This window comes from Ranitomeya imitator, chromosome 5, assembly GCF_032444005.1.
Source record: "Ranitomeya imitator isolate aRanImi1 chromosome 5, aRanImi1.pri, whole genome shotgun sequence".
Lineage (NCBI taxonomy): Eukaryota > Metazoa > Chordata > Amphibia > Anura > Dendrobatidae > Ranitomeya > Ranitomeya imitator.
The window spans coordinates 602,013,420-602,085,508 of record NC_091286.1 but is presented as its reverse complement, the minus strand read 5'-3'; the positions used below and the strand labels follow the sequence as shown (position 1 = coordinate 602,085,508).

Here is a 72,089-nt window from a genome sequence, read left to right as displayed (position 1 = left end):
CGACCAACGATCTCCCAGCAGGGGCCTGATCGTTGGTCGCTGTCACACATAACGATTTCCTTAACGATATCGTTGCTACGTCACAAAAAGCAACGATATCGTTAACGATATCGTTATGTGTGAAGGTACCTTTACAGGGATAGAGCATTTTTATGCAAAGGGAAAATAATTAGAGTTTTACGGACCCAGGCACAAAATTTGGACATGGGCCCGCACCAACATGTTGGTCATATGTAGGGAACCCAGTAATAATGTTCTCCGTCTTGGCCCCTATCCGATAATAATGTCCCCCACCCATAATGTTGTCCCCAATCCTGGACCCTGTCATGTAATGTCACCTATCCTACCTAGCCCCATCCTATAATAATGTCTTGCTTTTGCTCCCATCCTGTGATAATGTCCCCTTCTTGTAATAATGTCCCCCATCCTGGACCCTTTCTGAAATAATGCCCCCCCATCCTACAATAATGTCACCTGTCCAAGCCCCACCCTGAAATAATTTACACATTCTGGGCCCTGTCCTCTAATAATTGTAATTTGTCTTGGCCCCTATCCTGTAATAATATCCTGTGTCCTGGCCCCCATTCTCTAATAATGTCCTCCTGTCCTGGTCCCTATTATGCAATAATGTCATTTGTCCTGGTCCATATCTTGTAATGCTGTCCCCCATCCTGGCACCTATTCTGTAATAATGTCCATTGTACTGGCCCCTATCCTATATTAATGCCCTCTACCTGAAATAATGTCTCCCATCGTGGACCCCTTCCTGTAACACTGTCCTCCGTCCTGGCACCTATCCTGTATAATAAAAAGTTATATGATTTTTCCAATTTACTTTCTTAGCACCTCACAATTTTCAAGATCTCTGCTTGCTATAATTCAGAGCTATCATTGGCATATCTGTCTTATTCATGTCCGGAAATGAACATGCCAGATCCATGTCTCACCCAATATCCTTGTCTCATCCATTCAAAATAGACCAGGGGTGTCAAACTCATTTTCACTGAGGGCCACATCAGCATAATTGTTGCCTTCAACGGGTCTCTTGTAATTGTAAGGGCTCACGCAGACGTCTGTGCACAAACTGAAACGTATAGACTGGCCAGGGGCTATAAGAACGCGGTCTTTGGGTACTAGGGTATTAGAGAGCTGTGCCTGGGTACTAAAGCTCTAAGAGCACTGTCCCTGGGTACTAGGGCTATAAGAGCGCTGTCCCTGGGTACTAGGACTATAAGAGCACTGTCCCTGGTTAGTATGGCTATAAGAGAGCTGCTCCTGGGTAGTAGAGCTATAAGAGAGCTGTTCCTGGGTAGTAGGGCTATAGGAGAGTTGTCCCTGGGTAGTAGAACTATAAGAGAGCTGTTCCTGGGTAGTAGAGCTATAAGAGAGCTGTTCCTGGGTAGTAGAGCTATAAGAGAGCTGTCCCTGGGTAGTAGAGCTGTAAGAGAGCTGTTCCTGGGTAGTAGAGCTATAAGAGAGCTGTCCCTGGGTAGTAGGACTATAAGAGAGTTGTCCCTGGGTAGTAGGACTATAAGAGAGTTGTCCCTGGGTAGTAGAACTATAAGAGAGCTGTTCCTGGGTAGTAGAGCTATAAGAGAGCTGTTCCTGGGTAGTAGGGCTATAGGAGAGTTGTCCCTGGGTAGTAGAACTATAAGAGAGCTGTTCCTGGGTAGTAGAGCTATACGAGAGCTGTCCCTGGGTAGTAGGACTATAAGAGAGTTGTCCCTGGGTAGTAGGGCTATAGGAGAGTTGTCCCTGGGTAGTAGGACTATAAGAGAGTTGTCCCTGGGTAGTAGGACTATAAGAGAGTTGTCCCTGGGTAGTAGAACTATAAGAGAGCTGTTCCTGGGTAGTAGAGCTATACGAGAGCTGTCCCTGGGTAGTAGGACTATAAGAGAGTTGTCCCTGGGTAGTAGGGCTATAGGAGAGTTGTCCCTGGGTAGTAGGACTATAAGAGAGTTGTCCCTGGGTAGTAGGACTATAAGAGAGTTGTCCCTGGGTAGTAGAACTATAAGAGAGCTGTTCCTGGGTAGTAGAGCTATACGAGAGCTGTCCCTGGGTAGTAGGACTATAAGAGAGTTGTCCCTGGGTAGTAGGGCTATAGGAGAGTTGTCCCTGGGTAGTAGGACTATAAGAGAGTTGTCCCTGGGTAGTAGGACTATAAGAGAGTTGTCCCTGGGTAGTAGAACTATAAGAGAGCTGTCCCTGGGTAGTAGAACTATAAGAGAGCTGTCCCTGGGTAGTAGAGCTATAAGAGAGCTGTCCCTGGGTAGTAGGGCTATAGGAGAGTTGTCCCTGGGTAGTAGAACTATAAGAGAGCTGTCCCTGGGTAGTAGAGCTATAAGAGAGCTGTCCCTGGGTAGTAGGGCTATAGGAGAGTTGTCCCTGGGTAGTAGAACTATAAGAGAGCTGTTCCTGGGTAGTAGAGCTATACGAGAGCTGTCCCTGGGTAGTAGAGCTATACGAGAGCTGTCCCTGGGTAGTAGAGCTATAAGAGAGTTGTCCCTGAGTAGTAGAACTATAAGAGAGCTGTCCCTGGGTAGTAGAACTATAAGAGAGCTGTCCCTGGGTAGTAGAGCTATAAGAGAGCTGTCCCTGGGTAGTAGAGCTATAAGAGAGCTGTCCCTGGGTAGTAGAGCTATAAGAGAGCTGTTCCTGGGTAGTAGAGCTATACGAGAGCTGTCCCTGGGTAGTAGAGCTATACGAGAGCTGTCCCTGGGTAGTAGGACTATAAGAGAGTTGTCCCTGGGTAGTAGAACTATAAAAGAGCTGTCCCTGGGTAGTAGAGCTATACGAGAGCTGTCCCTGGGTAGTAGGACTATAAGAGAGTTGTCCCTGGGTAGTAGAGCTATAAGAGAGCTGTCCCTGGGTAGTAGGGCTATAGGAGAGTTGTCCCTGGGTAGTAGGACTATAAGAGAGTTGTCCCTGGGTAGTAGAACTATAAAAGAGCTGTTCCTGGGTAGTAGAGCTATAAGAGAGCTGTTCCTGGGTAGTAGAGCTATAAGAGACCAGAAAAAGAAAAAAGTAAGCGGCACAGCTCGACTTTGCAGAGATTATAAACTCAATGTGGAGAGTTTCCCAACAAAAGGTAGTCCGATCAGGTGAAAGGCGGTGCTTGCGTGAAACAAAGTGTCCATGTAAATAAAAAAATAGAAAAAACGCAATAGCACTCACCAATCAGTGGCAATTCAAACGTCCTTTATTAGAACATGCAGCAAATCATCTTCACGGTTCAATGGAGGGAGTGAAAGTAGGAGTGCGACAGTCCCCAACATCACAGTGAGTTTGTTCCTGTTTTGTGCACATGTTAGGGCCTAGTGTAGGCTTCAGTACATGGGAGCCGTGTGGCCTGCTTAGTAAAGGCCAGGGAGGTTATACGTGGAGTAGCATCATTATTTGTTTATTGTTTGCATTGCACCGTGCTATTTTACGGACAAGCTAAAGAATATAACTCTTGTTAATTATCTTTTGCCATTACATACCCCTGTTTGCATCTTCCTCATCCACTTCATTCCTTGCCTTCCAATAAATCTACCCTTTGTTGTTTGCACCTCATCTTGTGTACGGTAGTCTCCCTGCACCGTGGTGGTCCCCGGCCATCGCTTCAGGACTAATAGCTGTGCCGGACTGCTCCCTATATGAAGTACTGGCTGTGTCTGCTCTGTTTCAAAGATGGAACCTGCTTTCATCTTTCACCATCCTCTTTGTTAAATGCAGGCTGACGGCTTTCACTTGGTTTAATAATTGGCACCAGTTCCTTGTGGTCATGCCATTCCGCCTACTAAGCCCTGGCTGCATCCTCTCAGATTCCTAGATAACATCAGCTCCCTGTCCTGGCTCTGCGCCTTCTGCTACGCAATGGCTGTGCTGACCTAGTACTTAGTAGAGAGGGTGGCGCTAGCACAGGGGCGGGTGCCATCTTGGATTTTGAGCTCCGAGGCACACCTCCACACTGCATTTTAAAAGAAACTCACAGCTAGTGGGCGCAGAAGGGCCAGCTCTTCATACGGAGGTGGAGAGACTGCTGTTCTGTGTTCTGACTTTGCGGGTCACATAGAATGACATGGCGGGCTGGTTTTGGCCTGCGGAGCTTGAGTTTGACAGCCTTGCATTAGACTGTTGACCGAACCTGCAGATATTGACGTTACTCTAATGTGGCCTTTACTTATGTTTATTATCTTAGTGATCGGCTTCCATCCCATTATTGTTCATTGCTTTGATCTTCAGTGAGGTCCGTGTTGCTCTGAGCGCTGGGAATTATCTCCAGGGAAGAATCAATGGTGAAGCTATGGCATCGATATTTCTATTTTCAGAGCTGCTTCACCTTTACTCAGAGCACGCAACTGCAAGCACAAATAATTGGCAGCCACCGGTGACATTGGTATTCAGGGAATGAGTGCCCAACTGTTTAATATGCACAATAAATCCTGTACTCCTAGAAATTTGCTCATATCAGCAGCATCTCTCCAAATTTACTGGAATATATCATAAACTGTCTACCTCAAGATTGTTACACCCACTGTCGAGGTCAGGACAGTACAGACGCAATACAAGGTCGGGGTGCGGGAGCACAAGTCTAAATTACCCAGCCTCAATCCGAGCAGCTCTGTACAGATACTGCTGGAACAGACCTTATGGGTCCGTACGTAACGCTTCACATCACTAGACCCAATGATTTACTGCATTGCAGAAAGCATCTTATAAAGTGATCACCCCAAGACCCTCAACAACTCAGACTGCAGGGGTCCAAATGATGGGGATTAAAATCCATTGTTTCTATACACATTTTAATAGACTTCTGTGATTTTGCAAATGTGGCAGGCAATCCAGGGTCACCAGTCTTTGTTATTTTCTTAGACTTGAGTGGAACAGCAGGGCGCATGTACAGAAAGCACCTCATTCTACTCCTCCTGGCAGCGGTCTTGCTGCCATGGGCCAAAAGTTCTCCATTCTGGTGAGTTATGGAGGTTCCAGCCACACCCACAAAAATCGAATAGTTATCGCCTACCCAGTGGAGAAGTGATAGCTTCACAAGCTGAATAAACCATGGGGCCCCTCCGTTATCAGGACTGCTGGGGTTTCCAAAAATTGGAACTTCTCTTTAGGACATGGAAATAACTTTTGGGCTACTTTCCCATATTGAGTATTTGGTGAGTTTTTGATGTTGCAGGTTTTCTGTGGTATTTTTACACCTATAATGTAAATTAGGTTACTTCTGTTTTTTAAATTGCATTTTGGGTACACCTTGATGTGGTGGGACAGCTTTTAGGAACATAGTGATGGGTATACCTTGACGTGGTGGGACAGCATTTACGACCGTTGTGAATAGGTACAATTTGATGTAGAGGGATTGCTTTTAGGTCCATTGTGATGGGTACACCTTGACGTGGTGGGACACCTTTTAGGACAGTTGTAATGGGTATATCTTGATGTGGTGAGACAGCTTTTAGAACCGTTGTGATGAGTACATCTTGACGTGATAGGATGGCTTTTAGAAACATTGTGGTGGGTCAAATTTTAGCATTGTTGTGATGAGTACACCTTGACGTGGTGGACAGCTTTTAGCATTGTTGTGATGGGTACACAGTGACGTGGTGGACGCCTTTTAGGACTTTTGTAATGGGTAAACCTTATCGTGGTGGGATGGCCTTTATGCTTTTTTTTATTCAAAGGTGGACGTCCAGGCAAAATATCAGAGTCAACAAGGTCTATCAGTTCTGGTGCAGCAAACACGGCAGTGGAGGTGGCTGGTATGCTTCGTAATAGTGAGATCACAGCCGTCCATGCAAGCATCGTGTGACGCACGCTACACAAGCCTTGAATAGTGGCATGGATAAAGGTGAAGAACCCTCAACTTTCATATTGTCAAAAGTGTCAGCTTGAGTTTGGAAAAAATATGAAAAGTGGACAGTAGAAGATTGGAAATGAGTGATTTGAAGCAATGAGACAAGTCAATATACTGGGCTCTGATGGGTGCAAATGGGTCTGGAAGAAACAAGGGAAAAGGGGGCTAGCATATCAAGAAATTGAAGGAACTGTCAAGTTTGGTTTAGGAAACCTGATGATATGGGGTTGTTTCACAGCCAAAGGTGTTGGATACTTGACCAGGATCGATGGTGGTCTCAATGCTGAGCTGTATGTGACTATCCTATGTGACACCCCATCGGTTGTCAAAGTGGTATTGCCTTCCTCACGGGGAGGGGGATGCAATGCCTGGAAGCGAGGAAAGATCCCTTTAACAGGTAACACATATATACAACACTGTTCTGACTCCAGGTCAGAAGGGGGAGCTCTAATCGAGTTTGTGGGTGGCTTCCCTAGATATATATTCTGGCTGGAGGAGGAGTTAGTCTGTCAGAGAGAGTCAGGAAGAGAGCTGGAGCCGTGCAGACACGAGATTCTGCAGCTCCTGAGAAGAAGCTGGGGCCGTGCAGACATGAGGTTCTGCAGCTCCTGGACGAGCAGAAAGAGAGACAGAGCAGACTGTGAGAGACTGTGAGGGGAGAAGAGCCGAAGGAGAGGAAAGATACTGGGAGTGGAGCTGCGAGAGAGAGCTCACTCCAGAATCAGCGCAAGAAACCGGTGGCCTGAAGACCGATGTTGTGGGGGTAACTGTGTGCCCCACAGCAGAAACCGGTGGGCAGGAGATTTCAAGTCTCCTGGCCACCATTACACCCAAAAGCACAGCAGCACATAGAGCCCGGAGTCATCATAGAGACACCTGTAAAAAGGCTCAAGTTGCCTGCCATGCGGGTATTGTCTTACATGTAGGACAAAGAGAGAGGACCTTGTGTGAAGCCGCAATCAGCAAGGGACGCACACTACAGCGCAGTAAGGAAAGCTTCCAACCGCATCTGGCTAGAGGGATTCAGAATCGCTTCCAGGCCCGACCTCACCACCACCTGATCCGTACCCTGGACTGTGGCTGAATACCACCAGTAAAAGGTAAAGAGACTGCAACCTTGTCTCCTATCATTCTTTCTGGCATCACACCATCTACCATTTTTCCACTACACTAGGAGCCCTAGGGACTAAGCTTCACCTGTGGGAAGCCATACCATCTCTGCTGCAATACCATCATCCCGGAGGACCCCTTTAAGCAGCGTCAGTCATCCCTGACCGAATACCACAGGTGGCGTTATGAACATTCTTTATTCAAAACAACCCCTTTAAAGACCTTCTCTTTAACTTGGACACCCAGGGCCATGGACCAGGTCACTGCCACCGTGACTACCCCTTTAATGACCACCGGACCCGATACTGGGTACCCCTAGTCCCTAGCAGGAGCTCCACCTACAAGATAAGTTACTTTGTTCCATGACAATGAAGAAGTGCTGGTCTGGATTGACCCCGACAGTCTGCAGACCTCAACCCAATCGAACACTTGTTGGGAGAGTTGAAATAAAAGCTATATACATACCCAAGTGAGTCGACCAGTATGCATCAACTTTGGGAACGTGTACAAGAGACCTGGGATTAAATTTTGGTTTAGATACAGTGGGGAAAAACGTATTTCTTCAGCCACCAATTGTGCAAGTTCTCCCACTTACAAGGATGAGAGAGGCCTGTAATTGACATCATAGGTAGACCACAACTATGAGAGTCAAAGTGAGAAAACACATTCCTCTGTGTGTATGTGTACAATATGTATATATACTTCAGTGCGCATAGTGAAAGTTATATCAGTTCACTACTGCCATCTAGTGTAAGAACATAAAAGCACAGGCCCTGCTGGTCCTAAATTAACAGGTAGTAGAGTTGGTGCAAATCAATTCACAGGACCAGGTCCATGTCAGTAATCTGTGGCCGCTGAACAGGAGCCCTAAAAATGGCAGCCTATCTCCTAGCATCTGCATCTCTCTTTTTGATTTGCCTGCCTGGCGTGACATCACTATTGCATCAGGCCGCAGCGATGACTTCGTGCAAAGCCTGCCAATCAACAGGAGCTCTGCGGATGACAGGTATTTTACTGGAATACCCTTTTAATGAACAGCGTATGGAGCAAAAGAAAAATGAGATAACATGATGTTATATTTTGTCCCTATGGCTGGTGTTGTATGTTCGGTTCTCCTACAGGCTACGCCTATGGCCGTCCCTGAGAATATGGGAGGTATGTCCACTAGGGGAACAATACACCTTACAGTAGGCACAGATACAGTTTACAGTACACTGGGGATTAGATAGTTACAACACTGTTCTGACTCCAGGCCAGAAGGATGAGCTCTGATCCAGTTTGTGGGTGGATTACCTATATATACATTCTGGCTGGAGGAGGAGTTAGTTAGTCTGTCAGAGAGGAGTGAGGAGTGGAAAGCTGGGGCCATGCAGCTCATGGAAAGAGTAGAGGGAGACAGAACAGTCTGTAGGAGACTGTGCAAGGAGGAAGGAGCAAAGGAGAAGTGAAGAACTGGAGGAGAGCTACGACTGGGCTCCCTCCACGCTGAAGCGCAGGAACCGCAGCCGGAATTCCGAGGTTGTGGGGGGTAACTGTATGCCCCACAGCAGAAACCTGAAGGCACAGCAGCACATAGAGCCCGGAGTCATCATAGAGATACCTGTAGAAAGGCTCGAGTTTCCTGCCATGCGGGTGTTGTCCTACATATAGGACAGAGAGAGAGAGGACTTTGGGTGAAGCCTCAGGCAGCAAGGGACGCACACTACAGCGCAGTAAGGAAGGCTTCCAATTCCACCTGGCTAGGGGGATTCCAAATCGCTTCCAGGCCGGCCGGACCTCACCATCACCTGTGATCTGTACCTGGCCTGGACTGTGGCTGAATACCACTAGTAAAAGGTAAAGTGACTGCAACCTTGTGTCCTCTCATTCTTTCTGGCATCACACCATCTATCATCTTTGCCACTACACCGGGAGCCCTGGGGACTAAGCTTCACCTGTGAAAAGCCATACCATCCCTGCTGCAATAACATCATCCCCAGAGGACCCCTTTAAAGGGAACCTGTCACCCCCCTCAGGTGTTTGTAACTAAAAGAGCCATCTCTTGCTGCATTATCGTCCCCGGCGCCTGCACTTTAAGTACAAAGGGCAGCGCAACTGCGCACGCCCGAAAAAAAAACTTAATGCGCAGGCACCGGGGATGATAATGCTGCAAGAGGAGCCGGCGCCTGGCGCGCACAGGCCCGGAGTGACAGCTGTGCTGCGTCTGATTAGGAAGGAAATTCCCTCCTCCCTGGCGATTTCAGGGTATGAGGGGGCACATTTTATAATCGTTTATTTCAGCGTGTGCAGGCATCATAACTAAAAGAGCCACCTTGTCAGAATGCAGCATTAGTGCTGCACAAGTAGCTCTTTTAGTTACAAACGCCTGAGGGGGGTGACAGGTTCCCTTTAAGCAGCGTCGGTCATCCCTGATGGGATACCACAGGTGGCGTCACAAACTTTTTTTATTCAAAACAAACCCTTTAAATACTTGCCCTTTAACTTGGACGCCCAGGGCCACGGATCGGGTCACTGCCACTGTGACTAAACCTTTAACGACCACCGGACCCAGTACCGAGTATTCCCTAGGCCCTAGCGGGCACTCCACTAGCACTTATCAAGTGCAAGTTGTTGGTGGAGTGGAGAACAAGACTAAATATAGCACAGTTAGCAGGTTGTAGTGCAGCTAAGGTGCAGCAGAAGAGAACGGGTCTGGTCAGTATTAGTTTCCTAGAACAATGAGGACTCAGCTTCGGTCACATCAGGATGTCTTGAACCTAAGGTTTGGAAGTGGTATAGCGAGTCATGCCTCTGTCTTCCTGATGAGGAAGATGTCAGCTGGGGCACAGAGTGAGATGAAGATGATGGGTCTCAGAACAGGATGGGGACAAGGACTGATGGATCACAAAACAACTATAAACAACATACAAGGAACAAATACCGTCACACCATGTCAAGACCACATATTACCACCACAGTGACCGAATAATATCACATACAACAGACAAACACCACCGCACCATTACCAGACCACATATTACCACCACCACATATTGACCAAATAATAGCACATACAAGGAACAAATACTGCTACACCATGGCCGGACATCATATTACCACCATATAGCGAATGAATACTAAAATACTGATCAGTAATAAAAAAAACCACAATACTAATATCACCATAAGTGCCATTAAACACAGGAGATCTGTACTTAGTATGCAGTGTCTGTGTACAGGTAATACAGTTATCACTGGTGATATTATACACAGGAGCTCTGTATATAGTGTATCGTGTAAAGGTAATACAGTGATCACTGGTGACATTGTACACAGGACCGCTGTATATAGTATAGTGTCAGGGTACAGGTAACACACTGACTCACCAGTGACGTCTCTAGGTGAAGTCCATCTTTGCTTTTCATCTTCATCTAGCACAGACCGCCGTCACTTCTTCCAGCCAGGGCTTGTCTCTGTAGGAAATAACAGTTATCTAAAGCACAGCTTCCAGAACATATTACTTTTTTCCCAAAATTCTAAACTATACCAGATGAAGAAAAAAGGCGACAGTGTTGCTCTGCACAGTAACAAGACCGCATCCCCCATTTAAAACACTATCCCCAAAAAATAAAAAATACCTCACTGCAGTAATAATATCCCCCATCCTGGATCCGTGTGTCTCATTCCTGCCTCCATGTGATGTCCCATCCTGCCCTCTGTCCCATGATCCTGCCCCATCCGTCCCATGATCCTGCCCCATCTGCTCCATGATCCTGTCCCATCTGTCTCCATCATATCCATCCTGCCCCATGATTCTGCACCATCTGTCTCCATCGTGGCCCTTGATCCTGCACCATGTCTCCATCCTGCCCCATGATCCTGACCCATCTGTCTCCATCCTGCCCCATGTGTCTCCATCCTGCCCCATACTTCTGCACTATGTGTCTCCATCCTGCCCCATACTCCTGCAGTATGTGTCTCCATCCTGCCCCATACTCCTGCACTATGTGTCTCCATCCTGCCCCATACTCCTGCACTATGTGTCTCCATACTGCCCTATGATTCTGCCCCATTTGTCTCCATCCTGCCCAATGGTCCTGCCCCATGTGTCGTGATCCTGATCGATGCTATGTAGCAAAGCCGATCCCATGGAGGCTATTGAAGCTATTGAAGCATGGCAAAAGTAACAAAAAAAAGTTTTAAAAAATATGAAATAAATAAAAAAATATAAAAGTTTAAATCACCACCCTTTTGCCCCATTCAAAAAAAAGCATTAACCTGATCGCTAAACGGCGTAGAGAGAAAAAAAAATTCAAACACTTGAATTACTTTTTTTGGTTGCCGCGGCATTGCATTAAAATGCAATAACGGGCGATCAAAAGAACGTATCTGCACCAAAATGGTATAACTAAAAATGCCAGCTCGGCATGCAAAAAATTAGCCCTCAACCGACCCCAGATCACGAAAAATGTAGATGCTACGGGTATCGGAAAATGGCGCAAATTTTTTTTTTTTTAGCAAAGCTTGGAATTTTTTTTCGCCACTTAGATAAAAAAAAATAACATAGACATGTTAGGTGTCTATGAACTCGTAATGACCTGGAGAATCATAATGGCAGGTCAGTTTTAGCATTTAGTGAACCTAGCAAAAAAGCCAAACAAAAAACTCCAACGATCACACTGCCCTCTCCTCCGATCACACTGCCCTCTCCTCTCCTCCAATCACACTGCCCTCTCCTCCAATCACACTGCCCTCTCCTCCAATCACACTGCCCTCTCCTCCAATCACACTGCCCTCTCCTCCAATCACACTGCCCTCTCCTCTCCTCCGATCACACTGCCCTCTCCTCTCCTCCGATCACACTGCCCTCTCCGTTATGTTTGCTAATGACAGGTGTTATGAAGGCAATCCAGAAACACAGTGTGCTTAGCGATCAGAGCGCACACAGTGATCTGACAAATACCCAAAAATACAAGAACGAGCTCTGAGACGTGGAAACTCTGTAGACTGCACACCTGATCCTATCCTAAACACAACTAAAAGCGGCTGTGGATTGCGCCTAACAACTACCTAGGCAACTCGGCACAGCCTAAGAAACTAGCTAGCCTGAAGATAGAAAAATAGGCCTGACTTGCCCCAGAGAAATTCCCCAAAGGAAAAGGCAGCCCCCCACATATAATGACTGTGAGTAAGATGAAAAGACAAAACGTAGGGATGAAATAGATTCAGCAAAGTGGGGCCCGATATTCTAGGACAGAGCGAGGACAGTAAAGCGAACTTTGCAGTCTACAAAAAACCCTAAAGCAAAACCACGCAAAGGGGGCAAAAAAACCCCACCGTGCCGAACTAACGGCACGGTGGTACACCCTTTGCGTCTCAGAGCTTCCAGCAAAACAAAAGACAAGCTGGACAGAAAAAAAGCAACAAAAAAACAAAAAGCACTTAGCTATACAGAGCAGCAGGTCACAGGAACAATCAGGAGAAGCTCAGATCCAACACTAAAACATTGACAAGGAGCAAGGATAGCAGCATCAGGCGGAGTTAAGTAATGAAACAGTTAACGAGCTCACCAGAACACCTGAGGGAGGAAGCTCAGAAGCTGCAGTACCACTTGTGACCACAGGAGTGAATTCAGCCACAGAATTCACAACAGTACCCCCCCCCCCCCTTGAGGAGGGGTCACCGAACCCTCACCAGAGCCCCCAGGCCGACCAGGATGAGCCGCATGAAAGGCACGAACAAGATCGGAAGCATGAACATCAGAGGCAAAAACCCAGGAATTATCTTCCTGAGCATAACCCTTCCATTTAACCAGATACTGGAGTTTCCGTGTAGAAACACGAGAATCCAAAATCTTCTCCACAATATACTCCAATTCCCCCTCCACCAAAACCGGGGCAGGAGGCTCAACAGATGGAACCATAGGTGCCACGTATCTCCGCAACAACGACCTATGGAATACATTATGTATGGAAAAGGAGTCCGGGAGGGTCAAACGAAAAGACACAGGATTGAGAACCTCAGAAATCCTATACGGACCAATAAAACGAGGTTTAAATTTAGGAGAGGAAACCTTCATAGGAATATGACGAGAAGATAACCAAACCAGATCCCCAACACGAAGTCGGGGACCCACACGGCGTCTGCGATTAGCGAAAAGTTGAGCTTTCTCCTGGGACAAGATCAAATTGTCCACTACCTGAGTCCAGATCTGCTGAAACCTATCCACCACAGAATCCACACCAGGACAGTCCGAAGACTCAACCTGTCCTGAAGAGAAACGAGGATGGAACCCAGAATTGCAAAAAAATGGAGAAACCAAGGTAGCCGAGCTGGCCCGATTATTAAGGGCGAACTCAGCCAACGGCAAAAAGGACACCTAATCATCCTGGTCTGCAGAAACAAAACATCTCAGATATGTTTCCAAGGTCTGATTGGTTCGTTCGGTCTGGCCATTAGTCTGAGGATGGAAAGCCGAGGAAAAAGATAGGTCAATGCCCATCCTACCACAAAAAGCTCGCCAAAACCTTGAAACAAACTGGGAACCTCTGTCAGAAACAATATTCTCAGGAATGCCATGCAACCGAACCACATGCTGAAAGAACAAAGGTACCAAATCAGAGGAGGAAGGCAATTTAGCCAAGGGCACCAGATGGACCATTTTAGAAAAGCGATCACAGACCACCCAAATGACTGACATCTTTTGAGAAACGGGAAGGTCAGAAATGAAATCCATCGAAATATGTGTCCAAGGCCTCTTTGGGACCGGCAAGGGCAAAAGCAACCCACTGGCACGAGAACAACAGGGCTTAGCCCTAGCACAAATCCCACAGGACTGCACAAAAGTACGTACATCCCGTGACAGAGATGGCCACCAGAAGGATCTAGCCACTAACTCTCTGGTACCAAAGATTCCAGGATGACCAGCCAACACCGAACAATGAAGTTCAGAGATAAGTTTATTAGTCCACCTATCAGGGACGAACAGTTTCTCTGCTGGACAACGATCAGGTTTATTCGCCTGAAATTTTTGCAGCACCCGTCGCAAATCAGGGGAGATGGCAGACACAATGACTCCTTCCTTGAGGATACCCGCTGGCTCAGATAAACCCGGAGAGTCGGGCACAAAACTCCTAGACAGAGCATCCGCCTTCACATTTTTAGAGCCCGGAAGGTACGAAATCACAAAGTCGAAGCGGGCAAAAAATAACGACCAACGGGCCTGTCTAGGATTCAAGCGCTTGGCAGACTCGAGATAAGTAAGGTTCTTATGATCAGTCAATACCACCACGCGATGCTTAGCGCCTTCAAGCCAATGACGCCACTCCTCGAATGCCCACTTCATGGCCAGCAACTCTCGATTGCCCACATCATAATTACGCTCAGCGGGCGAAAACTTCCTGGAAAAGAAAGCACATGGTTTCATCACTGAGCAATCAGAACCTCTCTGTGACAAAACCGCCCCTGCTCCAATCTCAGAAGCATCAACCTCGACCTGGAACGGAAGAGAAACATCTGGCTGACACAACACAGGGGCAGAACAAAAACGACGCTTCAACTCCTGAAAAGCTTCCACAGCAGCAGAAGACCAATTAACCAAATCAGCACCCTTCTTGGTCAAATCGGTCAATGGTTTGGCAATGCTAGAAAAATTACAGATGAAGCGACGATAAAAATTAGCAAAGCCCAGGAACTTTTGCAGACTTTTCAGAGATGTCGGCTGAATCCAATCCTGGATGGCTTGGACCTTAACTGGATCCATCTCGATAGTAGAAGGGGTAAAAATGAACCCCAAAAATGAAACTTTCTGCACACCGAAGAGACACTTTGATCCCTTCACAAACAAAGAGTTAGCACGCAGGACCTGAAAAACCATTCTGACCTGCTTCACATGAGACTCCCAATCATCTGAGAAGATCAAAATATCATCCAAGTAAACAATCAGGAATTTATCCAGATACTCACGGAAGATGTCATGCATAAAAGACTGAAACACAGATGGAGCATTGGCAAGTCCGAACGGCATCACTAGATACTCAAAATGACCCTCGGGCGTATTGAATGCAGTTTTCCATTCATCTCCTTGCCTGATTCTCACCAGATTATACGCACCACGAAGATCTATCTTAGTGAACCAACTAGCCCCCTTAATCCGAGCAAACAAGTCAGATAACAATGGCAAGGGATACTGAAATTTAACAGTGATCTTATTAAGAAGGCGGTAATCAATACACGGTCTCAGCGAACCATCCTTCTTGGCTACAAAGAAGAACCCTGCTCCCAATGGTGATGACGATGGGCGAATATGTCCCTTCTCCAGGGATTCCTTCACATAACTGCGCATAGCGGCGTGTTCGGGCACGGATAAATTAAATAATCGACCCTTAGGGAATTTACTACCAGGAATCAAATTGATAGCACAATCACAATCCCTATGCGGAGGTAGAGCATCGGACTTGGGCTCTTCAAATACATTCTGATAATCAGACAAGAACTCTGGGACCTCAGAAGGGGTGGATGACGAAATCGACAAAAATGGAACATCACCATGTACTCCCTGACAACCCCAGCTGGTTACCGACATAGAGTTCCAATCCAATACTGGATTATGGGTTTGTAGCCATGGCAACCCCAACACGACCACATCATGCAGATTATGCAACACCAGAAAGCGAATAACTTCCTGATGTGCAGGAGCCATGCACATGGTCAGCTGGGCCCAGTATTGAGGTTTATTCTTGGCCAAAGGTGTAGCATCAATTCCTCTCAATGGAATAGGACACCGCAAAGGCTCCAAGAAAAACCCACAACGTTTAGCATAATCCAAATCCATCAGATTCAGGGCAGCGCCTGAATCCACAAACGCCATGACAGAAAACGACGACAAAGAGCATATCAAGGTAATGGACAGAAGGAATTTGGACTGTACAGTACCAATGACGGCAGACCTAGCGGACCGCTTAGGACAATCAGAAATAGCATGAGTGGAATCACCACAGTAGAAACACAGACCATTCAGACGTCTGTATTCCTGCCGTTCAACTCTAGTCATAGTCCTATCGCACTGCATAGGCTCAGGTTTAACCTCAGGCAGTACCGCCAAATGGTGCACAGATTTACGCTCGCGCAAGCGTTGACCGATCTGAATGGCCAAAGACAAAGACTCATTCAAACCAGCAGGCATAGGAAATCCCACCATGACATCCTTAAGAGCCTCAGAGAGACCCTTTCTGAACAAAGCTGCCAGCGCAGATTCATTCCACTGAGTGAGTACTGACCATTTCCTAAATTTCTGACAATATACTTCTATATCATCCTGACCCTGGCACAAAGCCAGCAAATTTTTCTCAGCCTGATCCACTGAATTAGGCTCATCGTAATGTAATCCGAGCGCCAGGAAAAACGCATCGACACTACTCAATGCAGGGTCTCCTGGCGCAAGAGAAAATGCCCAGTCTTGAGGGTCGCCGCGCAAAAAAGAAATAATAATCAAAACCTGTTGAATAGGATTACCAGAAGAATGAGGTTTCAAGGCCAGAAATAGCTTACAATTATTTTTGAAACTTAGAAACTTAGTTCTATCTCCAAAAAACAAATCAGGAATAGGAATTCTTGGTTCTAACATAGATTTCAGATCAATAGTATCTTGAATTTTTTGTACATTTATAACGAGATTATCCATTGAAGAGCACAGACCCTGAATATCCATGTCCACACCTGTGTCCAGAATCACCCAAATGTCTAGGGGAAAAAAAAAAAGTGAACACAGAGCTGAGAAAAAAAAAAAGGATGTCAGAACTTTTTCTTTCCCTCTATTGAGAATCATTAGTTTGGCTCCTTGTACTGTTATGTTTGCTAATGACAGGTGTTATGAAGGCAATCCAGAAACACAGTGTGCTTAGCGATCAGAGCGCACACAGTGATCTGACAAATACCCAAAAATACAAGAACGAGCTCTGAGACGTGGAAACTCTGCAGACTGCACACCTGATCCTATCCTAAACACAACTAAAAGCGGCTGTGGATTGCGCCTAACAACTACCTAGGCAACTCGGCACAGCCTAAGAAACTAGCTAGCCTGAAGATAGAAAAATAGGCCTGACTTGCCCCAGAGAAATTCCCCAAAGGAAAAGGCAGCCCCCCCACATATAATGACTGTGAGTAAGATGAAAAGACAAAACGTAGGGATGAAATAGATTCAGCAAAGTGGGGCCCGATATTCTAGGACAGAGCGAGGACAGTAAAGCGAACTTTGCAGTCTACAAAAAACCCTAAAGCAAAACCACGCAAAGGGGGCAAAAAAAAACCCACCGTGCCGAACTAACGGCACGGTGGTACACCCTTTGCGTCTCAGAGCTTCCAGCAAAACAAAAGACAAGCTGGACAGAAAAAAAGCAACAAAAAAGCAAAAAGCACTTAGCTATACAGAGCAGCAGGTCACAGGAACAATCAGGAGAAGCTCAGATCCAACACTGAAACATTGACAAGGAGCAAGGATAGCAGCATCAGACGGAGTTAAGTAATGAAGCAGTTAACGAGCTCACCAGAACACCTGAGGGAGGAAGCTCAGAAGCTGCAGTACCACTTGTGACCACAGGAGTGAATTCAGCCACAGAATTCACAACACCTCTCCTCCAATCACACTGCTCTCTCCTCTCCTCCGATCACACTGCCCTCTCCTCCGATCACACTGCCCTCTCCTCTCTGATCACACTGCCCTCTCCTCTCCTCCGATCACACTGCCCTCTCCTCCGATCACACTGCCATCTCCTATCCTCCGATCACACTGCCCTCTCCTCTCCTCCGATCACACTGCCCTCTCCTCTCTGATCACACTGCCATCTCCTATCCTCCGATCACACTGCCCTCTCCTCTCCTCTGATCACACTGCCCTCTCCTCCGATCACACTGCCCTTTCCTCTCCTCCAATCACACTGCCCTCTCGTCCGATCACACTGCCCTCTCCTCTCCTCCAATCACACTGCCCTCTCCTCCGATCACACTGCCCTCTCCTCCGATCACACTGCCCTCTCCTCCAATCACACTGCCCTCTCCTCCAATCACACTGCCCTCTCCTCTCCTCCGATCACACTGCCCTCTCCTCCGATCACACTGCCCTCTCCTCTCCTCCGATCACACTGCCCTCTCCTCTCCTCCAATCACACTGCCCTCTCCTCCAATCACACTGCCCTCCCCTCTCCTCTGATCACACTGCCCTCTCCTCTCCTCCGATCACACTGCCCTCTCCTCCAATCACACTGCCCTCCCCTCTCCTCCAATCACACTGCCCTCCCCTCTCCTTCAATCACACTGCCCTCCCCTCTCCTCTGATCACACTGCCCTCCCCTCTCCTCTGATCACACTGCCCTCCCCTCTCCTCCAATCACACTGCCCTCCCCTCTCCTCCGATTACACTGCCCTCTCCTCTCCTCCGATCACACTGCCCTCTCCTCCAATCACACTGCCCTCTCCTCCAATCACACTGCCCTCCCCTCTCCTCCAATCACACTGCCCTCCCCTCTCCTCCGATCACACTGCCCTCTCCTCTGATCACACTGCCCTCTCCTCTGATCACACTGCCCTCTCCTCTCCTCCGATCACACTGCCCTCTCCTCCAATCACACTGCCCTCCCCTCTCCTCCAATCACACTGCCCTCACCTCTCCTCTGATCACACTGCCCTCTCCTCTCCTCCGATTACACTGCCCTCTCCTCTCCTCCGATCACACTGCCCTCTCCTCCAATCACACTGCCCTCTCCTCCAATCACACTGCCCTCCCCTCTCCTCCAATCACACTGCCCTCCCCTCTCCTCTGATCACACTGCCCTCTCCTCTCCTCCGATTACACTGCCCTCTCCTCTCCTCCGATCACACTGCCCTCTCCTCCAATCACACTGCCCTCCCCTCTCCTCCAATCACACTGCCCTCACCTCTCCTCTGATCACACTGCCCTCTCCTCTCCTCCGATTACACTGCCCTCTCCTCTCCTCCGATCACACTGCCCTCTCCTCCGATCACACTGCCCTCTCCTCCAATCACACTGCCCTCCCCTCTCCTCCAATCACACTGCCCTCCCCTCTCCTCTGATCACACTGCCCTCTCCTCCGATCACACTGCCCTCTCCTCCGATCACACTGCCCTCTCCTCCGATCACACTGCCCTCTCCTCCGATCACACTGCCCTCTCCTCTGATCACACTGCCCTCTCCTCTCCTCTCCTCCGATCACACTGCGCTCTCCTCTCCTCCGATCACACTGCCCTCTCCTCTCCTCCGATCACACTGCCCTCTCCTCTCCTCCGATCACACTGCCCTCTCCTCTCCTCTCCTCCGATCACACTGCCCTCTCCTCCGATCACACTGCCCTCTCCTCTCCTCCGATCACACTGCCCTCTCCTCCGATCACACTGCCCTCTCCTCTCCTCTCCTCCGATCACACTGCCCTCTCCTCCGATCACACTGCCCTCTCCTCTCCTCCGATCACACTGCCCTCTCCTCCGATCACACTGCCCTCTCCTCTCCTCTCCTCCGATCACACTGCCCTCTCCTCTCCTCCGATCACACTGCCCTCTCCTCCGATCACACTGCCCTCTCCTCTCCTCTCCTCCGATCACACTGCCCTCTCCTCTCCTCCGATCAAGCTGCGGCGCAGCAGCAGCACAGGCCACAGCAAAAAGAAAACAGAACCATGTGGTAAACGTCACGTGATCATCATTCCGAGACCAATAACAGCAGAGTCTGGGGGCGGTCTTAGATTTTCAACCAATAAGCACCATAGTGGGCGGGGCTGACGGCGCCATTGCCATTAGAAGATAGCTCAGAGGAGACTTCCGTCAACAAGTGCTGGATCTTCCATGTAGAGCGGACGGCGGCTGCTCAGGTAGCGGGGGTGGGGGAGGGCGGAGCATGCTGGGAGTGGTAGTTCTCCAGCGGTAGAAGTAGCTGTGGTTTAGTACTGTGACTGCAGTGTGTGCCGCGTTCTGCTGCATTTCTAGGTGATGTGATGTTACCGTCCACACTCCATACTGTACTGCTCATCTGCGGTAACAACAGCGCCCCGACCGAGGGGGGTGCAGGGTGTCCTTACAGTGCCACCACTCTGGGGTACCAGCCTTTCCTGTCCGGCCCCCTGTAAAGTCCTCACTGGCCCCTGCAGGTTCTTCCCCCCCCCCGTGCCTGTGCAGACTCCCCTGTGCAGCGCCCACTTCCCCTTCTCACCCTTCCCTGTTCAGCTTTCACAGCAGCTCTCCCTCCCCTCTATTTAGGGTCTCAGCAGCTCTCCTTCCCCTCTATTTAGGATCCCAGCAGCTCTCCCTCCCCTCTATTTAGGATCCCAGCATCTCTCCTTCCCCTCTATTTAGGATCCCAGCATCTCTCCTTCCCTCTATTTAGGATCCCAGCATCTCTCCTTCCCCTCTATTTAGGGTCCCAGCATCTCTCCTTCCCCTCTATTTAGGGTCCCAGCAGCTCTCCTTCCCTCTATTTAGGATCCCAGCAGCTCTCCTTCCCCTCTATTTAGGGTCCCCAGCAGCTCTCCTTCCCCTCTTTTTAGGGTCCACAGCAGCTCTCCCTCCCCTCTATTTAGGATCCCAGCATCTCTCCTTCCCCTCTATTTAGGGTCCACAGCAGCTCTCCTTCCCTCTATTTAGGATCCCAGCATCTCTCCTTCCCTCTATTTAGGATCCCAGCATCTCTCCTTCCCCTCTATTTAGGGTCCCCAGCAGCTCTCCTTCCCTCTATTTAGGATCCCAGCATCTCTCCTTCCCCTCTATTTAGGATCCCAGCATCTCTCCTTCCCCTCTATTTAGGATCCCAGCATCTCTCCTTCCCTCTATTTAGGGTCCCAGCATCTCTCCTTCCCCTCTATTTAGGATCCCAGCATCTCTCCTTCCCTCTATTTAGGATCCCAGCATCTCTCCTTCCCCTCTATTTAGGATCCCAGCATCTCTCCTTCCCCTCTATTTAGGGTCCCAGCATCTCTCCTTCCCTCTATTTAGGGTCCCCAGCAGCTCTCCTTCCCCTCTTTTTAGGGTCCACAGCATCTCTCCTTCCCCTCTATTTAGGGTCCCAGCAGCTCTCCTTCCCCTCTATTTAGGGTCCCCAGCAGCTCTCCTTCCCCTCTTTTTAGGGTCCACAGCATCTCTCCTTCCCCTCTATTTAGGGTCCACAGCATCTCTCCTTCCCCTCTATTTAGGGTCCACAGCAGCTCTCCCTCCCCTCTATTTAGGATCCCAGCATCTCTCCTTCCCCTCTATTTAGGGTCCACAGCAGCTCTCCTTCCCCTCTATTTAGGATCCCAGCAGCTCTCCTTCCCCTCTATTTAGGATCCCAGCATCTCTCCTTCCCCTCTATTTAGGGTCCCAGCAGCTCTCCTTCCCTCTATTTAGGATCCCAGCATCTCTCCTTCCCCTCTATTTAGGGTCCCAGCAGCTCTCCTTCCCTCTATTTAGGATCCCAGCATCTCTCCTTCCCCTCTATTTAGGGTCCCAGCAGCTCTCCTTCCCTCTATTTAGGATCCCAGCATCTCTCCTTCCCCTCTATTTAGGGTCCACAGCAGCTCTCCTTCCCCTCTATTTAGGATCCCAGCATCTCTCCCTCCCCTCTATTTAGGATCCCAGCATCTCTCCTTCCCTCTATTTAGGGTCCACAGCAGCTCTCCCTCCCCTCTATTTAGGGTCCCAGCATCTCTCCTTCCCCTCTATTTAGGGTCCACAGCAGCTCTCCTTCCCCTCTATTTAGGATCCCAGCATCTCTCCTTCCCCTCTATTTAGGATCCCAGCATCTCTCCTTCCCCTCTATTTAGGATCCCAGCATCTCTCCTTCCCCTCTATTTAGGGTCCACAGCAGCTCTCCTTCCACTCTATTTAGGATCCCAGCATCTCTCCTTCCCTCTATTTAGGGTCCACAGCAGCTCTCCTTCCCCTCTATTTAGGGTCCCAGCAGCTCTCCTTCCCTCTATTTAGGATCCCAGCATCTCTCCTTCCCCTCTATTTAGGGTCCCAGCAGCTCTCCTTCCCCTCTATTTAGGATCCCAGCATCTCTCCTTCCCCTCTATTTAGGGTCCCAGCAGCTCTCCTTCCCTCTATTTAGGATCCCAGCATCTCTCCTTCCCCTCTATTTAGGGTCCACAGCAGCTCTCCTTCCCCTCTATTTAGGATCCCAGCATCTCTCCCTCCCCTCTATTTAGGATCCCAGCATCTCTCCTTCCCCTCTATTTAGGGTCCACAGCAGCTCTCCCTCCCCTCTATTTAGGGTCCCAGCATCTCTCCTTCCCCTCTATTTAGGGTCCACAGCAGCTCTCCTTCCCCTCTATTTAGGATCCCAGCATCTCTCCTTCCCCTCTATTTAGGATCCCAGCATCTCTCCTTCCCCTCTATTTAGGATCCCAGCATCTCTCCTTCCCCTCTATTTAGGGTCCACAGCAGCTCTCCTTCCCCTCTATTTAGGGTCCACAGCAGCTCTCCTTCCACTCTATTTAGGATCCCAGCATCTCTCCTTCCCTCTATTTAGGGTCCACAGCAGCTCTCCTTCCCCTCTATTTAGGGTCCCAGCATCTCTCCTTCCCCTCTATTTAGGATCCCAGCATCTCTCCTTCCCCTCTATTTAGGATCCCAGCATCTCTCCTTCCCTCTATTTAGGGTCCACAGCATCTCTCCTTCCCCTCTATTTAGGGTCCCCAGCAGCTCTCCCTCCCCTCTATTTAGGGTCCCAGCAGCTCTCCCTCCCCTCTATTTAGGGTCCCAGCAGCTCTCCCTCCCCTCTATTTAGGGTCCCAGCAGCTCTCCTTCCCCTCTATTTAGGGTCCCAGCAGCTCTCCCTCCCCTCTATTTAGGGTCCCAGCAGCTCTCCTTCCCTCTATTTAGGATCCCAGCATCTCTCCTTCCCCTCTATTTAGGGTCCCAGCAGCTCTCCTTCCCCTCTATTTAGGGTCCACAGCAGCTCTCCTTCCCCTCTATTTAGGGTCCCAGCACCTCTCCCTCCCCTCTATTTAGGGTCCCAGCAGCTCTCCCTCCCCTCTATTTAGGATCCCAGCATCTCTCCTTCCCCTCTATTTAGGGTCCCAGCAGCTCTCCCTCCCCTCTATTTAGGGTCCCAGCAGCTCTCCTTCCCTCTATTTAGGATCCCAGCATCTCTCCTTCCCCTCTATTTAGGGTCCCAGCAGCTCTCCTTCCCCTCTATTTAGGGTCCACAGCAGCTCTCCTTCCCCTCTATTTAGGGTCCCAGCACCTCTCCCTCCCCTCTATTTAGGGTCCCAGCAGCTCTCCTTCCCCTCTATTTAGGGTCCCAGCACCTCTCCCTCCCCTCTATTTAGGGTCCCAGCACCTCTCCCTCCCCTCTATTTAGGGTCCCAGCAGCTCTCCTTCCCCTCTATTTAGGGTCCCAGCACCTCTCCCTCCCCTCTATTTAGGGTCCCAGCAGCTCTCCTTCCCCTCTATTTAGGGTCCCAGCACCTCTCCCTCCCCTCTATTTAGGATCCCAGCAGCTCTCCTTCCCCTCTATTTAGGGTCCCAGCAGCTCTCCTTCCCCTCTATTTAGGGTCCCAGCAGCTCTCCTTCCCCTCTATTTAGGGTCCCAGCAGCTCTCCCTCCCCTCTATTTAGGGTCCACAGCAGCTCTCCCTCCCCTCTATTTAGGGTCCACAGCACCTCTACCTCCCCTCTATTTAGGGTCCCAGCAGCTCTCCTTCCCTCTATTTAGGGTCCCAGCAGCTCTCCTTCCCTCTATTTAGGGTCCCAGCACCTCTACCTTCCATGTTCAGGCCCTGAACTCCAGTAGTCGGACCCCTGCCCCCTCTTTGGGTCCCACCCCCTCCCCTTTATAGAATCTATAGCTGCAGCGCCGCCCTTGTCTCCTGTGGTGACATTCCCCATGACACTTCCAGCCGATAGCAATGTCTGCACACGGGTTGGTGTTACGGGTCCAGGTGAGCGGCCGAGCACAGAACAGTTCATGCTCCCATAGACGTTTTCTGTGACTCAGGAGCCACGAGACCCCCACTCACTTGGACGCAATGACCTGAGATACGTCCGATCCTGGAGACTGTGGGACAATGGGGAAAGTCCTCCCTAAGAAGCTCCTCCGAGGTGCTGGCACTGGGCATTGTAGTGTTAGAGCAGGAATGAGACGGCGACTCTGGCTGTCACTAGTTTGTGTCAGTGGCTTTATCTTAGGGGCATCTGGGGTCTTCACCTGTTGTGTAAAGTAGAGGGGCAAACATCTGAAAACGTTCACACTCTGCACAAATATCGCTGTGTATGTGTGACCATTACCCCATCCACACGGGACATCAGCTCCCTAGTTACAGAACCGGTAGAGGTTCTGGCGTTTTATGTCAACTCTGATAACCTCTTACCTTGGTGTCCTCCACTTTGATGATGCAGTAGAAGCGGGGTAAAGGCGCATTGGGAATTAGGCTGTGTGGCTACTATTCATGAATGAATCCTGACTTGTGTGAACCAAGCCTAATGCATGCCTCAAATGACTAATACGTGACCTAACAGGACTACAATTCCCAGCAGAATAGTCATGCCGTTTCTGGGTCAAGATTGGCGTTCTCCAGGTTGGAGCTGGATGAAAACAGAGGATGGATGGAAACGATGTGAATTCCCCTGTGATGACTTTGAAAGGAACAACTTCAATCTTCACCTGTGAGTTCAGCAGCCACACCGCTCTTCCACCATCCACATCATTCCCCACTGCTCCTCCTCCACCATCCACATCAGTCCCCACTGCTCCTCCTCCACCATCCACATCAGTCCCCACTGCTCCTCCTCCACCATCCTCATCAGTCCTCACTGCTCCTCCTCCACCATCCACATCAGTCCTCACTGCTCCTCCACATCAGTCCTCACTGCTCCTCCACATCAGTCCTCACTGCTCCTCCACATCAGTCCTCACTGCTCCTCCACATCAGTCCTCACTGCTCCTCCACATCAGTCCTCACTGCTCCTCCACATCAGTCCTCACTGCTCCTCCACATCAGTCCTCACTGCTCCTCCACATCAGTCCTCGCTGCTCCTCCACATCAGTCCTCGCTGCTCCTCCACCGTCCACATCAGTCCTCGCTGCTCCTCCACCGTCCACATCGGTCCTCGCTGCTCCTCCACCGTCCACATCGGTCCTCGCTGCTCCTCCACCGTCCACATCGGTCCTCGCTGCTCCTCCACCGTCCACATCGGTCCTCGCTGCTCCTACACCGTCCACATCAGTCCTCGCTGCTCCTCCTCCTCCACCGTCCACATCAGTCCTCGCTGCTCCTCCTCCTCCACCGTCCACATCAGTCCTCGCTGCTCCTCCTCTTCCACCGTCCACATCAGTCCTCGCTGCTCCTCCTCCTCCACCGTCCACATCAGTCCTCGCTGCTCCTCCACCGTCCACATCAGTCCTCGCTGCTCCTACACCGTCCACATCAGTCCTCGCTGCTCCTCCTCCTCCACCGTCCACATCAGTCCTCGCTGCTCCTCCTCCTCCACCGTCCACATCAGTCCTCGCTGCTCCTCCTCCTCCACCGTCCACATCAGTCCTCGCTGCTCCTCCTCCTCCACCGTCCACATCGGTCCTCGCTGCTCCTCCACCGTCCACATCAGTCCTCGCTGCTCCTACACCGTCCACATCAGTCCTCGCTGCTCCTCCTCCTCCACCGTCCACATCAGTCCTCGCTGCTCCTCCTCCTCCACCGTCCACATCAGTCCTCGCTGCTCCTCCTCCTCCACCGTCCACATCAGTCCTCGCTGCTCCTCCACCGTCCACATCAGTCCCCGCTGCTCCTACACCGTCCACATCAGTCCTCGCTGCTCCTCCTCCTCCACCGTCCACATCAGTCCTCGCTGCTCCTCCTCCTCCACCGTCCACATCAGTCCTCGCTGCTCCTCCTCCTCCACCGTCCACATCGGTCCTCGCTGCTCCTCCTCCTCCACCGTCCACATCGGTCCTCGCTGCTCCTCCACCGTCCACATCGGTCCTCGCTGCTCCTCCACCGTCCACATCAGTCCTCGCTGCTCCTCCTCCTCCACCGTCCACATCAGTCCTCGCTGCTCCTCCTCCTCCACCGTCCACATCAGTCCTCGCTGCTCCTCCTCCTCCACCGTCCACATCAGTCCTCGCTGCTCCTCCTCCTCCACCATCCACATCAGTCCTCGCTGCTCCTCCTCCTCCACCGTCCACATCAGTCCTCGCTGCTCCTCCTCCTCCACCGTCCACATCAGTCCTCTCTGCTCCTCCTCCTCCACCGTCCACATCAGTCCTCGCTGCTCCTCCTCCTCCACCCTCCACATCGGTCCTCGCTGCTCCTCCTCCACCGTCCACATCGGTCCTCGCTGCTCCTCCTTCACTGTCGATATCGCTACACATTCATTCTCCTTGGGGCTGTGCTCTGCGTTTTCTGGCAGGCCCATAAAGAGTGAACGGAGCGGTGGTCAGGTGTCTTTTTCTGCCACTACATTTTATAATGGAGATAATTGTGCCCCATCAGGAATGCCAATTGGTTTGGGTCCCAGCGGTCAGATATCCACCGACCAGCACGTTATCACACTTCTCAGGGCTTCACTGGCTCCCACACACCTTGCCCTAACAAGCATTGCCCTTTTTATACAGTGGGCGTAAAAAATAAAAAAGAAAAAAAAAAGTATACTGACTGCACAATATGTACTTTTATGTGGATCGAGCCTAATTACACCGGCAAGTTGGCAGCTGCTAAAATCTTGGAATTATTTCTTGCAGTTTGTATAATATACCCAGAATAAACCAGACTTATCTTTGGTGTGTTTTCTATCTCAGGTTAAATATTAATGATGGCGAAACCTTTGAGACTGAAAGCTGCTCTCTACCCCCGACGAAAAGTGAAAAGGAGCAATTCAACAACACCACAAAGTCCCAGTGTAAGATGAGCATGTGGTCATTTATGGTTGGCAATTTCCTCTTATCGACTTTCCTTCTTAATGGGACTCTTTCACCAAAAATGACTATATAAATCCAGTCCAGGCGCACGGTGCTCCATGGCGGCCAATCATTTATGTACACCTTCCCACCTGCTTGTTTACCATCTATCTTCGCCTGTAAAGCCAGAGCTGTCAATCAAAGAAGAGGTGGAGATGGTGGGAAGGTGCACTTAAATATTTGATCACGCCATGGTGCACCGAGCTCCTGTGTTTGGTTTGAACAGTCATTCTTTGCTGATAGTCTCGTTCTCCTTCACTTTGAAACTCTCAGCAGCCCAGACATGGACCCGTTTCTTATAAATCTAAGGCCTATGTGAATAATGTCCATTGAGGTACGACAACCCTAATATGTGTTACCAATCTAGGGCTACTGGTATAAAAGTACCGACCACATTAAATACGGTCGTGTTAGTAATATTTCTATATTCCTTACATGGCTGCTGGCTGAACGCTGCTTCTCAATAGATATAGGGGCATGTTGTAATCCATTGCTGCATTGTCTCCACCAGAGTTGCGGTATTGAAGCTCTCTGTCTAATGGGGGATGCTTGCATAGGAGACCCCCCCCTTCTATGCCTTAAGTCTTTATATAGCCTATGGGCTGCTATCAAATCGTTAAAATTTTAAATTATGCTTGTCTTGGCACCTCTTGGGTGGATTTAGGGTGTCGCTACATGCAGAGATAAACTTCTATTCCTGTTTTCAGTGGGTGCAATAAATACATATGACCAGTTCAGAGTGGAAACCTCAGCACCACAGACAACGGATGAGACTATAGGTCTTGCTGCAAGTGTAATTTATTTTGGTCCAGCAAAGAATCAAAACAGATGAGATCCAACATTCGATGTCGACAATTAAGCTAGGTTCAGATTGTGTTAATGGGACCGCGCTAACGAACAGCGTTGCACGGCGAAATTAATGCCGTGCAACGTGTCCGTTAGCGCGCCCATTGGCAGCAATGGGAACGCGCATCGCTAGCGCGTGCCATTTTCCGCGGCGCACCCGAGGTCCGTTCCCCGCTCTCGCAGATCGGGGATCTGCGAGAGCGGGGACGTTAAACGCGACCCCGAAAAAGACATTGCGTTAGCGCAATCCACTAGTGCTTAGCGCTAAACGGATTGCCCTAACGCAATCTGAACCTAGCCTAACTTACACTTGCAGGGAGAACTATAGTGTGTTCCGTTGTCTCTGGTGCTGAGATTTCCACTCTGATTAGTCTGGACCATTGTTGCCCAGCTTTCTCTTTCTATCCAGTTCACATTCACATGACGTGCCCACAGATCGCTGCTGCAGGTTTTCAGGTCCCCAGTGGCCCATTATCCAATACAGTCTATTGTGGGATGATGCAGCCTGTTATCTGTGATGGGCGGCATTCTGTGCACTCCCTATACCCTGGAGGAAAGTGATGTAATCCTTAAAGTAAACGTGCAACAAGTTAAGTTCCATTTTTATACTGCACAATTCTCACGAATGAGCAATCCTAGGAACGCTCATGTCACGATAATCATGGAGTGTAAACTGGGTGCTGATCGCCCGACAAACAAGCAAAACATTCATTGGTCGTCGGGTGAAATGATTTTTTTGGTTTGTACAAATGATCATCGTTCTTGGCATCTCATCGTCTAGGGTAAACGGCACTCTTGCTGCTGAGAACTATGGCAGCCAATGCTCACTCATTGATCTATTACTGATTGTTTAGTGCACATCTGAAGAGCGGTCTGCCTGACTACGCAGGATATTCAACGAGCACCAGTCGTTATGTTTACCGATCAGCAGTCGTTTAAGGTGGCAGTATTCGAGTGGTGTAATGGCACCCTTAGGGTACGTGCACACGTTGCGGATTTGGCTGAGGATGTGCAGCAGTTTTCCATGCAGTTTACAGTACCATGTAAGCCTATGGAAAACCAAATCCGCAGTGCCCATGGTGCGGAAAATACCATGGTTTACTTTCCGCAGCATGTCAATTCTTTGTGCGGATTCTGCAGTGTTTAACACCTATTCCATTATAGGAATCCACAGATGTAAAAACACAGGTGAAATCCGCGGTTACTGTGTTTTTACCTGTGGATTTTACAAAAATCGTGCGGAAAAATCCGCACACCAATCCACAACGTGGGCACATAGCCTTAGAGGTTCAGCTGTGATCACTGGGTGAACTGCAAAATGGAAGAATGGGTTTGACGTTACATGTTGAATTTTTTTTTTCCCCCTTAGATTTTTACCAAGAGAAATGGATATATGTGCACAAAGAAAGTACAAGAGAAGTAAGTACTTGACCTATCTAATGCCCTTTATTCCCTTATGAGTAAATATACACTTAGGGGTGATATATAATTATTTTATTTTTTCTTCTAAACTTAAAAATTGATTTTCTGGGCTAATGATATTTATGACCGATCCTCAGGATAGGTCATTCATATGAGATCGGTGGTGGTCCATCTGATTAGTTATCAGCTTTGGTGGTGGCCCAATAGAAAAAGTGAACAGGACTGCAGCCTAGCTCAAATAATAATGTGTCCGCTGCCGGGGGCTGCAGCTGGGCTCTGTTCATTATGTAGCATCCACTGCCGAGGGCTGCAGCTGGGTTCTGTTCATTATGTAGTGTCCGCTGCCGAGGGCTGCAGCTGGGTTCTGTTCATTATGTAGTGTCCGCTGCCGAGGGCTGCAGCTGGGCTCTGTTCATTATGTAGTGTCCGCTGCCGAGGGCTGCAGCTGGGCTCTGTTCATTATGTAGTGTCCGCTGCCGAGGGCTGCAGCTGGGCTCTGTTCATTATGTAGTGTCCGCTGCCGAGGGCTGCAGCTCGGCTCTGTTCATTATGTAGTGTCCGCTGCCGAGGGCTGCAGCTGGGCTCTGTTCATTATGTAGTGTCCGCTGCCGAGGGCTGCAGCTGGGCTCTGTTCATTATGTAGTGTCCGCTGCCGAGGGCTGCAGCTGGGCTCTGTTCATTATGTAGTGTCCGCTGCCGAGGGCTGCAGCTGGGCTCTGTTCATTATGTAGTGTCCGCTGCCGAGGGCTGCAGCTGGGCTCTGTTCATTATGTAGTGTCCGCTGCCGAGGGCTGCAGCTGGGCTCTGTTCATTATGTAGTGTCCGCTGCCGAGGGCTGCAGCTGGGCTCTGTTCATTATGTAGTGTCCGCTGCCGAGGGCTGCAGCTGGGCTCTGTTCATTATGTAGTGTCCGCTGCCGAGGGCTGCAGCTGGGCTCTGTTCATTATGTAGTGTCCGCTGCCGAGGGCTGCAGCTGGGCTCTGTTCATTATGTAGTGTCCGCTGCCGAGGGCTGCAGCTGGGCTCTGTTCATTATGTAGTGTCCGCTGCCGAGGGCTGCAGCTGGGCTCTGTTCATTATGTAGTGTCCGCTGCCGAGGGCTGCAGCTGGGCTCTGTTCATTATGTAGTGTCCGCTGCCTAGGGCTGCAGCTGGGCTCTGTTCATTATGTAGTGTCCGCTGCCTAGGGCTGCAGCTGGGCTCTGTTCATTATGTAGTGTCCGCTGCCGGCATGATGACAGCTGATTGGTGGGATGTCTGGTGTCACTTTCTTCCATAAATCTGATGAGACTAATATATTCAAGTGTATGGGTGTGCAAAAAAAACCAAAACATCGGATGCCAAATGGAGCCAGAGTATAGCATCCAGTTTTTACGGAGACATTGCAATTCTGTAATGTAGGAAACTGTAAATAGCTGCTTTAAAAAATGGTTCGCACACGGATGACAGGTGAGAAAATCGTCCCAGTTTTCTGGATGAGACTAAACGATTTATTTTTTATTTATTTTTTTGTTGTATCTGCTGATGTGAGCCTGCCATTGCAGCTGGTGCTGTAAAACCTCTTGTTTTTCTGCAGAGACACGGGTACTGTACCTTGGGCGAAGCCTTTAATCGTTTAGACTTTTCAAGTGCGATCCAGGACATCCGAAGGTTCAGTTATGTGGCTACAGTAAGTTGTCGTCTTATTATTATCTAAGTGGGAGATGTTATCGGTGACCTGTTCTTACGTGACACTTTAAAGCGTCTGCACCTCAGAATGGTGTCGGCAGAGTACAATGATCTTGTTTGGGCGGCCCCACCGTCTCCAGATACCTGCACCGTGGGAAGAGAAGGGTCAGCCATATTGGATTTCTTTATCCTTTAGCTCTCTTTGGAGAATGAGCTGCTGCCAAAGTCGCCATTTCCCAGCTTCTCCCTTCCAGCAGACGTGCACAGTCAGTCAGTCTGAGCGTGCGTGGTTATTAGGAGGATTCGGCCTACAGATATTCATCACAATCCAAATGAACCTTCACCCCCTAGAGCGTTGTGGTCATTTACACTGGACGTATGTCAGCCTGTCTGTGGGGGTGTTGGAACAATTTACCCCATTGGTAAATGTCGCCTCTGACCTCTCAAGATTCTGTTCTTGGTTTTTTTTAATCTTTGTTTTGTGTCTTTAGGCATAGTTAATGGTAAAGAAGTTGTCCAGGAGTCATAGAGTATAGCTATGCAAATGTAGAAGAAAACAACAAACCTCACTAGGCTGCACTGTACTGCCCAGGTTTTTGTTGCCGGCTGCAGCGGTGACGTTACAACTACAGTTCCTGGACCGCTGCAGCCAATCACTGCTCAGCAGCTCATGCTGACTGTAGCGGTCACGTTTTCTGGAGTCATTCGCATCGCTGCTTAGCTTGTCAACAGAGGCCGGGGCTGCGCTGGACCTGGGTAGGAGGAGTGTAGCGGTGGTTGTTGTTTTTTCCATCTTCATGGCTATGCTGAGAGGGGGATCCTCAGTAAAGGGACTCCTTCAGCACCGAATAACTGCCCCAACCAAGTACAGGCGCTCGGCCGAGCCAAACATTTCAGTGCTTCTTCCCACCTTGTTTTCCCTCTATCTCCATCCTTATCTGGCTGAGTAAACCAAGAGCTGTCAATCAGACGGGAGGTCGAGAGTGAGGAAAAACAAGTCGGTGGGTAGGTGCACTTAAAGAGTAGCCGTCGTTTTTAATTTTTATTTCATAATCAACAGTACACATTTAAATAACAAACTTTGTAATATATCTTTATTAGTGGAATCTGCTTCTTTCTCTGCCAAAATTGATCCGTCATTATCAACATTCTCAATCCTGAGGTAAAATTGGCGTCTGAGATGGGAGATGGCGGTTGCTATGGATACAATTCTGACTAGATAGGAGGCGCTCAGCCTCTAGCTCCTCCCATGTACATGGCATCTTATCAGTAGCAGCCGCCATCTCCTATCTCCGTAATGGGGAAAGGCTGCACCACGACCATTATGGAGGTGATCGCTTTCATGTGCCTGCGCCATTTTGAAGCAGGTCACATGTCGTCACCAAAGCAACTACGATGGCTGTGATTGGCTGTTGATAATTGAACAGCCAATCACAGCGTTTTCTGTGTTTCAGGCCTGAAACACTGATGTCCTGCCCAGGATCGGTGCTGTAAGAGAAGAGGTCATAGGCTGGAGCCTAGCAACCAGGGAGTCCCCAGGGCCAGCTCTGACTGGTGCGGGTGACATTGATCGCCCCCAGTGACCGCTCCGGACTAGTCACTGTGCCGATCTGTCACGCTGTGTCGGCTGGGCCTTGTGGTGCCAGAGACTTTTTTTTAAGCCTGTGCATCACTGCTGTTTCTGAAGAAGGAAGAGTTCCTGATCCCTCCCTGATCCTTGCCTGATCTTCCCTAATCCTCCCCTGCCGCTGAGCGCTGATCACTCAATTTTTTCCTTTTTTTTTTTTTCCATGCATCCTGCGGCCACCAAGCATTGATCCCAATGAGGTGTTATAAAAGTTTTGTAAATTTTGTTGGAAAAATGAGAAATCGCTGGTCAATTTTTAATCCTTATAACTTCGTAAAGAATAAAAAAAAAAAAGTTGTTTCAAAATATGTTGCTGATCTGTAGATATGTGGGAAATATTATTTATAAACTATTGTGTGACATAAGTCTCTGATTTAGAGGCCTAAGAATTCAATATTGGAAAAGCGCAAAATTTCCGCTGAATTTCTGTATCGAAGGTATTTTACCACTAACACGAAACACATGTCACGAAAACCAGTCTCGGAATCAATGGGATCCGTTCACCCATGACCTCATAAAGTGACACTGGTCAGAAATGAACAATTTGGCCTGGTCATGATGGTGGAAACAGGCCTGGGGGTTAAATGTTTGGCCACGCTAAGGGTCACCGGCACCTGGTGTGAACAGTCCTCTGCTGACAGACCCCCTTTATGAATAATGCATAACCATGTAGGACTATTACACTCTGTTAGTTAGCGAAGGGCAGGAAATATTACATCTCCCTCTGGGATCAGACGTCCTCTGTGTTTTTGCCTACAGAATACAGCATTGTCTACTCGCACCTGATTTCTCTGTGTTTTATATTCTAGTTGCTTCATCTGATTGCTAAATCTCAGCTCACGTCCCTGAGCGGTGCGGCTCAGAAGAATTACTTTAACATCCTGGAAACCATTGTAAGAAAAGGTAACGTTATCAAGTCTTCCCATGTGAGGTCTGATCTATTGTAGTCTGTTTGCTGTCAGTTGACTTTCATCTGTATGCTACTTAATGGGAACCGGTCATGTTAAAACCACTATTCACCTGCAGATCTGGGGTTCATAGTGTTTGGAACCTGACCGGTGCCGGCACTTAGTCCTCTGCTGCCGAAAGGAAAGGAGCTTTATTCCCCCCAATAGCGTTCAGTCACCATTCTGTGTATAGAGAGCGCTGCCGGGACTGACAGCAGCTCAGCATTAGGCCTGGCTGATATTCAGTGAGGGCAGCGTGGTTACAGCCACTCTTTCTACACAGGACGGTGACTGAACACCAAACGCTGCCAGGGAGAGTTAAGTTAATATACTCCCGGCAGTGGGGTCTAAGTGCAGGTGCCAGGCAAGGTCAGAATGCTATTAACCCCGTATCTGCAGGTTGCTAGTGTTTCTTCACGTGACAGGTTCCCTTTAAGGGTATTGTGAGGGGTTGCTTCACTAGGCTGCTAGCACACGTAGACTCAGGAACTCCTTTCAACCTAAATCGCTTGCTGGTTTATTAAAAGACAACATAAACCATAACCGTGTTTGAATAAAGCAAACGTGGCCTTTCTGGCCTAATGGCAAAATAAAATATAAAGTTTAAAGGGTCCTTTCACTGCAGGAATCACCCGCAGATGACACAAAGTCCACAGCTCCTCCTGGAACCCTGTGGGAGTTCCTCCTCTCCCAAGGCACAACACCTACTAACTGTAGACCAGCTTTTTAAGTCAGACCATGTGATGATCACCTGACCGTGACATCATCCCAGGTCCTGTCAGTAAACAAGTCAATGTCCGCTCTGCAGGAGGAGATATGGTGAGCACCCTCCCACCGACTCTACGGGTGCCCACATAAAACCATATAAGCAACTTTAGTTTAACCTTCTCAACAACACATAGTGTGTTGGAGGAAACCTCTGGTTTCACATCACTGACACCATTATGCACAGTGACACATATCATACACTGTGCCAGTGACCCTATCACAGTATCTACACATGACGTCTTCTAGACGTCTGCATAATCGCTGAGTTTTTCAAGCAGAAACAAATTAGTAAACGCGTTATTTTTTTTAATTTTTTTTATTTTTTCCTGAAACATCTTGTCTTTTTATTGTGACATCTTTACCGCTGGCCTGTTTTTTTTTTTTTTAATTAAGTGAGTCTTCCCTAAGCAGAAGCCACCTGATGAATGGACCGATCACTTCTGTTAATTGTTCCACGTCTTTGGAGCTTCTTTTAATAGCTTCATATTTCCTAAGATGAAACCTATGCACAGCAAGTCTTTTTTACATTGCAGTACGTTTGATCACTCTTTAGTGTTTATTTAGTGACATGGCGGGCAAATGCCCTGAGGATTACCTATCAAATGTATTAAGGAACCACAGAGGCAACAGGAGTGTGGGGTCTACAGGGGCCGTTGTTTTTTGTTAGGAGCTCTGAATGTACAGTTTAGTAATATACTTTGGTTTTTAAGATGATTAATGGCCTTAGGATGATTACTTAGGATAAAATAAGTCCTTTTTCTCCTGGACTCGCCCCGCTCTCAGCCCTGTGTTCCCCGCCAGTCTCACGTCTGAACTGAGGACCGGTGTTCTTATCGGACAAACCTGAATGCAATGACCGCGGCACAAGTCAGGGCTGAGCGCGAAGCAGCCGGTCCGGGAGAGGAGTACAGAAATGAGTGTACATTCTTTATCCAGCACCCTTGGGCCATAGATCGGGGCCATTAGCGGACAATCCCTTATGTGTTGGTAAACTAGGATAACAACATCTTCTACATTTTTAGATAACATTGTCGCCCACCTTGCTTTGCGCCGGCTGCGCAGTGTCATCAGTACTACCTGCTTTATAAAGGAATTTTGTTATAATTACAGAAACAATTCGATGTCGAAGAGACGGACATTGGATCTCCAAATGATGTTTTTACCTGTTGCAGAACTCCATTTCCCTCCATAGACCTTGTTGTATGAATTCTATATAGATGTCACTGCTGCGGGGGAGAGTAATGCATAGTAGTCATTTAAACACAAGAAACAGAGTACATATATCACCACACAATAATTCAATAAAAATAATTTTTATTGTTTAAACATATAATGAAACCACATATAACATAAAACTACCAGAAGGAACACTGACTGAACACTCAAAGGGGGGAACACTGCTCCATTAGTAAGACCTGGTATAGCATATATCCATACTTGGAACATAGCTCCATTGCTGCGGGTGCTTGCACATATATACAAGGAAAGTCAGGCTCATATCAAAAAGTGCACGTGTGTTACCAGCACCACCCAATTCTAAAGAGCGTATGTATCATAAGTATCAGTGCTTACCCATTGTAAGTCCGGAGAGGTGCAGTGGTCCGCCCTATAACCCTTGACGCGCGTTTCGCGTTTGATGGCTTTCTCAAACATTAAACTTTCTCAACATTAAAGTTGTCATATGATAAGTCTGCGGTCAGAGTGATTGCAGACTTCTATTATGAGACTGGACAATCCATGTCAGCATAATAAAAAAAAATTTAAAACAGAAATAAGTGTGTAATAAACTTGCTCCAGTGGTGGCAAAAAGCAGCCAGTTTTGTAGGTTGTGGTGTTTTTTTGTTTTTTTTTATAAGTGACTCTCAACTTTGAGCAGCTTTGCATAAGGTATTAGTACAGGCAAACATAAGAAACTCAAGTGACATTTTTCTGTAAAAAGATGTTATTATGAGACTCGTAACTACTAATACACATGCTGTTTCTAGTTAATGCTCCTCATCTTATCTCAGCGCTGGGTTCACAGTAACACTGCTCACTATTGCTGTGTATTATCATCCATGGTAAACCTGATCTATTGTTCACATATAGAAAAGCAGGATCTACTTTTTTCTCTCTATTGCTCACATACAACATAATAGCAGCTACTGAGCATGATTGCTGTGAGTCCAGCACTGAAGTGATAGAGAACACTTGTAGAAGCAGCAGCATCTCTGTGGCCGCCTGCAGTAGATCACTCCTACTCCCCCTTGCCTCCCCATAGACCTCCATAGCTAGCTGCTGTAACGTGAATTCTTTAAGCTGATAATCTGGTTTCATCGCGTGCCGTATCATGCTAAGATTTTTACTTCACACTGGATTTCATGTTTTTTCTGGGATCTCTCACCCTTTGTTTCAGTTCTTGAGGATCAGTACAATCCACAATTAATTCGGGATCTTCTTAATGACCTGAGCTCCACCCTGTGCATCCTGATCAGGGAAGGTGGCAGATGTGTTCTGATCGGAAATATGAACATCTGGATTTCTCGGCTGGAGACTATCCTTTCATGGCAGGAACAGCTGATGACCCTTCAGATCAGTCCGGTACACCTCGTCCTCTCTCGCTTTGCTGCATTCATGTAGTGTTTTATTCTAAGTGACCGTTCATCATTCAATCTTTTTATTTTAGCAACTTGGCAATGGTCCGACCCTGTGTGATCTGCCACAACAGATGAAGAGCAACATCCTCTTCAGGTTCTCTGATGCCTGGGACATAATCAACTTGGGTCAGATGACACAATCGTGGCATATTCTTAGCGAAGACCACCATCTCTGGAAAGAGCTTTGCAAATATCACTTTTCAGAGAAAATGGTAACTATTCTTATAAACACCAGAACAGGTTTAATACGTATTACAAGTGATACAAAACCACCACGAGCCATATCTGACCTCCGCTCTGTGGCAATTCTACTATGCGCTGACCAATATATTATACTTTTCATACAGAAAATTATCTGTCATGGAGAAAAAAATGACACCAAGGGCATAGAAAGATGCAGCCTAAATTATGTCCAAGTTCCTTAGACGTGTGATTTTGCGGCTAACATAAATTTTGTATAAAAAAAAAATAGCAGCAGCTAAATTTGCCTGTTGGATGTTGCTCGTCCAGCTTAAAATTGAAATAAAAAATAACTTGAATTACCCCTTTACGACGTTAGACGAATAGGTACGTCCAAGGTCATATCCCTGCATTTCTAATGAGCCGTGATGTTCAGGGAAAGCTGCGGGCTCAGCACCAGAGCCCACATCTTTACCTTCACATAGCAGCTGATTTGATCAGCTGTCATATGCCTCCAACAGCTGCGGGTGGATCAGAGATCCACCCGCGGCTGTTAATAAGTTATCCCCTAAACTTCCAGAGGTATTTTTGTTTTTGCATCTTCATTCTTTTGCTCCCTTTTTTTTTTTCCTTGAGCCATAACTTTTTTTTTGTGTAGTCAAAATGGCCATGTGAGGGCTTGTTTTTTTGCGGGACGAGTTCTACTTTTAAACGACACCATTGGTTTTAACAAGTCTTGCACTGGAAAATGGGGAAAAAAATTCTGTGGTGAAATTGCAAAAAAAAAAAAGAAATCCTACAGTTGTGTTTTTTTTTTTTTTTTTTTAACCATGTTCACTAAATGCTAAAGCTGACCTGCCATTATGATTCTCAAGGTCATTACAAGTTCACATGGTGAAATAGCTAATCATGCGCACAACTATAGAGAGTGCCCAAGTAAGTTCCCGAACCGTCAATGTGTATTCAAAAACTCCGCAAGTTACTTGAATACACATTACGAGTTCAGACACCAAACGTATAGTTTTATTATTTACTAGCTGAAGAGCCCGGCGTTGCCTGGGCATAGTAAATATCTGTGGTTAGTTATAGCACGTCACTTCTCTTATTTTTCCCATCACGCCTCTCATTTTCCCCCTCACATCTCTTTTTCTCCCTCACACCTCTCATTTTCTCCCTCACTCCTCTCATTCCCCCCAACACTTGTCATTTCGACCTCACATCTGTCATTTTCCAATCACTACACTATTTTCCCTCACTCCTCTCATTTTGCACTCACACCTTTTCATTTTCACCTCACACCTCTCATTTTCACCTCAGTATATACATGTTTGTCATCTCCCTTATATATAGTATACACCTGTATGTCATCTCCTGTATATAGTATATACCTGTATGTCATCTCCCCTGTATATAGTATATACCTGTAGGTAATCTGCTCCTGTATATAGTATATACCTGTGTGTCATCTCCTCCTGTATTTAGTATAAACCTGTATGTCATCTCCTCCTGTGTATAGTATGTACCTGTATGTCATCTCCTCCTCTAATATAGTATATACCTGTGTGCTATCTCTCCTGTATATAGTATATATTTGTGTGTCATCTCCCCTGTATATAGTATATACCTGTGTGATCTCCTGTATTAGACCTCGTTAACACGTTATTTGCTCACTATTTTTACCTCAGTATTTGTAAGCTAAATTGGCAGCCTGATAAATCCCCAGCCAACAGGAAGCCCTCCCCCTGGCAGTATATATTAGCTCACACATACACATAATAGACAGGTCATGTGACTGACAGCTGCTGTATTTCCTATATGGTACATTTGTCTGCTTATTAATCAGATTTTTATTTTTGAAGGCTAATACCAGACTTGTGTGTGTTTTAGGGCGAGTTTCGTTTGTCAAGTTGTGTGTGTTGAGTTGTGTGTGGCAACATGCGTGTAGCAACTTTTTGTGTGTCGAGTTGCATGTAACAGGTTAGTGTAGCAAGTTGTGTGCAGCAAGTTTTGCGCGTGGTGAGTTTTATGTCTGGTGCCTTTTGAGTATGTGCAAGTTTTGTGTGAGGCAACTTTTGCATGTGTTGCAAATTTTGTGCATGTGGCAATTTTTCCGCGTGTGCAAGTTTTGCGTGTGGCGAGTTTTCCATGAGGTGAGTTTTGCACTTGTGGCGAGTTTTGCGTAAGCCGAGTTTTTGCATGTGGTGAGTTTTGCGCGTGGCGAGTTTTGAGCGGCGACTTTTGTGTTTCGACTTTTATGTGGCGAGGTTGGTGTATTTGTGGTGAAATGTGTGCTGAGGGTAATATGTGTTCAAGCACGTGGTAGTGTGTGGCGCATTTTGTGTGTGTGTTCATATCTCCATGTGTGGTGAGTATCTCATGTCGGGGCCCCACCTTAGCAACTGATCGGTATATACTCTTTTGCGCCATCGCTCTCATTCTTTAAGTCCCCCTTGTTCACATCTGGCAGCTGTCAATTTGCCTCCAACACTTTTCCTTTCACTTTTCCATTATGTAGATAGGGGAAAATTAGTTTGGTGAATTGGAAAGCGCGGAGTTAAAATTTCACCTCACAACATAGCCTATGACGCTCTCAGGGTCCAGACGTGTGACTGTGCAAAATTTTGTGGCTGTAGCTGCGACGCCTCCAACACTTTTCATTTAACTTTTTACCCATTATGTAGATAGGGGCAAAATTGTTTGGTGAATTGGAAAGCGCGGGGTTAAAATTTCACCTCACAACGTAGCATATGACGCTCTCAGGGTCCAGACGTGTGACTGTGCAAAAATTTGTTGCTGTAGCTGCGACGCTTCCAACACTTTTCCTTTCACTTTTTTCCCCATTATGTAGATAGGGGCAAAATTGTTTGGTGAATTGGAACGTGCGGGGTTAAAATTTCGCCTCACAATATAGCCTATGACGCTCTCGGGGTCCAGACGTGTGACTGTGCAAAATTTTGTGGCTGTAGCTGCGACGGTGCAGATGCCAATCCCGGACATACACAAAATAAAAAATCGTGCCATTTTCAGCTAATGCTTTTTTTCCACCTTTGAAGGCAGTGCAGGGAAATTTGACACTGGCAGCCCTGCTTCCCCTGACCACTAGACCAGCAAGAACATTCTGTGATCAGTTTATGGTCGCGGGACCTTTCTAAGAGTAAAAATTGTCTGAAACAGACATGTGACGTTATTAAATTGTGGATTTATACAACCCTTCATGGTGGCTCCTACGCAGCCAGTCACTTATTCGCTATATTAGGAGATTACGGACGTTCTCCGCCAACCTTTGGTTCCTAAGCTAATAAGGTTGTGTAACACATGATCTCATCTCGTTCGTTATCGCTCTACAGAATCCCTGGCCTTTCTATGTCCATTTATGTTCAGCAAGTCTTAACTACATGTTCACACCGCCAAGGTTACCTTGTTCTCGCAATCGTGTGACTTCTTACGTAACCATCGTTCCACCCAAAACATAATGACATTTCTGTACGTTTTTGCAGCGACCATCTTGTCTATGGCTTTATTAATATATTTTTTTGCATTTCTGTTATCCTTTCTCTTGTAGTTTTGTAAAGATTTGATCTTTACAGAAAATGGTCATATTGACTGGAAACTAATGTTCTTCACACTGGAGAAATACTACCCAAAAAGGGAACAGTACGGGGACACGCTGCACTTCTGCCGGCACTGCAGCATCCTGTTTTGGAAGGTACATGTTCTTTATAGGCGATATTCAGCACCCACAGAGGTGGAATAGCAGCTCATTGCTGGGGGCTTTGGCCGTGGAAAAGGGTAAAGATATTTTTGTTCGTCTGTAAACTTGAAATATGGAATGTAATCCCCATAGAGATAGATGATCAGGGCCCTTCGGACACCCCACCCTTCTCCCATCTTGTACCCCAATAACTGATGGGCACATAACATGGGGTTGAATATTTGTGTAATATGTCTGGGACATCAGAGGAAAAACATGGATTGTGTGTATAAAATTATATTGCATGAGACCCCCACCCCCCCCCCCCCCCCCAAAAAAAGGAAAAAAAAAATAAAAATTGGCAGTGAGTAGTAGAGGATAGTGCCAAGTAACACTGTTAGTGCCCTGTTACATCCTCCATGGACATACATCGCTTTGTAGAGGACTGATATCACATTTCAGGTGCGTAGTAAATATCCGTGTGCTGTCCATGTGCAAAGCTGGCAACATGTGAACACACAATGTCCAGTGCAAGGCAGTGAGGTGGTTCACATGAAGCAGGCACTATTGTGCGCCATAATCTGGATCAGACTCGCCCATTATAAGTCAATGAAGGTGTAAAAAATGAATCACATACAGGTTACCATCCACATGGCAAGCGGCTTTTCATAGATCCACTACAATTATTGACATAGGAAACTGTATTTGACCTTTATTAAATTATGTAAAAAACTGATGCCACACAGATGAGCAAAACGGATACCCGGATGACACGGGTACATAAGGAATGGTCACCCGGATGGCACGGGAACATAGGGAATGGTCACCCGGATGGCACGGGAACATAAGGAATGGTCACCCGGATGGTACGGGAACATAAGGAATGGTCACCCGGATGGCCTGGGAACATAAGGCATGGTCACCCGGATGGCATGGGAACATAAGGCATGGTCACCTGGATGGCATGGGAACATGAGGAATGGTCACCCGGATGGCACGGGAACATGAGGAATGGTCACCCGGATGGCACGGGAACATAAGGAATGGTCACCCGGATGGCACGGGAACATAAGGAATGGTCACCCGGATGGCACGGGAACATAAGGAATGGTCACCCGGATGGCACGGGAACATAAGGCATGGTCACCTGGATGGTGTGGGAACATAAGGCATGGTCACCTGGATGGCATGGGAACATGAGGCATGGTCACCCAGATGGCGTGGGTACATGAGGAATGGTCACGCGAATCGCATGTTGATGAAAAATTGCAATTTTTTTTTCTAGACTTAAAACTGACGATTTTTGTTTATGCTCATGGTGAACTCTGCCTTATAATCGGTCCTTCTTTTTGTGCAGCACATTGAGACCTAATTTATGTTCCGACTATATTAGAGGGCACCTTTCCTTGTGACTTGATAGCCTTACACAAAGCATGGAGCTCTGCCAGATCCGCCATAGTTCAGATAACCATTGTCATCCGGCAGATCCCAGTAACTTAGTGTGAAGGTGCTCTGAACTGCTGCACCACATCAAGGATGCACCTAAGTGCCTGTACTTGGTCTGAACAGTCATTTTGTGCTGACCGTTTCTTTAGAGGTGTAACTTAAAGGGAACCTATCACTACATTTGACGTGTAAACTATTAGTATGGACCTGCAGGTTACAGACTTCTCATAAAAGTGCTACCTGTGAGTCTCCTATCTGCTGTGCTTTTTCTGAGAAATCATCTATTTATCACTTTATAGAAGTGACCTCTTCCCGGCTCTGTGGCGGATGGTGCCTGGAGAGAACTCTGCCTCCAGAGATTATTATACATCAAGGGGAATTATTATATCTAGTATATAATTGTCTAAGGGTCACTTCCGTCTGTCCTTCTTTCTTTCCTTCTGTCACGGATATTCATTCGCTGATTGGTCTCGCCAGCTGCCTGTCATGGCTGCCGCGACCAATCAGCGACGGGCACAGTCCGGAAGAAAATGGCCGCTCCTTACTCCCCGCAGTCAGTGCCTGTCGCCCGCTTCCCCTCCGGTCCCCACTCACACAGGGTTAATGCCGGTGGTAACGGACCGCGTTATGCCGCGGGTAACGCACTCCGTTACTGCCGCTTTTAACCCTGTGTGTCCCCAAGTTTTTACTATTGACGCTGCCTATGCGGCATCAATAGTAAAAAATTTAATGTTAAAAATAATAATAAAAAAAAAAAACCTGCTATACTCACCCTCCGTAGTCGCTTGCGCCGGCCGCCATCTTCCGTTGCAGGTTCCGGTGGCAAAGATGGTATGGGAGAAGGACCTGCCATGACGTCACGGTCATGTGACCGCGACGTCATCACAGGTCCTGCGCTCATACCAACCCTGAGACCGGAAGCTGCCGTGGACTACAAGGGGCCCTCAGAAAGGTGAGTATATGTTTATTCTTTATTTTTTAACCTCTGACAAACCTGGCTGGGCAATATACTACGTGGCTCTGTGCTGTATACTATGTCACTGGGCAATATACTACGTAACTGGGCAATATACTACGTGGCTCTGTGCTGTATACTACGTCACTGCGCAATATACTACGTAACTGGGCAATATACTGCGTGGCTGTGCAATATACTACGTGGCTGTGCAATATACTACGTGGCTGTGCAATATACTACGTGGCTGTGCAATATACTACGTGGCTGGGCAATATACTACGTGGCTGGGCAATATGCTACGTGGCTGGGCAATATGCTACGTGGCTGGGCAATATACTACGTAACTGGGCAATATACTATGTAGCTGGGCAATATACTACGTGACTGGGCAATACACTACGTGACTGGGCAATACACTACGTGGCTGGGCAATATACTACGTGGCTGGGCAATATACTACGTGACTGGGCAATATACTACGTGGCTGGGCAATATGCTACGTGGCTGGGCAATATGCTACGTGGCTGGGCAATACACTACGTGACTTGGCAATATACTACGTGACTGGGCAATATACTACGTGACTGGGCAATATACTACGTGACTGGGCAATATACTACGTGGCTGGGCAATATACTACGTGGCTGGGCAATATACTACGTGACTCTGTGCTGTATACTACCTGACTGGGCAATATACTATGTGGACATGCATATTCTAGAATACCCGATGCGTTAGAATCGGGCCACCATCTAGTAAAGTGATAAATGAGGATTTCTCAGCCACGCCACATCTGATATGGGACCTACAGGGAGGACTGTTTTCAGCAGTCAATAGCCTTTTTGCCCATATTAATAGTTTACATAGGTCAAATGTAGTGACAGGTTCCCTTTAACTCTTGCACTATGGATTTACTTCCGTGCTTGTCATTGGTCAAGTGCCTACATAGTTTTGTGTGTGTAACATGGGCTGGCTCCTGTTGTTGGTGACCTCATGGAGGGGGCTGGTTTAATTGCTTAATGCCTTCGCTAGGTCATCCCCCTCATACTTCATGACTGAGTCTGAGGGCTCATGCAGACGACCATATTTTCATGCTCTGTGTGATCCTGCAAAACATCAAATCGTACTTTGACCAATGCTGTTGCATGAGGCCGTTCACATGTCCAATATACATATTTATTTATTTTTTCCCTTGGACTGAGTCTAAGTAAAAAAAAGAAATTGCACTCAGCCATGCAAGTCAATGGGTCCTCCCAAAAAAAATTGGACCGCACTCGGATAACCTCCGAGTGCTGTCCGATTTCCATGGACTGACAGAATGGAGAAATATTTTTGGTTTTTCCTGTCTTCTCCACATCCAAGGAACTCATCGCCATAATCCTCCTGATTCTTTCAGATGAGAGGCAGTCTGGTGGTGTGACCCTGGCCGGAGCCGGTGGTGTGACCCTGGCCGGAGCCGGTGGTGTGACCTTGGCCGGAGCCGGTGGTGTGACCCTGGCCGGAGCCGGTGGTGTGACCCTGGCCGGAGCCGGTGGTGTGATCCCGACCGGAGCCGGTGGTGTGACCCTGGCCGGAGCCGGTGGTGTGATCCCGGCCGGAGCCGGTGGTGGTATTGCCTGGCACACTGCTGTAGTAGAGTGGTCATGCCCCCTATGTATATATTCATTTCCTTCATTACATGTCCTAATACTCTGTTTTATATAGTAAATGTTTTGTAATACTCCAAAATCTGATGGCCTGTAATAGATCTGCCGGTTCTCATTAGTCTGCTTCTCTTCTTCATTCCTCTTGTGAAGGACTATCAGCTCGCCCTATTATTTAAGGTATTGTGTGCATGCCTTCTACATATACTGATCCCTGTGAGACGACTTGTACTGGACTGTGTCCTCCTGCATCTCATCCACTTATCCCTGATGCTTGTCCGGCCATTTCATGGCTTCCATAATGCCTGTGTAATTAGCCCTATGTCCATCCTCTACAGTGTGTATACCCATGATGTTGTGCATGTATATGTGCCCATGGTTATCTCAGAGTGGACATTTCTGTGTGGACCCCGTCCCCTCTGACCTGTACCCCTCATGAGGTCGATATATTCGTTAATAATGGATTATGCATGCACTAACCATTACCCCACACAGCTGATGTTATTTCATGGAATTTTTTTTAATATGATTTCTTAAAATTAATTTTTTTAACAACCGTGGATAAGCCTTTTAACAGGGGCAGTTACAGGGATTTCTCTATCGCCTTTCATTGTGGGACACAGGAACCATGGGTGTATGCTGCTGCCACTAGGAGGCTGACACTATGCAAATAAAAACGTTAGCTCCTCCTCTGCAGTGTACACCCCACCGACAGGAAGTAGGATATTCAGTTTATCTTAGTGTCAGTAGGAGGTGGACACGGGTCTTTCATTAGACCCTTATCTACCTCAATGTGCGTTGTTTCTTTTCAGGTTTTTCCGGCGGGATACAGGGTGAGCAGTCACACCTGTACTCCCACAATACGGACTATGAGTACGACGTGTACTGCCACCCCGTATCCTCATAGATCCCTCTCCAGGACCAAGATCCTAGCACACAAGCTTAGTGCTTTAGAAGTCCGGTCCTGCCTCCGTCCCTCACCCACTCGCCCACCAGAGCCTGTCGGTTGCGGAGACGAGGACGTCCATCAGCTCCCTGGACGTCTCATTCCTCTTCAGGAACGTGGGATGTTTAAGGTGAGTATTTTCCCCATTCCATCCCATACAGATCTTCTAAGGGGGGGATCCCACTGGTCGTCGCCCGTTACACGGGCAGCTGCACGCAGTTGCAGGGGCCTTTTTATCTGCGCGCACGGGCCGAGATCCCTTTACCGCGCGGCGGCCGTGCTTTTCTGTCTGCCGCGCCGCTTCCATAGCTGCGGCCATTCTGCCTCCTGTTCCGGCGCGGCGGCCTTTACAGGCTACCGCGCCGCTTCTGGCCCCTGCGACCGTACGATTCCGGCCGCCCTTAGCGCCATCTGTGCCAGCGCGGCGGCTCCCCTGCCATCTGTCCCAGCACGGCGGCATTTGCAGGCTGCCACGCCGCTTCGGGCCCCTGCAGCCGCGCTTCTCCGGCCGCCCTCTGCGGCCGTGATGCCTTTGTCCCAGGCTGCCGCGCCGCTTACCCGCGGCGCACAGCTCCGGCGCCGCGGTCTTGCACCGGTGGACGCCGGCCTCTAATTTAGGCCCCGGCTTCTCCCGGGGCCTACTTCCGGCCGCGACTCCGCCACTTCCTCCTTACATCAGGCGGGCTTTTCTCCCACCTGACTGGTTCAAGTCGGTGAGCTCCGCCCACCAGCGCCATCCTGGCGGTTAGCCCCGCCCACATTCTCCTGCGCCCCTGAAGTGGTTTTTCGGCACCAGGACCGCCTTGCGCTGGCTCCTCAAAGCGCATAGCCTGGCGTCCTCATCCCTTGCGGCTCAGCATTGCAGCCAGTCCCGGACAGAAGAGTGTCCCAGAAGTCTGCTCTGTCTGCCTGCACCCCTGCGTTAAGGACCATCGACATCATGAGGTGCAGCTTTCCATCCATCACCTGTCGTGAGTAGCTCTGCTGCAGACTGACACTCTCCTCTGCTTTCCTGTCCCCTAACCTTCTGGCTTCTTCATCGCCATGTCTATTCTTAAGGGAAGTCGCTTTTGTCCTCCCTCTTCTGCCTTAGTCTAACACTTTGCGTGTTCGCCTTATCCCCACTGCAGCGTCTGCCGTGAGTAGCTCTGCACCACTGACCGATACTCTCCCCTTCTGAATTTTTCGTTCGGTCTAATTTTACGGGAGGTCGCTTCCGGCCTCCTACCTTTTCTCAGGCAGGCCTGCAGCAACCCACATTATGCTCACAGTCCAGGACCCCCCCTGCCACTCCGCCTCAGAGCAAAGTCCCCTTCCTCTCTGTCTCTATCAGTAGCGGATCTCACACGGGTGACCCAGACCCTTGTGTCCGTGCTAGATCGGTTGCTCCTGCAGACTTCCGTAGTAGCCAGCGGGTCGCAAGAAGCTCCGTCCGAGACTTCTAATACAGGCCGTGAAAGATCCAGACAGGAACGCCGGTCTGAGTTCTCTTCTCGGTCCACTTCGCCCCACGGTCCTTCTCTGTGGTCGACTTCCCCCTGGTCTTTCCCCCCGGAGTCAGGCGAGGCTTTCTCTGATGCGCCTTCGGAGAATAATTTGGGGCCGGATTCTAACCAAATCGCTAACATGAGGGATATGGTTCAAAGCCTCATTGGAGCGACCAATCAGACCTGTGGCATCAAAGATTCCTCTACGAAACCCGCAGATCAGGCGGTTTCGTTTGGACGGTCTAAACTACCTCCCAAGGTATTGGCTCCTCATCCTGAATTCGAGGAGCTTCTGGCCAGAGAAAGAGCGAATTCGACCAGACGTTTTCAAAGAGACAAGCGTCTTGGAGTCTCATCTCTTTCCTCCGGATCTCATTGCCAACCAGATTGAGAGGCGTTAGAGAACGACCTCTCCCCCTGTGGATCCGTCGGCTGCTAGACTTGCCACCAACACAGTCCTTATGCTGTCCGGTGGGGCGGCTCTGAAAGATTCCATCGATTGGATCATGGAATCCTTCGTGAAGTCGGCTTTCGAAACTGCCGCATCATCCCAATGCCCGGCTTTGGCTTCCACTTGGGTTTCAAAGTCTGTATCTGAGGGGCTAAACAACTCTGTTGGGGCATTCAGGCTGGAGCTCCATCAGGCCGGCTGGCGGAACTTGCCACCCAGATTACTCACGCAGGGGAATAATTTGTTCCCTGGACGTCGCGTCTTCTGCCGCACAGGCGCCCAGTGATGTTGTTGCCAGCCATCGCACTGTTTGGCTCAAGAGTCATCAAAGAAGTCCCTTACGAGCCTGCCTTTTCAAGGTTCAAGTCCTTTTGGTTCCAAGCTGGACCAAATTATTAAGGTCGCCACTGGCGGCACCAGTCCCCTTCTCCAGACCTCGCCCACTTCCCCTTAGGCGGCTACTTCGGTCTTTTTGACCTTTTTCGTAGTTTCGCGGCATCAGATTCCTCTTCGCAACAGCAGAGGCCACAGGCACGTTAAGAGAAGAAGGTATTCTTCATCTCACTCTTTCCTGGCGTGCCCGCTACTCCTAAGGCGGATTATCCAGGTCCAGGACTGGAAGTTCCACCTAGGCATGACCCACGACTAGACCCCAGCCCGTTTCTCAGGCTGGGCAACCATCTCCTGTTCCTCAGGGACGTCTGGGTCTCCTCAGTAGAGGACGCATGGACCAGGGCACTTGTATCCTCTAGATACAAAATCTTCATTTCACGGTCCTGGGATCGTTTTCTTCGAATCTCAACCTCCAAGAGACCCCACTCTAGTCCCGGGTTTCTTTACAGCCATTGTTTCCCTCCTTAATCCGGGGTAATCGTTCCCGTCCCAGATCTGGAACGGTTCAACGGTTCACAGGCTTCTCTTAGAATCTTTTTGTACTGACAGAGGACGACAAGGTTCGTCCCAGTCCGGATCTCAATCTGCTGAACAGGAAGTTTCGTCGGAGACACTTCAGGATGATATTCCCTCGTTCAGTAATCGCTTCCATGGAGGCTCAGGAATTTCGGTTTCAGCCTCCCGAAAGTCTATCCATCTTACCCGACATTCTAGCCGTTGCGGGTGGCTCGTCAACAGGAAGAAGTTCCGTCTTGTTCAGCACCTCGTATCTCCGGGCATGTTCTTCGACACTTGTCGGACCAGAGTCTTCCTTCCCGAAGACAGGATATCCCTCCTTTGTCAGGAAGTTCGCTTGCTCCAGGGTTTTCGGCTCCCCTCCTTTCCAACGGGCCTTAAAGGCCCTAAGGAGGTTGGTTGCCACATCGGAAGCAATTTTCCCTTCACCCGTTTCATTCAAGACTTCTTCAGCAGGCTATTCTATCACAGGGACAGGTCTGTCTTCTTCCTGCATCGTCCGATCCGGTTTTCTCCCGGGTCAAACGGTTCCTCGACTGGTGGCCGAGGTCACTTCTCTTATCCCAGAGTAGATCCTTCACAGCATATCCTTCCTTCCAGTTCCCTGGCAGGTGGTGATGACGGACGCCAGCCCGCTCGGCGGAGGCGCGAGGCTTTGTCTCCTGTTCTTTCAGGGTTGTTGGTCGGCGCAGGAGTCCTCTTGGCCGATCAATGTCCTCGAGTTCCGGATCATCCTTCTGTCTTTCCTTCACCGGGTAAGGATTCTCAGCAGCCTGCCAATTCGAATCCAGACAGACAATGACACAGCAGTGGCATATGTCTACCACCAGAAGTGGACTCGGCGTTCCCTGGCCTCGGCCGAGATTCCAGGATCCTCCTTTGGACAGAGGCAACGGTCCTGGTGAGCTCCGCAGTGCATGTCCCTGGCGTGGACTTTTAGGCCGCCGACTTCCTCGGCCGTGAGGGCCTCGCGGCAGGGGAATGGTACTTCAGGAGGTTTCCTATCGGATTGCCCTTCGATGGGGGACTCCAGAGGTGGACCTCATGGCGCCCCGATTGAACAGGAAGGTCCCTCGGGTCGGCCCAGGGTCCCGTGATCCTCTCACAGCCGTGTTGTCACTCTGGCCATCCCTTGGTCGCAGTTCGTGCTCCCCTATTGGTTCCCACGCCTTCCCTTGCTTTCCAAGCTGTCGAAAAAGATCAAGGCGGGATGGGTGCCGGTCATTCTGATCGTCCTGGATTGGCCCAGGAGGTCTTGGTCTGCAGACATCGTCAATCTTCTCGCAGACACCCCTGGTGCCTTCCAAACGGACCCGATCTGCTGTCTCAGGGTCCGATCTGCCACCCGAATTATCGGTCGCTCAGTTTAACGGTGTGGCTGTGGACTCCACAGTTCTAAGAGCGTCCGGCCTTTCGGCCCAGATGAGCCACTCTATAATCCAGGCTGGGAAGCCTTTGTCTTCTTGCAGGATTTACTATCCTACCTGGAGGGCATACTTTCGTTGATGCGAGTCCAACTGCTTTTCACCTATGTCCTTTTTCCTTGCCTTCCATTTGGTTTTCCTTCAGGCAGGACCGGATTCGGGCTTCGCTCTCAGATCCCTAAAGGGCCAGGTTCCTGTGCTCTTCTTCCCTTTAAGAAGGCGTTATCTTCTCAGCCACAGGTTACGACCTTCCTTCAAGGAGTAGCCCACACTGTCCCTCCATACAGGGCCTCTGTGGATTCATGGGATTTAAAGGTTGTGTTGGTTGTTCTTAGGGGTTCCCCCTTTGAGCCTCTCAGTTAGGTTTCCCTGTCAGTTCTATCTCGGAAGGTGGCTTTTCTCAGGTCCATCTCTTCGATCCGCCACGTTTTCGAGTTGGTGGCCATTTCTTGCCGACCTCCTTTCTTGATTTTCCACCAGGACAAGGTGGTCCCAGGCCTCCACCTTCCTTCCTTCCTTCCTTCCTTCCTTTCTTGAGGTGGTTTTCATCTTTCCACCTCAACGAGGACATCGTTCTACCTTTCCTTTGTCCAGCTCCGACTCATCCTCTGGAGCGATCGTTGAACAGGCTGGGCCTCGTCAGGGCAGTGAGGATCTCCCTGGCTAGCACGGCCGCTTTCCGAAAGATGGATTCTCTTTTCGCCATCCCTGATGGCGTGCGTAGAGGCCTGCCGGTTTCCAAGGCGACTATTGCTCGCTCTATCAGAACGGCAACTTTGGAAGCTTACCGGGTCAAAAACAAGAGTGCCCCCTCCTGAGATAAAGGCTCACTCTACCTAGGCAGTCGGCGCTTCCAGTGTGGTACGTCACGGGGCTTTTGCCGACGGCTTTGCAAAGCGGCAACCTGGTCTTCCATCCACACGTTTCGCCGAACTACGGCGGACTCCAGCCTGGGCAGAAGGATCCTGCAGGCAGCAGTGGTGAGTCCTCTGACCTGATGGAAGTCTGTTTTTCCCACCCCAGGGACTGCTTGGTTCCTGTGTCCCCCAATGAAAGGCGATAGAGAAAACAGGATTTTTGGTTGCTTACCGTAAAATCTGTTTCTCGGAGCCTTCATTGGGGGACACAGCACCCTCCCAAGTTGAACAGCTCTGTTTACTGTATACGTTTGAGTTCTTTGAACACTCTTTGAGTGTTTGAAACTGTTAATCTATGGTGCGCCGTGGAATTTGTTGGCGCTATGTAGATAAAGTTTATTATATTATTCTTTCTCTTTTACATGTTGCTTCTCCTACTGCTTTCTCACTAACTGAATATCCTACTTCCTGTCGGTAGGGTGTACACTGCAGAGGAGGAGCTAACTTTTTTATTTGCATAGTGTCAGCCTCCTAGTGGCAGCAGCATACACCCATGGTTCCTGTGTCCCCCAATGAAGGCTCCGAGAAACAGATTTTACGGTAAGCAACCAAAAATCCTGTTTTATTCCTCAGCGCCACTTTTTAACGGCACTGAGAAATAAGGGTATAGCGCCCCCCACCAGTGTCTGATAATTTCCAGGGGTAGCTGAGACCCTGGAGAACATGATCAGGGCTGTTTTTTACGGTCCCCTATCACTTAATCACCATTATTCACTGAATAACGACGATCACAAAAAGCACAAGTCCGATTTAAAATTAATTTCACTCTCTTCTGATAAGTTAGATCAGTGTTTCCCAAACTCCAGTCCTCACGGACCCCAACAGGTCATGTTTTGAGGATTTCCTTAGTATTGCCCAGGTGATGGAAGTATCAGGAGTTCTCACACTTTTGCAGCACTATGGAAGTCCTGAAAACATGACCTGTTGGGGTCAGTGAGGACTGGAGGTGGGGAAACACTGGGTTAGATCATATCAGAGAAGAGAGACATGTGGTCCCCTGGACCACCCCGATGCCTCTGCCATCCCCTGGTCCCTCCTGCTCTCTCCTCCAGCCCTCCTCATCACCTTCCTGGAAAAAAAATGGCGGACGCTTGCATGGTGTGCCCAACAAGATCTGCCTATTTTCCTATTGGTTCCTTTTGATAGACCTTTTCACAGTTATCACACTGATTAAAAAAAAAAAAAAAAAAAAAAATAGTAACTCAAATGCCCTTTTGTCACCCCCTTAGTTAGATAAAAATTATAAAATAAAAAAAAAATGTATTTTTTTTCAATCTTTGCAGTTGGGGTTATCAGGTGCTTGGGTATGCACCGAGTATCACGGATCCCCGCATGTGGTTTTTTTTTTTGGTTTGTTTTTTTGGGTGTCTAAAAGCCGTAAAACATGCGGGGCACGTACTCGAGCACCCGCGATATTTGGTGCATACCCGAGCAACGATGCAAACTCAAGTAGCGAGCACTTGCGCTCAACACTAATGACAACATATTCAATATGGCAATCTAATGTTATCAAATTTTGTGTCATACCTGTGGGTTCAAAATGCTCACTATACCCCTGGGGGTGTGGTTTCCAAAATTGGGTCACTTGTGGGGAGGTTCCACTGTTTAGGCACACAGGGGCTCTCCAAACGTAACCTGGCGTCCGCTCTCGATTACAGCTAATTTTGAGTTCAAAATGTCAAACTGCGCTCCCTCCCTTGTGAGCCCTGCCGTGCAAATAGTAGATTTCCCCCACTTAAGGCGTATCAGCATACTCAGGAGAAATTACACAGCAATGTTTGTTGTCCATTTTCTTCTGTTCCCCTGGTGAAAATAAAGTTGGGGTCTAAAGTAAATTTTTTGTGAAAAAAAACATTGCTTCAGTTCTCGTGAAATACCTGAAGGGTTAATAAAGTTCTTGAATGTGGTTTTGAGCACCTTGAGGCGAGCAGTTTTTAGAATGCTGTCACTTTTGGGTGTTTTCTGTCATATAGACACCCTTAAAGTCACTTCAAATGTGAGGTGGCTCCAAAAAAAAAAAAAAAAATTTTGTAAATTTTGTTGGAAAAATGAGAAATCACTTGTTAACTTTTAACCCTTATAACGTCCTAAAAAAAAAGAAAGGTTTCCAAAATTGTGCTGATGTAAAGTAGACGTTGGGAAATGTTATTTATTAACTATTTTGTGTAACATAATTTTTCTGCCCTTAGATTAGGGAGTTATGTTTGAAAATTGCTACATTTGACAAATTTCAGTTTTTTTTTTTTTTTTTATAAATAAGCACAAATCATATCGAAGAAATTTTACCATTGTCATGAAGTAGAACATGTCACGAGAAAACAGTCTCCGAATCACCGGGATCTGTTGAAGCGTTCCCGAGTTATAACCTCCATAAAGTGACAGTAGTCAGAGTTGTAAAATTTGGACTGGTCACTAAGGGGTTCAAATGTTCCATAAAATTTGCAGTAAACCTTTTTGGGGATCTATAAATGGGGGCTCCACACAATGTTTACTCTCGCTACCCCGCTGGTCAGCTGCATTGTTGACCAGGCACAGTGCCATACAGCTAGTAGTGGCCATACATCAAGGAAAATGTAAGACTGCCTAGTGCAGTCGAAACGCGTCGACTGGGTCATGGCGACCATGTACTATTTTCTTTTGTGTGCACTATAATTTCTTTTGAAAAAGAAAAGGAAAATCCAGTCCTGTTGAGCTGGACTCCAATTTTTTTCTATTTTCCTTGATGTGAGACCAGGGCGAGGCCAGTGTCTGGGCCCCAGGTTGATGAGCATGGAGCAACTGGGTGAGCTGGAATCAAGTTCCTATAGTAGTGGCCATGCCTGGTTACACCTTGGTCATGATCACTACAGCTGTAGTAATACTGTTATACCAGGTATAGTCTCTACTAAAAAGGAGCTGCGGCAGGAGAACAAAGCTAATTCGCAAACCAGTCTTCCAAATTGCTGTCCTCTCTATAAAGTAGGCTACCTGTGTAAGAACTGGCACATTTCTGTGATAGTATGAGAAACAAAGTTCAACATGCAGGGCTTCCCTATGGGTGCAGACAGAATGCTGTATTATCACGCGAGGATCCACATCCCTGGGACTGGCCGGCAGCTGCCCTGACCTGAACGTGACAGCATGTATGTGTATGCAGCTCTGGTCAGGAGAGCAGACGGCCAGTCCCAGGGATGTGATGTGATCATCACGAGAATATGGCCGTCTGACTGCACCCTATGATGGAGACACAGAAATGGTCTGTTGGGGGGGTCTGCAATGTTATATCAGACGGAAATCTATCCCGATGCAGCCAGACACATTATCATTGGGGAGAGAGGAGCATGGCAGGCTCCGCTCGTCTCGCCCAAAATTAAAACCGTCAGACATTGAGATTTCAACTGCCTTGTACTTATCTCCATCAACATAATTTGTCGGAAAAGTCAGGAGGCCCCATATACCATCTCTGGTATGGTCGTCCAGTCCTTCCAGCTTTCATCAAATATGTATGGGGGGCTGCAGCCTCTTCACTGCCCTGGATATGACCCGCGGAGCCTCTGTCTTCCCCCTGTGACTGCCCCTCTCGCACAGCCTGTTGGTAAGAAGAGGGGCAGATGGTACAGAGTAGCACATGGCTGCAGGATCCAGCCACTTACAGGATTGTTTGTAGTCTGTTGCCATGGAGACACATGCATCTGCATGGGAACTTTGTGCACAAGAATATGATTTGCAAAGTTGCTTTATTTTCCCATGCACTGGAACAAGATTGCAAAAAAGAAATTCAGGGATTGCCACTCAATGTCCGTCTATTAGAGCCTCGTTCTGGCCTCCTTCTGGCTATCATAGACTTGCATTGCGATAATGTGACGTAGCTTCTGACTTCCAGCCAGCTTACAAGATGGTTCCATGGGACAGGAGCGTCACCAAATAAAGGTGAAGCCGCCAAAGGGCGAGTATAATACCGGGGGCAGGGGACTTGGATTTAAAGCACTGCTCCAGCCCTGAAAAAAGAGTTGGGATCTGACCACTGGAACCCACAGGTCCTGAGATTAGGGGTCCGGAACCTGAGAACCAGGCGCTGCAGCCCCATCTTTAATAGAGCCGAGATCTGTATGCTCGACCTCTGCTCCATTCGTTGTCTGTGGGACTGTCGGAAGCAGTGGGGCACTGTGCGCTGCTTCCTTTGTGGAGACGCGCCATTACGCCTCGCTTATGTGATTGCACTATTCCACTTTGCGTTTTGTGAGACCTCTGCCAATCTGTAACTCCTGTGTTTGTCTTGCCAGGACTCGGGACACCCCTGCACGGCCAACGACCCGCAGAGCTGCCTCACGCCCGTCTCCCCGCAGCACTTTATCGACCTCTTCAGGTTCTGAGGGCACCAGCCACGTTCACGTCATGACGGGAACTTTCTATGTTTTTAATCAGACAAATGTTAAGTTGTTTTAAAGCATTTAGGAAAAAAATGTAAATGTAACATGGTACAAATGGGAAAGGCCAAATGTTTTATATGGTAACGTCGTTATTTGTTTTATTCTCTGTTCCGGTGGATTGGTCCTCACTAATGAATTGAATGAGCATTTCCCTCAAAAGTACAAAATTCCTAGACCTTGAGGGGTCCCGATCTGTCAAGTTGTTTTTGGCCAATACTGCAGAGCTGATTGACATCCATCTTGCCTTATCTTACAGCGGCCATCATAGTTGTCAGGCTGTTCGTGCCCTTCTGCATACACATGTATATAACCAGGCAAGACACCTGTCGTGTGGTCCGATCTGTAGATCATTGCTGCTGGACCAGAGCCCTGCGCACCTCTCACCTGCTGCGCACCTCTTACCAGCTGTCATCTCCGGAGCCTCTTCTAACACCATGCATCTCGCAGCAGCATTGACTGTGCCCAGCCTGCCAATAATTAGCGTCAGCGATGCGCGCCGGTAGGAGGACGCTGGCAGGACTTTGGTCTGGATGTCACAGACTACTGATGGGGCTGCTGGATCAGAGCACTGTGAACCTTCTTTACTCGGCAGTAGTGATGAGCGAGCATGCTCGGATAAGGCGTTATCATACTCATGTGCTAACCAAGTGTCTTCGGCGTGCTCGGATACTATGTCCCTGCGGCTGCATGTCTCGCGGCCATTCGACTGCTGCAACACATGCAGGGATTGTCTAACAAACAGGCGGTCCCTGCATGTGTTGCGACTGTCGAATGGCCACGAGACATGCAGCCGCAGGGACACGGACATAGTATCCGAGCACGCCGAAGACACTTGGTTAGCACACGAGCATGCTCTGATAAGGTGTTGTCCGGTCATCACTACTCGGCAGCATTTCCTTAAACTTCACAGCGCCAATCCCCACTGTGGAAGCTGCTTAATGGTAAAGCACTTGACATATCTAGAGTGGGTTTACATGAGCAAGCATTGGGGGGGTTTCCATAAACCTGGCTATATAAAACCACCACCTCTGTGGCAGATAAAAGAAAAAAAGACCCCTGAAAGTACCGTACTTTGTTTTTTTCTTTAATTTTAGGGCAAATTGCTTGTTAATTAGTGATAAGGACCAAGACCAAGTACGTAAAAACATCCGAGACCTAATATTGCATTATTATTGCACTTTCAGAATGACTTTGAAACTGGTCCTTTATTTCTTATTGATGTTGTGTGTTGTTGTTTGATTGTTTTTTGTTTTTTTTCAAATTGATTTTTAATTTGATTTATTTCATTTATATTAATTTAAACACCTTAGTCTGTAAGCTGTGGGGCCAATACTGATTCATGCTGTCCGCTACAGGCATCTCTTTCTATAAATACATGAACAAGCTGCTTGAAAAAGAAAAGTCCCCTATTCCTCCCCGATGAGGGGGTCTGTGCACTGCAGTGTCGGGCGCTATGTCCTTCTTATATGGGGCCTTTGCGGCGCTTTACTTATTTTGGATTCGGGCAGGAATCCGCCTGAAAGTCGTGTGCACATGGCCTTATGGTGGAAATTCACGTAGAATATGAGTAGTGTCGTCACTGCACAGTATTCTGCGTTTGCTGCTTAACAATCAGATTTGAGAGCTGAACCTTTACGGACAGCAAAGTAGTGATTTACATCCATAGCTAAACTCTGTGAACCACAATTGTCTTCATGAAGCGATTTGCACTTCTCTACAACAGACGATTTATGATGTAAATGTTTGGAAATGTTAAAATCTGAGATTACATGATATTAGACCAATCAATAGGACACAGGTTACTACCTCCTGGTGCACTAATGTGGTAGGCTCAGGCATTATTGTAAGTGACCATTACTATGTCCAAAAACGTTTCTTCTTAACACCTATATATTATGTTTATTGATTTCAGTTAAAGAGGTATTCCTTTCTCCAAGATCGTACCCCAATATGTAGTAATAATAATAGCAAATGCCTCCAATTAGAAATGTAGTTCTTATTCACTATGTTGCTTACCCCATGTGCAGGGCATTGCAGTAGCTTAGGTATCCATGGTTACGACCACTAACATGTCACTATATGAGTGGTCATAACCATGGGATAAGCAAATTAGAAGAACTATACTACATTCTAATTGAAGGTATTTGCTAATATTATTACGCCTACTTCATATTGTGATACGATCGTGGAGACGGGAATACCACTTTTTTTTTTTTTTTTTTAAGGGGATTTGCACCAAAAAAACTGATGGAATTGATGCACCGTCAGTGAAGGATAGTTGTTTTTTTTTTTCTTTTTTTTTCTTCCCCTAAATTAGTTTTGTAACATTTAGTAAAAAAGCAGACGGTGTCGCTGTAGTCACCGATAAAATGTTGATGACAAGTTAAAACCATAACATTGGGGTTTTTTTTGTTTCTGTTTTTTTTTCATTCTTTGTGGGATAGCCCACTGAGATTTTTTACTATAGTGAGATTATTATGTTCTATTAAATTGGTGAAGTATTTGGTATAAGCGTGAGCGGTGTTTGCTTGGCGGTTATAGAAATATATGTTCAGGAAGGTACCAGATCTAAATATATAACATGATACAGGGTAATATTGGTAGTGTCTCGTAGTTTAATCTGTGATTTACGTATGTAAACCGTTCATGTAATGATGCCGAAAAGTAATAAAAAGTGTAATAAATCTTCCTAATTGTATCATAGATGTTTATATTTTTATTATGGTCACAGTAATACAATATGCTTTGATGCAACTAACAATACGTCATCACATATGGCCTCCCCTCTAACACTCTCGCACCCCTCCAGTTTATTCTAAACTCTGCTGCCCGACTAATCCACCTGTCCCCCCGCTATTCCCCGGCCTCTTCCCTCTGTTAATCCCTCCACTGGCTCCCCATTACCCAAATACTCCAGTACAAAACCCTAACCATGACGTACAAAGCCATCCACAACCTGTCTCCTCCATACATCTGTGACCTCTTCTCCCGGTACTTACCTACACGCAACCTCCGATCCTCACAAGATCTCCTTCTCTACTCCCCTCTTATCCTCTTCCTACAATCGCATACAAGATTTCTCTTGCGTATCACCCCTACTCTGGAACTCTCTACCACAACATATCAGACTCTCCCCTATCATCGAAACCTTCAAAAAGAACCTGAAGACCCACCTCTTCCAGCAAGCCTACAACCTGCAGGAACCACCGATCCACCAAACCACTGCACGGCCAGCTCTACCCTCGCCTACTGTATTCTCACCCATCCCTTGTAGATTGTGAGCCCTCGTGGGCAGGGTCCTCTCTCCTACCGTACCAGTCGTGACTTGTATTGTTTAAGATTATTGTGCTTTTTTTTATGTATACCCCTCCTCACATATAAAGCGCCATGGAATAAATGGCGCTATCATAATCAATAATATGAGTGTGAGATGCTGCACGATGACATATAGTTAAAGATTATTGATGAGCGATTATACTCGTTGCTCGGTTTTTCCCGAGCACGCTCTGGTGGTTTCCGAGTATTTATGACTGCTCGGGGATTTAGTTTTCATCGCCGCAGCTGAATAATTTACAGCTACTAGACAGCTTGATTACATGTGGGGATTCCCAACAACCAGGCAACCCCCACATGTACTCAGCCTGGCTAATAGCTGTAAATCATTCAGCTGCCGCAATGAAAACTAAATCCTCAGAGACCACCCGAGCGTTCTCGAGAAAACTCGAGCAATGAGTATAATCGCTCATCACTATTAATCATCCAAGGTATGGGAAAGAAGGTGAACAGGAGCAGACAACTGTACCGGAGCGTGAAGTGCAGTCCGTACAGGGCAGGTATTACTGAGCTCAATCTGGCCTGTTTCTAATGTGTGCAAACTGTAAAGCGCAGTGGAATATGTTAGTACTATATAAAAAAAAAATACTATTATTATTTCTTGGAGCCTGCGGCATCCTCTGCTTCCTGCCTTGTGCTTTCTTCCTGACTGAGAGAGAAAGGTGCCGGCATATAATTTTATTTTTTTTAAAGCAATACACTGGGGAGAGAGCACAAAGGTGGTGGCAGAAAACAATGATGGGGTGGTGGAGAGGACACTGAGGTGTTGTGGGTCAATGATGGATGTGGGGGAGATGGCAATGAAGGGGGTGGGGAATTTGGATGGGAGTAACGCAGGAACTTCTAATGGACTTATGATGTGGGTGAGGAAGACGTTAGATATGGATGTAAAATGAATTGGGTGCTGCTTCTCACTTTATATTATGATTGGTGCGCGGCTAATAGTATATTAATGGTGGGGTAAATACACTATCTGTATTCAGGGGTACAGTGCGGTGGAGACATGTACACAAGTCAAAATTGTTGGTACCCCTCGTTTAATGACAGAAAAACCCACAATGGTCACAGAAATAACTTGAATATGACAAAAGTAATAATAAATAAAAAAATCTATGAAAATGAACAAATGAAAGTCAGACATTGCTTTTCATCTATGCTTCCACAGAATTTAAAAAAAAAAAAAAATCTCATGAAATAGGCCTGGACAGAAATGATGGTAGCCCTGAAAATAATGTGACAAAAGGGACATGTTAAATCAAGGTGTGTCCGCTAACTATCATCACAGGTGTCTACAATCTTGGAATCAGTGAGTGGCCGGTATATAGGGCTACAGATACTCACTGTGATGTTTGGTGACATGGTGTGTATCACACTCAACATGGACCAGAGGAAGCGAAGGAAAGAGTTGTCTCAGGAGATTAGAAAGAAAATTATAGACAAACATGTTAAAGGTAAAAGTTATAAGACCATCTCCAAGCAGCTTGATGTTCCTGTGACTTCAGTTGCACATATTATTCAGAAATTTAAGAGCCATGGGAGTGTAGCCAACCTCCCTGGACGTGGCCGCAAGAGGAAAACTGATAACAAATCAAAGAGACGGATAATACGAATGGTAAAAAAAGAGCCCAGGAAATGTGCTGTCTTCCAGGTCAAAAAATTAAAGATGTGTCTTACAGGATATCAAGACTCTTCAGACCTACAGACGACCACCCATTCCTGCTAATACATGTGGAGACAAATGACACCGCAAGAAATGACCTGGAAACCATCTGCAGTGAATTTGAAAACTTAGATAAGAAAGTGAAAGAACTGGGAGCGCAGGTTGTCTTCTCTTCCATTCTCCCTGTGGATGGCCATGGAAAAAGGAGGTGGAATAAGATTCTGCAGGTAAACAACTGGCTACGTCGATGGTGCCATCAGCAAAGATTTGGATTTCTGGATCATGGAGTGAATTACCTATATGATGGACGGCTTGCTATAGATGGGGGGCACCTTTATGAAGACTGGAAAACATGTATTTGGAAGTCGATTTGCTACGCTCATAAGGAGAGCTTTAACTAGAACAATGTGGGAAGGAAGCAAAAGGCCAGAAAAAGCCATACACCTTACAAATACTATTGAGAACTCTGCTATTAGAAGTGGAAGGGAAGAACAAAAACAAAAAATTCTAAATAATAAAAATATTGGAGAAAGAGAAACCAATCACAAACTAAAATGTGTCTATACGAATGCACAAAGTATGGGCAACAAACAAGGAGAATTGGAACTATTAATGCAGGAAAAGAAATATCTCTGGAATCACAGAAACTTGGTGGGACGATACACATGATTGGAATACAAGGCTTGAAGCATACAACTTATTTGCACAAAACAGACTTGATAAACAAGGAGGTGTTGCATTATACAGTGGGGCAAAAAAGTATTTAGTCAGTCAGCAATAGTGCAAGTTCCACCACTTAAAAAGATGAGGCGTCTGTAATTTACATCATAGGTAGACCTCAACTATGGGAGACAAACTGAGAAAAAAAAATCCAGAAAATCACATTGTTTTTTTTAACATTTCATTTGCATATTATGGTGGAAAATAAGTATTTGGTCAGAAACAAAATTTCATCTCAATACTTTGTAATATATCCTTTGTTGGCAATGACAGAGGTCAAACGTTTTCTGTAAGTCTTCACAAGGTTGCCACACACTGTTGTTGGTATGTTGGCCCATTCCTCCATGCAGATCTCCTCTAGAGCAGTGATGTTTTTGGCTTTTCGCTTGGCAACACGGACTTTCAACTCCCTCCAAAGGTTTTCTATAGGGTTGAGATCTGGAGACTGGCTAGGCCACTCCAGGACCTTGAAATGCTTCTTACGAAGCCACTCCTTTGTTGCCCTGGCGGTGTGCTTTGGATCATTGTCATGTTGAAAGACCCAGCCACGTTTCATCTTCAATGCCCTTGCTGATGAAAGGAGGTTTGCACTCAAAATCTCACGATACATGGCCCCATTCATTCTTTCATGTACCCGGATCAGTCGTCCTGGCCCCTTTGCAGAGAAACAGCCCCAAAGCATGATGTTTCCACCACCATGCTTTACAGTAGGTATGGTGTTTGATGGATGCAACTCAGTATTCTTTTTCCTCCAAACACGACAAGTTGTGTTTCTACCAAACAGTTCTAGTTTGGTTTCATCAGACCATAGGACATTCTCCCAAAACTCCTCTGGATCATCCAAATGCTCTCTAGCAAACTTCAGACGGGCCCGGACATGTACTGGCTTAAGCAGTGGGACACGTCTGGCACTGCAGGATCTGAGTCCATGGTGGCGTAGTGTGTTACTTATGGTAGGCCTTGTTACATTGGTCCCAGCTCTCTGCAGTTCATTCACTAGGTCCCCCCGCGTGGTTCTGGGATTTTTGCTCACCGTTCTTGTGATCATTCTGACCCCACGAGGTGGGATTTTACGTGGAGCCCCAGATCGAGGGAGATTATCAGTGGTCTTGTATGTCTTCCATTTTCTAATTATTGCTCCCACTGTTGATTTCTTCACTCCAAGCTGGTTGGCTATTGTAGATTCAGTCTTCCCAGCCTGGTGCAGGGCTACAATTTTGTTTCTGGTGTCCTTTGACAGCTCTTTGGTCTTCACCATAGTGGAGTTTGGAGTCAGACTGTTTGAGGGTGTGCACAGGTGTCTTTTTATACTGATAACAAGTTTAAACAGGTGCCATTACTACAGGTAATGAGTGGAGGAAAGAGGAGACTCTTAAAGAAGAAGTTACAGGTCTGTGAGAGCCAGAAATCTTGATTGTTTGTTTCTGACCAAATACTTATTTTCCACCATAATATGCAAAAAAAATGTTAAAAAAAACAGACAATGTGATTTTCTGGATTTTTTTTTCTCAGTTTGTCTCCCATAGTTGAGGTCTACCTATGATGTAAATTACAGACGCCTCTCATCTTTTTAAGTGGTGGAACTTGCACTATTGCTGACTGACTAAATACTTTTTTGCCCCACTGTATGTTAGAAAAGCGTATATCTGCACAGAGATTGAAGCTTCAGAGACTGTGAGTTCTGTGGAAACTGGGTAAGAGTACAAGGACAGAACAATGGAACGGACACCATTGTAGGCATTTACTACAGGCCGTCTGTGCAAGCTGAAGATATGGATGAACTCTTTATGCTTCAAATTGCCAAATTCTCCAAAAAATTACATAGTTGTCATGGGAGATTTCAACTATCCAGACATTTGTTGGGAATCTCTCTCAGGCAAAACTAATAGGTCAAACAAATTCTTTTCCTCTCTTGCTGACAATTTTATCTTCCAAAAGGTAGAGAAAACAAGGGGATCTGCTACCTTGGATCTAATCCTTAAAAACAGGGAAGAAATGGTTGAGGAGGTAAGAGTGGCTGGGACTCTAGGAGGTAGCGACCATGCTATTTTAGAATTTTGTATAACTAGAGGAGGAGGATCTGTGAAGACTCAGATGTCAAGGTTAGATTTCAGAAAGGCAGATTTTAAGGGACTCCGAAAGAGAATCCAAAGGCTGGATATCCTTAAGGACAAAAATGTCCAGGAAGGATGGGAAATCTTGAAAAATTAGATTCTCAAAGCACAATCGTTAACAATTCGGAAAAGAGGAAAGAATATGAAGCATTTAAGGAAACCAGGATGGATGAACACAGAACTTAAACACATGCTAAATAGGAAAGAAAGAAATGTTTATCAAATGGAAAGAGGGAGGCATAACTAAAGAAGAATATAATGCTGTCTGCAGAACCTGCAGGGCACGGATCAGATGATCTAAAGCTGACAATGAATTAAGGCTTGCAAGAGACATCAAAAACAATAAAAAAGGATTTTGGGGATATGTCAAAAGTAAAAGAAAAGTCAAAGATGTTATAGGATTTTTACAGAATGGAAGTGGTGAAATGGTAAGAAAGGATGTTGAAAAGGCCGAACTTTTAAATTCCTATTTTGCATCTGTTTTCTCTCAGAAAGGAAATGTAACCTCAATTGATTTTCACTGTCCTATTAAAGGAGTAGAAGAATCCAGGATATCTATAAACAGAAAGATAGTGAGGAAACAGTTAACATAAATGAATTCAAGTCTCCAGGTCCAGATGAATTACACTCCAGAGTACTGAAGGAGATAGCCCAAAAAAAATTTTAACCACTCTCCATAATCTTTGAAAATTCTTGGAGAACAGGAGAAGTCCCAGAAGACTGGAGAAGAGCAAATGTTGTTTCTATCTTCAAAAAGGGAAAGAAGGTGGACCCAGGGAACTATAGGCCAACGAGTATGATGTCTATACCAGGAAAGATCTTTGAACAAATTATTAAACAACATGTATGTAAGTACCTGGATAAGAATTAAGTGATTAACCAGAGTCAGCATGGGTTTGTAACTAATAAGTCATTTCAGACTAACTTAATTTCCTTCTATGACAGAATCACTGACTGGGTGGATAAATGCTGTAGATATAGTATATCTTGACTTCAGCAAAGCATTTGACAAAGTATCTCACACAATCCTTATTGAAAAAATGACTAAGTATGGAATGGACAAGGCAACTGTTAGGTGGATTCATACCTTGCTTAGTGATCGGACCCAAGAGTGGTTGTAAATGGCTGCACATGCAGTTGGAAGAATGTCTCAAGTGGGGTATCACAGGGCTCTGTCCTGGGCCCTGTATTGTTCAACATTTTTATCAATGATTTAGATGAAGGAATTGAGGGTAAACTGATTAAATTTGCTGATGACATAAAGCTAGGAGGGATAGCTAATACTATAGAACATAGAGAGGATTCAAAGATATAAATAAACTGGAGCAGTGGGCAGCAACTAACAGAATGGTTTTTAACAGGGAAAAGTACTACATCAGGGCACTAAAAATGAAAAAGCATATACAGAATGGGAGGAATAGAGTGAGGCAACAGCACATTGGAAAAGACTTGGGTATACTAATAGATCACAAACTGAACATGAGCCAATAGTTGGATGCAACACCAAAAAGGGCAAATATAATTCTGGGATGTATTAACAGAAGCATACAGTCTAGATCACGTGAAGTCATTATTTCCCTCTACTCTCTGGTCAGACCTCATCTGGAATACTGTGTCCAGTTTTGAGCACCACATTAAAAAAAAAAAAAGACATCAACAAACTGGAGCAAGTTCAGAGAAGAGTGACCAGAATGTTGCCTGGTCTGCAAATCATGTTCTATGAGGAACGTTTACAGGATTTGAGAATGTTTAGCTTGCAAAAAAAGAAGACCGAGAGGAGAATTAATAGCTGTCTACAAATATCTCAAGGGCTGTCACATTGTAGAAGGATAATCTTTATTCTCATTTGCACAAAGAAAGACTAGAAGCAATGGGATGAAGAAGGGATCACTGAAGGAGAGCTTACTCGCCTCTTTTCCAAATCGCCCCTCACCACCTGTGCGCTTGACCCCATCCCCTCCCACCTGCTCCCCAACCTCACTAACATGCTCATTCCAGCCCTAACCCATCTCTTCAACCTATTGCTATCTTCTGGTACCTTCCCCTCAGCCTTCAAACATGCCACCATCACACCTATCCTCAAAAAAACTAACCTTGACCCAACTGCTATGCCCAGCTACCGCCCCATATCACTGCTCCCGTTTGCTTCAAAACTCCTTGAGCAGCATGTCCATGCTCAAATTTCCTCCCACCTCTCATCTAACTTTCTCCTTGACAACCTCCAATCTGGCTTCCACCCCTACCACTCCACCGAAACTGCCCTGACAAAAATTACTAATGACTTACTCACAGCCAATGCTAACAGACAGTTCTCCATCGTCCTCCTTCTTGACCTGTCCTCTGCTTTCAGCACAATCGATCACTGCCTACTGCTACAGATTCTTTCTTCCCTTGGCATCAAAGACCTTGCCCTGTCCTGGATTGCCTCATACCTTTCCGACCACACATTTAGCGTTTCCCACTCCCACACCACCTCCTCATCCTTCCCTCTCTCTTTTGGAGTCCCTCAAGGCTCTGTCCTAGGGACCCTACAATTTTCCATCTATACTCTTGGCCTAGGACAACTCATAAAGTCCCACAGCTTCCAGTACCACCTGTATGCGGACGACACTCAGATCTACCTCTCTGGCCCAGATGTCACCTCTCTGCTGTCCAGATTCCCGAAGTGTCTGTCAGCCATATCCTCCTTCACCTCTCGCTTCCTAAAACTCAATGTAGACCAAACAGAACTCATCTTTCCCCCATCTCACGTATCCCCCCTACCTGACCTATCTATTATGGTAAACAGTATCACGCTTTTTCCCGCACCTGAAATCCGCTGCCTCGGGATAACTCTCGACTCTGCCCTGTCCTTCAAACCGCACGTCCAAACTCTTGCCACCTCCTGTCGCCTCCAACTCAAAAATATTGCCAGAATCCGTTCATTCCTCAGCCCACAATCTACCAAAACTCTTGTACATGCCCTCATCATCTCCCGCCTCGACTACTGCAACACCCTCCTTCCCGATAACTCTCTTGCACCACTCCAGTCTGTCCTCAACTCTGCTGCCCACCTCTCTCCTCGCTACTTCCCTGCTTCTCCCCTCTGCAAATCCCTCCACTGGCTCCCAATTCCCCAACAAATCCAGTTCAAACTACTAACACTGATCTACAAAGCCATCCACAACCTGTCCCCTCCCTATATCTCTGAACTAATTTCCCAATATCTTCCCTCATGTAATCTCTGATCCTCCCAAGACCACCTACTCTCCTCCACACTTATTAGTTCCTCACACAACCGCCTCCAAGATTTCTCCCGAATATTCCCCATCCTCTGGAATTCCACGCCTCAACACGTCCGATTATCCACCACCCTTGGATCCTTCAGATGGAACCTGAAAACCCATCTCTTCAGGAAAGCCTACAGCCTGCAATAACCATTCTGTCGCATCGCCAGAGCCGCCGCATCGCCAGAGCCGCCGTCTCGCCAGAGCCGCTGCCTCGCCCCTACCTTCTGTCTCTTCCCCACTATCCCATAGAATGTAAGTCTGCAAGGACAGGGTCCTCTCCCCTCTGTACCAGTCTGTCACTGTAAATTGGTTTACTGTAAACGATATCTATAAGTCTGTATGTAACCCCTTTCTCATGTACAGCACCATGGAATTAATGGTGCTATATAAATAAATAATAATATATAATAATAGGATGAATCTGAATGGGAGAAGACACAGATTAGATATTAGAAAAAACTTTTTGCCAGGGTGATCAATGAGTGGAACAGGCTGCCACGAGAGGTGGCGAGTCCTCCTTCAAAGGAAGTCTTCAAACATAGGCTGGACAGACATCTGTCTGGGATGATTTAGTGAATCCTGCTTTGAGCAGGGGTTGGACCAGATGACCCAGGAGGTTTCTTCCAACTCTAACATTCTCTGATTCTATGAAAACTTGTAAACAGATTAAAGGTGAACTTCAAGCTCAAGGAACATCCGTGTGAGATTGCACCATCTGTTGTTATATGAGTCAAAGTGGACTTCATGGGAGACGACCAAGGAGGACACCATTGTTGAAAAGAATTATAAAAAAAAAAGGCAGACTAGAATTTGTCAAACTACATGTTGACACGCCACAAAGCTTCTGGGAGAATGTCCTATGGACAGATGAGAAAAAAGTGGAACTTTTTGGCAAGGTACATCAGCTCTATGTTCACAAATGGAAAAATGAAGCATATCAAGAAAAGAACACTGTCCCTACTGTGAAACATGGAGGAGGCTCCGTTACGTTCTGGGGCTGATTTGTTGCATCTGGCACAGGGTGTCTAGAATATGCAGGATACAGTGAAATCTTAAGACTATCAAGGGATTCTAGAGAGAAATGTGCTGCCCAGTGTCAGAAAACTTGGTCTCAGTCGCAGGTCATGGGTCTTGCAACAGGATAATGACCCAAAACACACAGCTAAAAACACCCAAGAATGGCTAAGAGGAAAACACTGGATTATTCTGAAGTGGCCTTCCATTAGCCCTGACCTAAATCCTATTGAAAATGACTCCAATCAGATGAGACATCAGCGGTAATTGCCTGGATGTAAATATTATTCTGTATCTAAACTGTGTGACTTGGAGTGATAACATTATCTGTAAAATCTCTTATTCTACATTCTCACATTTGTGTGAAATGTCTGTGTGCTGCCTGATTTTTTTTTCAACCCCTTCAGTTTTTATGAAGAGGTAAGCTATAGGCTGGACAACGGTGAGTCATTGGACGTGGTATATCTCGATTTTTCCAAAGCGTTTGATACCGTGCCGCACAAGAGGTTGGTACACAAAATGAGAATGCTTGGTCTGGGGGAAAATGTGTGTAAATGGGTTAGTAACTGGCTTAGTGATAGAAAGCAGAGGGTGGTTATAAATGGTATAGTCTCTAACTGGGTCGCTGTGACCAGTGGGGTACCGCAGGGGTCAGTATTGGGACCTGTTCTCTTCAACATATTCATTAATGATCTGGTAGAAGGTTTACACAGTAAAATATCGATATTTGCAGATGATACAAAACTATGTAAAGCAGTTAATACAAGAGAAGATAGTATTCTGCTACAGATGGATCTGGATAGGTTGGAAACTTGGGCTGAAAGGTGGCAGATGAGGTTTAACAATGATAAATTTAAGGTTATACACATGGGAAGAAGGAATCAATATCACCATTACACACTGAACGGGAAACCACTGGGTAAATCTGACAGGGAGAAGGACTTGGGGATCCTAGTTAATGATAAACTTACCTGGAGCAGCCAGTGCCAGGCAGCAGCTGCCAAGGCAAACAGGATCATGGGATGCATTAAAAGAGGTCTGGATACACATGATGAGAGCATTATACTGCCTCTGCATAAATCCCTGGTTAGACTGCACATGGAGTACTGTGTCCAGTTTTGGGCACCGGTGCTCAGGAAGGATATAATGGAACTAGAGAGAGTACAAAGGAGGGCAACAAAATTAATAAAGGAGATGGGAGAACTTCAATACCTAGATAGATTAGCGAAATTAGGATTATTTAGTCTAGAAAAAAGACGACTGATGGGCGATCTAATAACCATGTATAAGTATATAAGGGGACAATACAAATATCTCGCTGAGGATCTGTTCATACCAAGGAAGGTGACGGGCACAAGGGGGCATTCTTTGCGTCTGGAGGAGAGAAGGTTTTTCCACCAACATAGAAGAGGATTATTTACTGTTAGGGCAGTGAGAATCTGGAATTGCTTGCCTGAGGAGGTGGTGATGGCGAACTCAGTCGAGGGGTTCAAGAGAGGCCTGGATGTCTTCCTGGAGCAGAACAATATTGTATCATACAATTCTTAGGTTCTGTAGAAGGACGTAAATCTGGGAATTTATTATGATGGAATATAGGCTGAACTGGATGGACAAATGTCTTTTTTCGGCCTTACTAACTATGTTACTATGTTACCTGTTTTCCATTTTTCCGTGTTCGTTTTTTGCTCCCCTTCTTCCCAGAGCCATAACTTTTTTTTTATCTTTCCATCAATATGGCCATGTGAGGGCTTATTTTTTGCAAAACAAGTTGTACTTTTGAACGACATCATTGGTTTTACCATGTTGTGTACTAGAAAATGGGGAAAAAATTCCAAGTGGTGTAAAAATGCAAAAATAGTGCAATCCCACACTTGTTTTTTGATTGGCTTTTTTACTAGGTTCACTAAATGCTAAAACTGACCTGCCATTATGATTCTACAGGTCAGTACGAGTTCATAGACACCAAACATGTCTTGGTTTTCTTTTATCTAAGTGGTGAAAAAAAAATCCAAACTTTGCTAGAAAAAAAAAATTGCGCTATTTTCCGATACCCGTAGTGTCTCCATTTTTCATGATCTGGGGTCGGGTGAGGGCTTATTTTATGCATGCTCAGCTAGCATTTTTAATGATAGAATTTTGGTGCAGATACGTTCTTTTGATCGCACGTTATTGTATTTTAATGCAATGTCTTGGCGACCAAAAAAGCGTAATTCTGGTGTTTTGAATTTTTTTTGTTGCTATGCCGTTTAGCGATCAGGTTAATCCTTTTTTTTATTGATAGATCGGACGATTCTGAACGCGGAGATACCAAATATGTGTAGGTTTGATTATTTTTTTTAAATTGATTTATTTTGCATGGGGCGAAAGGGGGTGATTTAAACTTTTTTATATATTTTTTTACTTTTGCCATGCTTCAATAGCCTCCATAGGAGGCTAGAAGCTGGCACAACGCGATTGGCTCTGCTACATAGCAGCGATCATCAGATCGCTGCTGTGCAGCAGAAATGCAGGTGTGCTATGAGCGCCGACCACAGAGTGGCGCTCACAGCAGGCCGGCATCAGTAACCATAGACGTCTCAAGGACCTCTATGGTTACAATGCAGAAGCATCGCTGACCCCCGATCATGACCCCTCGCCTACCATCGAAACCTTCAAAAAGAACCTCAAGACCCACCTCTTCCGACAAGCCTACAACCTGCAGTAACCACCGACCGACCAAACCGCTGCATGACCAGCTCTATCCTCGCCTACTGTATTCTCACCCATCCCTTGTAGATTGTGAGCCCTCGCGGGCAGGGTCCTCACTCCTCCTGTACCAGTTATGACTTGTATTGTTTAAGATTTTTGTACTTGTTTTTATTATGTATACCCCTCCTCACATGTACAGCGCCATGGAATAAATGGCGCTATAACAATAAATAATAATAATGTGACGCCCGGCCGGAAGCGCCGGTTAAATGCCACTGTCAGTGTTTGACAGCCGCATTTAACTAGTTAATAGCGGCGGGTGAATCGCGATTTCACCCGCCGCTATTGCGGGCACGTCAGCTGTTCAAAACAGCTTATTATGTATAGCAAAGTTTCAGTATAGAGTGTACTCATTTATTATGTATAGTGCCGTCCTTAGTTACATAGTTTCCTCTTTTATTATGTATAATAAATCCTTTATTGTGTATCATCCTCTAGTTTTTTATGGTGCCGTCTATTATATAGCTTCTGCTGTGATGTGTAGCGCTATATATTATATAATATAGCAGCTTTGTTGCCTTAACAGGAGGGAGGCCCAGAAACATTTCTTGGACAGGGCCCCAAGCTGTCAGTGTCCACCCCTGAAAGGGAACATGGTACATCCATAATGTATGAATAATGCATGATCCATGCTCTAGATAGCAAGCCTTTTTACTCATAATCGCAAGTGCTGTCAGCCTCTTTTTAACCCCTTCCCGACCCATGACGCCACGTAGGCGTCATGAAAGTCGGTGCCAATCCGACCCATGACGCCTATGTGGCGTCATGGAAAGATCGCCTCCCTGCAGATCGGGTGAAAGGGTTAACTCCCATTTCACCCGATCTGCAGGGACAGGGGGAGTGGTAGTTTAGCCCAGGGGGGGTGGCTTCACCCCCTCGTGGCTACGATCGCTCTGATTGGCTGTTGAAAGTGAAACTGCCAATCAGAGCGATTTGTAATATTTCACCTATTATAACGGGTGAAATATTACAATCCAGCCATGGCCGATGCTGAAATATCATCGGCCATGGCTGGAAATACTGATGTGCCCCCACCCCACCCCACCGATTGCCCCCCCAGCCCTCCGATCTGGCCGGTACACTGCTCCGGCTCCCCTCCGTCCAGTGCTCCGCTCCCCCCCGTGCTCTTGTCCGCTCCCCCCGTGCTCCAATCACCCCCCCTGCACTCCGATCCACCCCCCCCCCGATGCTCCGTTCCACCCCCCGTGCTCCGTTCCAGCCCCCCGTGCTCCGTTCCACGCCCCCGTGCTCCGTTCCACCCCTCCCGCGCTCCGATTCCCCCCCCCGTGCTCCGATCCCCCCGCCCCCCGTGGTCCCCCCCACCCCATCATACTTACCGATCCAGCCGGGGTCCCGTCCGTCTTCTCCCTGGGCGCCGCCATCTTCCAAAATGGCGGGCGCATGCGCAGTGCGCCCGCCGAATCTGCCGGCCGGCAGATTCGTTCCAAAGTGCATTTTGATCACTGAGATAGATTATATCTCAGTGATCAAAATAAAAAAAATAATAAATGACCCCCCCCCTTTGTCACCCCCATAGGTAGGGACAATAAAAAAATAAAGAAATTTTTTTTTTCCACTAATGTTAGAATAGGGTTAGGGGTAGGGTTAGGGGTAGGGTTAGGGGTAGGGTTAGGGTTAGGGGTAGGGTTAGGGTTTCGGTATGTGCACACGTATTCTGGTCCTCTGCGGATTTTTCCTCTGCGGATTTTTCCGCTGCGGATTTGATAAATCTGCAGTGCTAAACCGCTGCGGATTTATGGCGGATTTACCGCGGTTTTTCTGCGCATTTCACTGCGGTTTTACAACTGCGATTTTCTATTTGAGCAGTTGTAAAACCGCTGCGGAATCCGCACAAAGAAGTGACATGCTGCGGAATGTAAACCGCTGCGTTTCCGTGCACTTTTTCCGCAGCATGGGCACAGCGATTTTTGTTTCCCGTAGGTTTACATTGAACTGTAAACTCATGGGAAACTGCTGCGGATCTGCAGCGTT

General features: G+C 47.2%; 1 protein-coding gene across 3 annotated transcripts; it reads left to right on the top strand.

Annotated features, from left to right (window-relative positions):
* The first annotated feature begins 19,701 nt into the window (after positions 1-19,701).
* FBXO25 (F-box protein 25) lies at positions 19,702-57,937 on the top strand. Of its 3 annotated transcripts, XM_069727981.1 has the most exons (11): positions 19,718-19,812; positions 24,451-24,579; positions 26,708-26,808; positions 29,082-29,131; positions 30,709-30,801; positions 33,237-33,330; positions 36,538-36,722; positions 36,808-36,990; positions 40,521-40,664; positions 44,850-44,876; positions 55,093-57,928. In XM_069727981.1, the coding sequence occupies exons 2-11, from the start codon at positions 24,458-24,460 to the stop codon at positions 55,180-55,182; spliced, it is 1,089 nt and encodes a 362-aa protein (XP_069584082.1). In that variant the 5' UTR covers positions 19,718-19,812; positions 24,451-24,457; the 3' UTR covers positions 55,183-57,928. The 3 variants fall into 3 exon arrangements, with proteins under 3 accessions (XP_069584081.1, XP_069584082.1, XP_069584080.1); XM_069727980.1 differs by lacking the exon at positions 44,850-44,876 and having other exon boundaries at positions 19,702-19,812; positions 24,448-24,579; positions 55,093-57,937; XM_069727979.1 differs by lacking the exon at positions 44,850-44,876 and having other exon boundaries at positions 55,093-57,937.
* Positions 57,938-72,089: the final 14,152 nt, after the last annotated feature.

Excerpts from the sequence above, each read along its gene's own strand:
- FBXO25 (XM_069727981.1), top strand. The coding sequence starts at position 24,458 with ATGCCGTTTCTGGGTCAAGATTGGCGTTCTCCAGGTTGGAGCTGGATG. Across the intron at positions 24,580-26,707 it reads AACAACTTCAATCTTCACCT|GTTAAATATTAATGATGGCG; the intron begins GTGAGTTCAGCA and ends TTTCTATCTCAG. Across the intron at positions 26,809-29,081 it reads CAACACCACAAAGTCCCAGT|ATTTTTACCAAGAGAAATGG; the intron begins GTAAGATGAGCA and ends TTTCCCCCTTAG.